The sequence below is a fragment of the Poromitra crassiceps genome, assembly GCF_964638095.1.
Source record: "Poromitra crassiceps genome assembly, chromosome: 19".
Taxonomy (NCBI): Eukaryota; Metazoa; Chordata; class Actinopteri; order Beryciformes; family Melamphaidae; genus Poromitra; species Poromitra crassiceps.
In genome coordinates, this window is record NC_139646.1 from 28,680,487 (window position 1) to 28,750,748 (window position 70,262).

Genomic DNA, 70,262 nt, shown 5'->3' on the forward strand with positions numbered 1-70,262 from the left:
TCTCGCAGCCTCCAGTCAGGATGTGACTGTGATGACAGAACTCCTCTCTCTCTCTGTCCTTCTCCACTGCTCCATCTCCATGTTGAGGTCTGCATCTCTCAATGCATTCTCCACACAAACTCTACTGGGCCAGGCTGGGGGGACAGAGTGACACCTCTCTCACAGCGTTGACACACTTTCTTTTCTTATGAGTGACATGTGTGTCCGTCATGGCAGAGATGTGAGCCTGGGGATTTGAGCAGTGCGTTGACATGTTTAGCCTCGACCCTCCCTCCCTCCCTCCCTCCCCCGGCTCTTCAAGGAAGCCAGAGCGAAGAAGCGGCATGAAGTCGGTGAAACGTGCGCACACACACACACACACACATACATACACACACAGTGCCAGAGAGAGGAGAGTGGGGGAGGAGGGAATAACCTGCGCAAACCTGCACTGCTTCCTTCAACACCTGGGTGTGATGTATAATGTGAACAGGACGATCTGGTTCAAGGTGGGACAGTACTGTACAGCTGAGCCATAGAAACCCTTCTTTCTGATTTTCACAGGCAGGTTCAAAGTGGCCACTCCTCTATGGGTGTGTAGAGGGTGTGAGTGTGTCCTCTTAAATTGACTTTGTTTGTAGCCTGGTTAAGCCCATCCTGATCATGTGATGTGATGTCACATCCTGTTTGTAGCCTGGTTAAGCCCATCCTGATCATGTGATGTGATGTCACATCCTGTTTCACTCTAGTGAAGACAACGTGACAGCAGATACTGCAAACCTATCAAGATGCCTGAACATGCTAATCTCACTTGTCTAACAAGGGAAGTGAGGTTTGTCGGGAGTCAGAACATAATCCAAACCATCAACAGGAATCAACCCCAAAACACAAGGGCTTCTGGGTAAATCATATGGCCAAAGAAAACAAAGTCTGTGATCGCACCGACGCACCCTAACAAATAGTAATATTGCACCCGAAGAGTTGTGGCCCGCCCTGACTATCCAATAATAGTGAAAACAAGACTTTAGAAACGATGACTACATACAGAAGTATAGCCGGGACAAATGAGCGGCTCATAGCGTTTTCTCTGGTGTTCAGCCACAGAGCGTCTATAAAGAAGCACATGGAGGCCATGACACCATGACACCATGACACCATGACACCATGACACCATGACACTGTGCACTGAGCTTCTTCTTATCATATGATGAGAGCTACTCATGACTTTTCACATCTAGAAAACTTGCTCAGGACATCAAGGACATTTTAAACCTTCAATTATTAAAATAAAAAATAAAAAACATGCCAAATCTTGGTATTATGATGTTTTCTAAAGACACCAGTAGTGCAGGAGACTGACAGTGCCTTTGCTCATGAATAACAACATGAATCTGACAGATACTGGACAGTGCTGTAGAGTAAAAATCATATTTTATATATATATATATATATATATATATATAGTCATTTTTTAGCTGACTGACTACTTGTCATAAGGGGGAGTGCACTTGTGTGTTAGGACTTTCTGATTGCCAAATAGCATCACACACGCACACACACACTAGAGATGGCAGGGAGGGTGTGATGGAGAGAGGGAGATACAGGGAGGAGTGTTTTAACACCTGAGACTAGTGTGGGGAGTTAAGACAGCAGGAAGAAGAGAGACTAGTGTGGGGAGTTAAGACAGCAGGAAGGAGAGAGACTAGTGTGGGGAGTTAAGACAGCAGGAAGAAGAGAGACTAGTGTGGGGAGTTAAGACAGCAGCAAGAAGAGAGACTAGTGTGGGGAGTTAAGACAGCAGGAAGAAGAGAGACTAGTGTGGGGAGTTAAGACAGCAGCAAGAAGAGAGACTAGTGTGGGGAGTTAAGACAGCAGGAAGAAGAGAGACTAGTGTGGGGAGTTAAGACAGCAGGAAGAAGAGAGACTAGTGTGGGGAGTTAAGTCAGCAGCAAGAAGAGAGACTAGTGTGGGGAGTTAAGACAGCAGGAAGAAGAGAGACTAGTGTGGGGAGTTAAGACAGCAGGAAGAAGAGAGACTAGTGTGGGGAGTTAAGACAGCAGGAAGAAGAGAGACTAGTGTGGGGAGTTAAGACAGCAGGAAGAAGAGAGACTAGTGTGGGGAGTTAAGACAGCAGGAAGAAGAGAGACTAGTGTGGGGAGTTAAGACAGCAGGAAGGAGAGAGACTAGTGTGGGGAGTTAAGACAGCAGGAAGAAGAGAGACTAGTGTGGGGAGTTAAGACAGCAGGAAGAAGAGAGACTAGTGTGGGGAGTTAAGACAGCAGGAAGGAGAGAGACTAGTGTGGGGAGTTAAGACAGCAGGAAGAAGAGAGACTAGTGTGGGGAGTTAAGACAGCAGGAAGAAGAGAGACTAGTGTGGGGAGTTAAGACAGCAGGAAGGAGAGAGACTAGTGTGGGGAGTTAAGACAGCAGGAAGAAGAGAGACTAGTGTGGGGAGTTAAGACAGCAGGAAGGAGAGAGACTAGTGTGGGGAGTTAAGACAGCAGGAAGAAGAGAGACTAGTGTGGGGAGTTAAGACAGCAGGAAGAAGAGAGACTAGTGTGGGGAGTTAAGACAGCAGCAAGAAGAGAGACTAGTGTGGGGAGTTAAGACAGCAGGAAGGAGAGAGACTAGTGTGGGGAGTTAAGACAGCAGGAAGAAGAGAGACTAGTGTGGGGAGTTAAGACAGCAGCAAGAAGAGAGACTAGTGTGGGGAGTTAAGACAGCAGGAAGGAGAGAGACTAGTGTGGGGAGTTAAGACAGCAGGAAGAAGAGAGACTAGTGTGGGGAGTTAAGACAGCAGGAAGAAGAGAGACTAGTGTGGGGAGTTAAGACAGCAGGAAGGAGAGAGACTAGTGTGGGGAGTTAAGACAGCAGGAAGAAGAGAGACTAGTGTGGGGAGTTAAGACAGCAGGAAGGAGAGAGACTAGTGTGGGGAGTTAAGACAGCAGGAAGAAGAGAGACTAGTGTGGGGAGTTAAGACAGCAGGAAGAAGAGAGACTAGTGTGGGGAGTTAAGACAGCAGCAAGAAGAGAGACTAGTGTGGGGAGTTAAGACAGCAGGAAGGAGAGAGACTAGTGTGGGGAGTTAAGACAGCAGGAAGAAGAGAGACTAGTGTGGGGAGTTAAGACAGCAGCAAGAAGAGAGACTAGTGTGGGGAGTTAAGACAGCAGGAAGAAGAGAGACTAGTGTGGGGAGTTAAGACAGCAGGAAGGAGAGAGACTAGTGTGGGGAGTTAAGTCAGCAGGAAGGAGAGAGACTAGTGTGGGGAGTTAAGTCAGCAGGAAGGAGAGAGACTAGTGTGGGGAGTTAAGACAGCAGCAAGAAGAGAGACTAGTGTGGGGAGTTAAGACAGCAGGAAGAAGAGAGACTAGTGTGGGGAGTTAAGACAGCAGGAAGAAGAGAGACTAGTGTGGGGAGTTAAGACAGCAGGAAGAAGAGAGACTAGTGTGGGGAGTTAAGACAGCAGGAAGAAGAGAGACTAGTGTGGGGAGTTAAGACAGCAGCAAGAAGAGAGACTAGTGTGGGGAGTTAAGACAGCAGGAAGAAGAGAGACTAGTGTGGGGAGTTAAGACAGCAGGAAGAAGAGAGACTAGTGTGGGGAGTTAAGACAGCAGGAAGAAGAGAGACTAGTGTGGGGAGTTAAGTCAGCAGGAAGAAGAGAGACTAGTGTGGGGAGTTAAGACAGCAGGAAGAAGAGAGACTAGTGTGGGGAGTTAAGACAGCAGCAAGAAGAGAGACTAGTGTGGGGAGTTAAGACAGCAGGAAGAAGAGAGACTAGTGTGGGGAGTTAAGACAGCAGGAAGAAGAGAGACTAGTGTGGGGAGTTAAGACAGCAGCAAGAAGAGAGACTAGTGTGGGGAGTTAAGACAGCAGGAAGAAGAGAGACTAGTGTGGGGAGTTAAGACAGCAGCAAGAAGAGAGACTAGTGTGGGGAGTTAAGACAGCAGCAAGAAGAGAGACTAGTGTGGGGAGTTAAGACAGCAGCAAGAAGAGAGACTAGTGTGGGGAGTTAAGACAGCAGGAAGAAGAGAGACTAGTGTGGGGAGTTAAGACAGCGGCGTTCACACACAACGTGCTTATTTGAGCTGCCAGCGTCTTTCTGCAATTCATTCTCTATGTAAGGACGCGCTAAACGTGCTCCTCTTTCAAGGAACGCACCTGGCGTTTAAACGCTGGTGGCGTCTAGTGTTTTTGGAGGAGCGCTCTGGGCGTTTTTAAGCTGAAAAAAGTTGAACATTTGGAGGAAAAACGCACTGCTCGTCTTTTCCACTCCTCCTACATTTTCTCCTCCCAGAAGGATCCTCAACCTCCGCTGCTGCCAGAATTGGCAATAATCTGGATTTCATGTTGACAGTCACCACATCAAACAGACGAAACCAGCTGGCTACCGTCCTGAACTGTACTGCACGCGACTGCAGGGGGAAACAAAACAAAGCGCAAAGAAACGCTCCGTGTGCCGTTTTGTGGAAGCGCTCTCAACATGATTTCCAGAGCGTTCACATGCGTTGTGTGTGTGTGTGTGTGTGTGTGCACGTTGTGTGTGCACGCCGCCATAGAGCTCAACAGTGACCGCCCACTTTTGGGCGGGTCCAGTGGAAGTGAATTTCCCATTCATTTTCTCCATTGACTTACACAAAAAATCCTTACATATAGTGTTTTATGCCTGGAACCAAGCCAACCGGCTACAAGATCCACAAAACATTTGATTACCAGCTCATAACAACAATGGAAAATGGAGGAAAGGCCAAAAAAAAGGCACACACTGACATGGACTGACATGATAGTGATGGTGATGATGATGAAGATGGAAATGCACATAAAAAAAACATTCCCCCCCCACGTCCTCGTATTTTTCTCTTTCCTCAAATGTTTGATGGTCACAGTTCATCTCGTAGCTGGTTGCTTCCAGGCTTATGGAAACGGCGATGGAGAAATGGACGGCAAATTCACTTCATGGAACCGGAGCCGTGAAAAAGTTGGCGGTCCGTGTTGAGGTGTATGAAGAGAGAGAGAGAGAGAGAGAGAGAGAGAGAGACACTGAGACACACAGAGAGAAGTAGTGCAACAAAGAGATAAGTAAAGTAAGAGAGCCTCTTGAATAAGACAGTAAGGAAGAGGAGGAAGGTCAAAAGAGGAAGGGCTTTGATGGAACGAGGGAGGAGAGAGAGGGGGCGAGAAAGACAAGACAGAGAGAAGAGAGGGATTTAGAGGAGCAGTAGATGCTTTCAGGAGTATGGCTGTGGAACTCCATATCCCGGTCTGTAGATGGGCCTCCCCGTGGGCGACTGGGTGTTGGGGTAGGAGGGCCCGCTCGGGTAGCTGTAGCCGCCGTAGGAGTAGGTGGCGGGGTAGGGGGCAGGGCCGCTCTGGGTGGGGCCGCTCTGGGTGTGGCTGGGGGTGTACTGCCCGAACGCCGAGCCGGGGTGCGGGGTGGGGAAGGTGGGCTGGGACGGGTACGGGCAGGCGCTGCTGGCTGCCGGAGGCCCGAACGCGGGCCTGGGGCCGGAGTAACCCGCGGCCGGGCTGAACGGGGAGCCTGCGCTGGGGTAAGGGGGGAATTGGGACGGGGGGTTGCCTGCTGCTGCTGCTGCCGCGGTGGGGCGGGCGGGGTTGGGAGGAGACACGGGGTAGGGGGCATAGGGCAGCCCGGACGAGCCCACCGCGGAGGAGGAGGCGGCCTGGGAGGTGTTTTGGTAGGGGGCGGGCTGGCTGGAGCTGGACTGCTGCTGCTGCTGCTGATTGGTCGTGGATGATTGGGTGGGGTCCTGGCCGGCGCACGCTGATGATGTCATGGTGGAGGCGTCGCCGCCCGCGCTCCTCTGTCGCAGCACCTCCTGAAGCTTCTCTATTCGCACTCGTCTTTTGTGAGCGAGCGAGCGCAGCGAGAGGAAGCGCTCCAGGAAGGAGTCCAGAGCCAAGGAGCCTTCCAGGAACTCATCAGCTAGTGCCTAAAGACAGAGACACACAGACCCACACACTGAGACAGAAGTAACATGGGTATCTTCTGCCCACAACATATCGCGATACTATGCTGTATCTATCCCCCCCCCACCCCTATAAAATAATATAATAAAACCAGTATAAAATCCGTTCTATCTTTCTTCTTTGCTGTTATTCAATTTATTTTTCTAGCACTCCTACATGATCGCTCTACTATATATATATATATATATATATATATATATATATATATATACATATATTATATTATATCTGACTGGGTGCTGTTGCTCTGACCTCCTTAGTTTTGGTTGCTTGTAGTGTTGATGGTATAGGTCAGGAATTGAAACACAGTGCGGAGAACGCCAGTTACAAGTCTACACTGTCAAATGTAAATACATGTACACTAATAAACATTTGTGCTCAAAACCAAATGGGCCCCATTTTCATTCATACATTATGACAACAGTTACAGTACTAATGCTGGCCACACAAAGCATACATACCAATGTGTGTGTGTGTGTGTGTGTGTGTGTGTGTGTGTGTGTGTGTGTGTTTGGCAGTTAAGTACTGACCTCAGACTCTGCCTCTGTTGTGGTGCCCTCTGCCTGTAGCCTGGTGAACAACGCCTCTGGAGACACCTCACCCTCCATCTCATCTGCAGAGGAGGAGAGGAGAGAAGTGAGGAGGAGAGGAGAGGAGAGGAGAGGAGAGGAGGAGAGGAGAGGAGAGGAGAGGAGAGGAGAGGAGAGGAGAGGAGAGGAGAGGAGAGGAGAGGAGAGGAGAGAGGAGGAGAGGAGTGAGGAGGAGAGGAGAGGAGAGGAGAGAAGTGAGGAGGAGAGGAGAGGAGAGGAGAGGAGAGGAGAGGAGAGGAGAGGAGAGGAGAGGAGGGGAGAGGAGAGGAGAGGAGAGGAGAGGAGAGGAGAGGAGAGGAGAGAAGTGAGGAGGAGAGGAGAGGAGGAGAGGAGAGGAGAGGAGAGGAGAGGAGAGGAGAGGAGAGGAGAGGAGAGGAGAGGAGAGGAGAGGAGAGGAGAGGAGAGCATCGTGTGTGAGCACAAATGAACACCTCCCACTCTTGAGAGTCACACGGAGCTGTCAGGCTCCTCTTAAAGGTACATTCTAGGGATGCACCGATCCACATTTTCTCACTTCCGATCAGATTCCTGAATTTGGATATCTGCCGCGATACCGATATTATGTCGATACCAATATTTTTCTCGAATATACGGTATAGGCAAAGATTTGACCAATTAAAAATATATATATACCTTGCAAAAAGCAGACAAAATTAAGAAAATATACAAGGCAAAGAAGGATACTATTAATACATGGGCAAATTACGGCCAGCGCCCCCTGTGCAGCCCGCGCTGGAATTACAAAAAAGAAAAGGAAAAAAAAGAATTGATCGGATCGGCCCCATCCCTCCTAGTACATTCAGCGATATTTTTGTGTTCAAATAAGTGTTAAATGGCCCCCGACCCCCCACTGTCCTCTATCTCTCTCCTGTAGTCCTGCAGGACGTATCTCCTGTCCTCTATCTCTCTCCTGTAGTCCTGCAGGACGTATCTCCTGTCCTCTATCTCTCTCCTGTAGTCCTGCAGGATGTATCTCCTGTCCTCTATCTCTCTCCTGTAGTCCTGCAGGACGTATCTCCTGTCCTCTATCTCTCTCCTGTAGTCCTGCAGGACGTATCTCTAACTCGTAGAGAAGGTCTGTCTCCAGAGATTACCTGGAGGGTAATACTTGGAAACTCAACCAAGCCTTCAAAGTAGGGCTGGGCGATATGACGAAATATATCATTTTCATGATAAAAAAATGTCTATCATTTCATATGATGCTCTATCGTTTATATTGTTGTGTTGCAAATCACACTATGGCAATATTGTCCGTCATTTGGACGACGCTGTGCTTTCGTCATTCTGGGTTGTTTTTTTTACTCACGTCCACACACGCACCAGACACACACACGCACCAGACACACACACGCACCAGACACACACACGCACCAGACACACACACGCACCAGACACACACACGCACCAGACTGTCAACAAGCTGAGTGGCACAAATCAGCCGGTGAGTAAAGAGCAGGAAGAAGTGATGTCCGCCTAGTCTGCCCAGGCATTTCACACTGTGTTAAGTCCTGCCCAGGCATTTCACACTGTGTTAAGTCCTGCCCAGGCATTTCACACTGTGTTAAGTCCGTGTTTGATATTTGCGTGTGTCCTCGTAACGTTAAACCTGGCAAAACGTCTTTTTCGTCGTCGTTTCTTTTGCGACCATGTGCTGAGCGACACTTTCTAATACGTATCAATTAAGCTTCAGGGCACAGTGTTGTCTGTAGGTGTCTCTGACCTACCTCTCAGGGCACAGTGTTGTCTGTAGGTGTCTCTGACCTACCCCTCAGGGCACAGTGTTGTCTGTAGGTGTCTCTGACCTACCTCTCAGGGCACAGTGTTGTCTGTAGGTGTCTCTGACCTACCCCTCAGTGCACAGTGTTGTCTGTAGGTGTCTCTGACCTACCCCTCAGGGCACAGTGTTGTCTGTAGGTGTCTCTGACCTACCTCTCAGGGCACAGTGTTGTCTGTAGGTGTCTCTGACCTACCCCTCAGTGCACAGTGTTGTCTGTAGGTGTCTCTGACCTACCTCTCAGGGCACAGTGTTGTCTGTAGGTGTCTCTGACCTACCTCTCAGGGCACAGTGTTGTCTGTAGGTGTCTCTGACCTACCTCTCAGGGCACAGTGTTGTCTGTAGGTGTCTCTGACCTACCTCTCAGGGCACAGTGTTGTCTGTAGGTGTCTCTGACCTACCTCTCAGGGCACAGTGTTGTCTGTAGGTGTCTCTGACCTACCTCTCAGGGCACAGTGTTGTCTGTAGGTGTCTCTGACCTACCTCTCAGGGCACAGTGTTGTCTGTAGGTGTCTCTGACCTACCTCTCAGGGCACAGTGTTGTCTGTAGGTGTCTCTGACCTACCTCTCAGGGCACAGTGTTGTCTGTAGGTGTCTCTGACCTACCTCTCAGGGCACAGTGTTGTCTGTAGGTGTCTCTGACCTACCTCTCAGGGCACAGTGTTGTCTGTAGGTGTCTCTGACGCTCTCTAGTTGGGAGTATCTCTCCACCAGGTTCTCCTTCTGTGTCTCCAGGCCAGGTTTCATGTCCAGGTTTTGCTCCGCCAAGCTGCGATTCGACGCCAATGCCATCTCTCTCTCCAGCTGGATGTTCTGGATCTTAGGAGAGAGAGAGAGAGAGAGAGAGAGAGAGAGAGGGAGAGGCACCACGATGATGATTAAGGGATGCACACATTTGCATTTAAACTTCGGACATTTTGTTGATGCTGTCAATACAATAACTTCAGCTCGAGCAGCAGCAGCCTGGCCGTTCACACCAGAAGCACTCGCTTTTGTTCTGCGCCGCTCACAACTTGCACTGACTCCATGCCAACAATTGCACAGTTGCCGTCAATTGTAATGTAAAGTTACAGACAGTAGATTTGGTATGATAGATGACCAGTGGTAGGTAGCTGAGATAACCTTATGTGAACCTGTGTTCTTAAAATGTACCTGTACTTAAAGAGAAATGGGGAAATTGGGAGGTGTTGTTATTATTTATAGACTAGTATGCATTGTGTTGTTATTTATTTATTTATAGGCTAGTATGCATTGTGTTGTTATTTATTTATTTATAGGTTGTTATGCATTGATTTTCTTTGTCTGGCCCACTTGAGACCAAATTGGGTTCCGTGTGGCCCGTGAACTCAAATGAGTTTGACACGGCTGAGATTCTAGACGGGTTTTTAAAAATAATAATCTATTCATTTATTTCTTATTTATTCATTTATTTTGGGGGGTGGCATTTTCATATCAATCATGAGCCCAAAATTGTAAATTCATAAAAAAAACGTCAAACCTGCTTTAAAAGACACTAACCCTAACCCAAGGAGAGCATCATCCAAGCCTGGTAGGATGAATCTTATGGTTTTGTTTGAAAGAAAATGTTACCAAAAAAAAAGAATACATGTTTAAGTTAAAGTAGATTTCTTATTTTGCTCAGTGAATGTGTACATTTGTAAAACGCATTGCTTCATGTCTGCATCTGCCAGTGGGCGATCACGATAAGAATAAGCATAATAATGTGTTCATTCCAATACAGGAGAGACTTGATGTGCTCTGGAATTAGGGGGAGAACATTGCGCTCATATATTGGTATCGCCAATCGGCCGCATGAGTTGGAAAATATCAGCATATCAGATATCGGCAGAAGAATCCAATACGGTGCATCCCTAACAGAGAGTGATTTAGAGTCTGGCTTCCAAGAGGAAATGACTGCTGCCTGTTTCCAATCTAATGTGTCTGCCTGTGTGCACATCATTAGCCTCCACTGCTAATCGGCTGTTTCTCAAGCTTAGCACTGTGGAGCGCTGCTGCTTGCTGGAATGCTGTCAGATGGCTGTGCTGTGCTACACAAATCAGCTATTCTCTACTGTTATTTCTATTAGACATACTGACTACTACTGACTACTACTACTACTACTGACTACTACATATGACATATGACTACTACATATGACATACTGACTATGAACACTCTTCACTTCATCCCCTTGATTTTCCGCTCCAAATGCATTTATCTAGTGTGGCCGCAGAAAGGGAAGTTTGGGGTCCCCTGCTGGAACTGCTACCTCCGTGACCTGACCCCAGATCAGCTGCTGGAACTGCTACCTCTGTGACCTGACCCCAGATCAGCAGCAGTTGAAGATGGATGGATGGATGGATGAATCTGAGATTTGTCATACTGTTTTTCTAATGAAAGCGGTAACACCTAGTTTACGGGCATCTGGGTAGTGCAGGGGTAGACTACCTGCCTACCAACACAAGAGTCGCTTGTTCGAGGCCCTGTGTTACCTGCAGCTTGTTAGAGGCCCTGTGTTACCTGCAGCTTGTTAGAGGCCCTGTGTTACCTGCAGCTTGTTAGAGGCCCTGTGTTACCTGCAGCTTGTTAGAGGCCCTGTGTTACCTGCAGCTTGTTAGAGGCCCTGTGTTACCTGCAGCTTGTTAGAGGCCCTGTGTTACCTGCAGCTTGGTCGGGGGCGTCAATACAGGCACAATTGGCCGTGTCTGTGGGTGTGAAAGAGAGAGCTGAGACATGAATCAAACCTTAAAAAGTATTTTCTGAAACCAAGCGGATCTAACGTTGTTATTAAAAGCAGACTACAGCTGATTGACACGCGGTGGACCAACTCTCTTTTAGAACGGACAATAGGCTAAAGAAACTTCACAAGCTCAGGTGGGAATATTCGCTTAACTTTAAACTGATGGAAGAAAAGGTACGAATAGGCTATTGTGTAGCCTTCATCTGAGAACTGAAAGTGTTGAGCACCATCTACATCCACGGTTTATTTTTTAGGTGGTGACTAAGTTTTTCTCACTCGTCTGAAGTACCGGACTTGCAGCACCCACTAAAATAATAACTGCATATGCCGTGTGAAACCCAATGGAGCGCTGGAACGAAAGGCTGTCTTATTTCACGTCTTTAAAAAAAAATTATGAACCGATTATTAACCGGTTAAGTGCGTCAGTTCATTGAATGTCAAATTACCCGAAAATCAACATCCCTACATATGAGTCAGACTCGGTTTATGAGTCACAGGAAGTGTAAACACAATCAGAACTTTAAAGACAATCAGAACTTCAGATTGTGTTTACACTTCCTGTTAGTCTCTCAAGCCAGACTGCCTCTTCTACATGAGGTGAATAGGAGAAAAAATACTCTAATATACGCCTTGCATTTATTTAAACCAACCACAAGCGTCTTGGGCGGGGCTAAGCATAGCGACAGTGCTGTGTGAAATAGCGTCGGGGGGGAACTTGTTTTAGTGGAACCAAAAGTCTAAATCCCCATTCCCCGCAAAAGAAAACACCAGATAAAACAATAAAAAATGTATGCTGAGCATGTAAAACCTGCCATTTTCAGCGTGTAGGTTGCTAACTCGTAGGTGCTTGTTGTTGTTAGCCCGTCTGAAACGGTCGGCACCAATGGCAGAACATTAACTTTCTCACGTTGTCTGCTCAACCAGTCTCAACCTTTGACCTTGTTTTAAGCTGCAGGCCTGCCATAAATAACTGTCCAGTTGACATTGAAGGAACCTGGGAAGGCAGCATGCTCACAATGGCCTCGCAGTCCACCCACAATGCTAAAGCTGATAAAGCTGACTCCTGGGTGTGGTGACTTCTTTTTAGCAGGAGCCATTCTTCTCTTACAGTAAAGCGCCATGTTTAGTTAGAGCCTTACTCATTCACTCCCACCATTGACTGTATATTATTACAACTGACGATGTGTCCCGGTGGTAAAGCCTTATAGCAGCCATCTTTCAAGAACTCCCCATGAAATAGAAGTGGTGCTACACTAGGGAGTAGGGATTGCAACAACTAGTCCTAACAAAGAACATTATCTGGACAGACTGAGCGTGACGTCACCCACTGGTTTTTGATACATCAAAATGAAGCCTCCAAACTCTTATTTCTGGGTAATGTTCTGGGAAATCCGTGTACGGCACGGGGGGGTGTCACGTGAGTCCTAGTCTCACGTGGTCAGACCCACCGTCGACGTCAGCAAGCATCTAGCGACGGTTGGCACTGCACGACTACGTGAGTCGGGTCTCAGTGCAGTCCATGGTGCAGTCCAGCCGACCGTCCGCCTGGCTTGTGTTCTTTTAATACATCCATGGTGTGAGCCTCCAGTCTGCTAGGTGCTGCTAAGCCTCCACAAGGTAAACTGCTATTCTACAGTCTATGGGTAAACTGTGGTGGATTTGATCCATTCAACTGAGGTCATTAACACCAATGCCTCCCTAAAAGCCCGGGAAGGAGGAGAAAACCTCCCTTTTGGAAGTGGAAAGCTTTGGCCTGCTCAGGCGGCCTGACATGGAAACTCATGCATAGACTTTTACCTCATCAGATTCCAGAGCCATTGACTCCACCCTCTCCGTGTTGTCCAGGAGCTCCTGCAGCTCTGATTGGCTGAGGTCCTGGAGCTTCTCCATTTGATTTGCCAGGATGGCTGCCCATCACCGAGGGAACCAGGAAATGAAAGTTAAAAAATGTTTGGAGACGGGAAAGTGGATTGACTTGCTTGGGGAGGCTTATTAAACCTACCCACTTGTATTAAAATCTCACCTGACTTTGAGTAGATAATTGACAACACAGTAACGTTACAGCAACCAAGCCATGACAACTACGTTGTTTTTTAAAAGGAAATAATCAGTCATTCCATTAAAAAATAACCATGTATGGAACATACTACAAAAATGTGGGTCTATTTGATTACCAAGTAGCTATAGGCATGAGAATAGTAAATACTTAACTGAATAGCTAATAGCTAACGTTAGCTAGCATTCTGAAAGCATATTGCATAAGGTTCGTCAGTGATGATTGTAAGTAGGCCACAAAACAGAACGAGTTGTCAGGCCACATTGTCACGTTAATAACAGTGAAGCAGGAAAACAGGTAGAAGTTAGCTGGTACTTACACGGTGCTAGCAAACCAAACTGAGTCTGATCGCTAGTGGTGGCATCCAACACGGTGACAGCTGTGACACGTCCACAGAGCCCCGACTCGCCCAGATGGAACGTTAATCCGGGCGAATGTAAATGATCTGTCAAACCCTTCTCGACGTACTTCGACCGGCAAGCTAGCTAGCTAGCTAGTGGTCTGGTGTCTATCACACCTGGCGGTTCCGTGTTGTGTCAATGTGATGACAACAACAGTCGCTATGATCGCAATGTCAGGCACTCAGCTGCCGTCAACTTCGAGGGAAGCCCGATCTGGCGACCAAAAACGGGGGACAAAACCACGCCGCTGGGTCCCGACGGCCGCTGTCAGACGTAGCAGTACTCCGAAAATACTGAATTTGATATGCAGGCGATTGTAGTCTACAGAATATATTCACAAAATGTGATTTTCCTCGCGAAAAATAGCAAAGTTTCACTTCACACTGGCAGGGACCGTCGCCATTTTGGAACGGCCCACAATCCGTGGATTGCGAGGGGTGTTCGGGCAAAACCAAAATATTTCACATCGCATCGTAAACTGTAATGAACCTGTAATTTATCGTTCTAAGCGTTTTGGAATGCTCACTCTACCTAGAATTCGCCGATATATTTAATATGAATTCACATTGTGGGCGGGCTGTTCCCGCAGTGTCCCCTGTTTAGAGGGGGTGGTGGGGTCCTGTGCTCAGCTGATATAAGGGAAACCCCTCCGTGACGGTAATGTTCCATCTGCTGTTGCCAGTCTGCTTCGAACGCCTTGTGATGTTGTTTGAATCATCCTTCTTAGTGTCACAGCCCATATCAGTGTGCATAATATATGATTGGCTACTGTAGCAGTAGCAAGAGAAGACACCTGTGACGTGACTTCTCAACATAGCAGTTAGCTAATGTCGATCTCTGTTGTCAGCATACAATATGTTGTGTTAACAAGCACAGATTGAGTATTTCAGTCCCACAGCAGACAATGACAATGTTGGTGATGACATAGCCTACAAAAATGAACCCCAGCTCACTTCCTGTTGCAGTGTTTGCTATGGACAGAAAAGGTGGAGGACTGACCATTCAGTGAAAACCCTCTATATCTCAGCTTCAGCTTGCATGCTAACTGCCACCGGCTGAAGGGTTCATTTGTAGGCCTTAGAGTTACATTTACTTGTTTAACGGTAATTTAAGAAAATGTGGATATATAGCCATATCATTTGGCTTCCATAGCACAATATAATCATGTTTGCAGGTATTCTTCTGTACAGATTTTCACAAGAGTCACTCAGGGGCTTTTAGGGAACTTAATTTTGCAGCCTTCATTCATATTCAACCTCAATGCCTCATTTAAAAAAGGCACCTGCCTACTTTTCCTCCTGCCCATTTTCCTATGACAGGTACATTTGAAAAATTTGGAAAATTTCTGCTTTGAAAAAACACCATGGTTGATAGCAACATGCTACTGCCTTGTAAATCCAGGTCTTGAAACCCGATCACAACACACTTTCACATTTCACATTTCACATCACTTTTTCGTGTCCCGCTCAATATTTTTAAGCAATTATATCTCACATTTTCTATGATTTTGTGATTGATATTATAGTGTGTTACCCTTAAGGGTATATCCCTGTCTGTTTGACCGACTGTCAGTGAAATGCTTACAGGCAGCTATTTAACATACAGGTGTGTTGTTGCATCGGTAACATTAGATCAGTCCTGCCACCTACATCAACCAACTAATCAGGTTTCCCGGATAGTATCTGTCCTGAATAACCACAGTGGATGGCTTGGGTCCAGACCACACATGGGCAAAATACAGCCCGCCCTCTGTGTGGCCCGCGATGGAATTGCAAATTCTTTTTTTCTTTTTCTTTTTTTTACAGTGCACCTGAACGCAACATGCAAGATACCCGCTGAATAAGTGTCCAAATGTTCATGTAATTCTGGCCAATACTCCACTTCTGTTATAGCATTTCAGTCTGGAATATGGAATATCTTTCAATAATCTTTATGACTAAAAGGCTAACCATAGGAGTGAGTGAGAAAAGGATCAAATATTGGTGGTTAAGCCTGAATAATGACATCACAACTGTTAATTTAAAATGAGTTATTCCTCTAAACCTGGCTTCAAATGCCCCAAATCTTTCACGCTGGCGCCGTTCGGCCCTCAGCAAAATCTGGCAGTGAGGATTTTTTTTTGTGGCCCTCTCTATCATCAAAGTTGCCCATCCATGGGTTACTGCATGACAGTATTTGTTCGGCCCCCGGCAACAATCTTGGTTTCTCATGTGGCCCCCCATGAAAAATAGTTGCACACCCCTGGTCCAGACCCATGTGAAAAGTGCTGTGACAACTGTGATCAAACCTCTCAGCGCTCCCTTCGCTCCTCCACCAGTGCAGGTCGCCTCGCCCCTCCTTCGCTACGGGGGCTCAAAAGTCGCTCATCCCGATCTCGACTCTCGTCCCTGGCACCTCAATGGTGGAACGAGCTTCCACCTTCGGTCAGGACGGCTGAATCACTGCCAATCTTTCGGAAAAGACTAAAGACGCACCTTTTCAGGCTCCATCTGGGCCCTTCTTGATCTAACTTCGTTCTCTCTCTTTCACCCAAAAAAAAAAAAAAAAAAAAAAACCTTAACTTGTACCACTAACCTAAACTTGTACCACTGTTCCTTCAGAAGTTGTAGTTATCACAGACTGTGCTCCATAGTAGATTGCTCTATTGCTGACAAAAATGTGTTATTGTAAGTCGCTTTGGATAAAAGCGTCTGCCAAATGACGTAATGTAATGTAATGTAATGTAATAATGGGGCTGGATACCAGGCTAACTCAACGTCACATCATCTGAATAAGACACACTTTTGTTGCAGCTATAGGTCATCATGTTTATCACTGAACAGATTTTATTAGCTTTAAAGATCAAACATACAAAATATTACAAAAACATACATGCAAGTACAAAATAAAGAGTTGGGTTTGTGCACAAGTGTGTTTTCCAAAATCTGCTTTTTCTTTTGGTAAATACAAATTGTGATGGTCAAGCCATCTCATATGTGATTATTACACAAAATAAAACTGAGCTAATATTGCAATTCATTTCCCACCCACGATACACAACATCGCATTTCTGTATCGCAACGATATATTGAATTTCAACATATTCCACTGTAAATCAGCGCCATTTTGTTCTAGAACAAATCAAAATACACTCAAAAGTTGTGTTCAGCTTTAAGGCATTATCGATCCGTATGAAAAGCTCAGCAAATCATTTTGAGAGTGATGATATCCATCGTGCAATATGATTTAGAGATTGTCTCGGAACCGTTCCAAATCTGCATGGTTTAACCCATTGATACCTGATGCATCCCTTTAAGACCGCGAACCGCGTGACGCGGTTCGCGGTCTTAAAGGGATACACACACAAATGAGGGATATACACGCAAATGCTGCATCAGGTATCAATGGTTTAAACAAAGAAAAAGAAAACCACAGCTTTCCTACAGGTCCTTGAAATTGTTCAAACTTTGTGAATTTGAGGGCGGGGCAAATCAAGGCATTTGTTTGTGAAAAATAGACATAAAATAGACATGGGTCATTGAAAGTGCTTGAATTTATATATTTTGTGCAAAAATAGAAATTGAAGTCCTTTTCATATTTTTGTAGTAAATAGGTTTAAAACAGCCTACGGTAGTTGAGAAGTATTCACACATTCAACATCTTACTGTGAAACAATGACCCAACAAGAGTGACGGTGGCAAGGGGAAAAAAGAGAGAGGGAGAGAGAGAGAGAGGGAGAGAGAGGGGGAGAGAGAGAGAGAGGGAGAGAGAGAGAGAGAGGGAAAGAGGGAGAGAGAGAGAGAGGGGGAGAGAGAGAGGCACAGTAATGGCAGTAATAATGATACCATACTAATTAGTAGGAGTATAAGTAGTAATAGGTAATGCACAGTTATGAGCAGCTGTAATAAGAACAGGACTAAAATAGTAATAGAAGTGATAGAAGTGAAAGCTGCTAGTTGTCAATAGAAACATTCTCAGTGTTGTAACAGTAATGAACCTTGATCTCTGTGTCTCCAGCTATACCGTGTTCGCTGACGGTCCTTGAATTTGAGGGAATTGAGCGTGGAAAGTCCTTGAATTTGATGTTTAAGAAGCTGTGTGAACCATGTTGTGTGTGTGTGTGTGTGTGTGTGTGTGTGTGTGTGTGTGTGTGTGTGTGTGTGTGTGTGTGTGTGTGTGTGTGTGTGAGAGAGAGAGCGAAAGTGTGTGTGTGTGTGTGTGTGTGTGTGTGTGTGTGTGTGTCAGTTGGTCTTGAGTGCTTTGAAAGCGGAGAGTGAGATCAGGCAGTGCAGCAGCACGGCCCCCGTGTCATAGAGCAGCAGCAGTACCGTGACACACCAGCAGAGGTCCTGCAAGAGACAGAGAGGAGAGCACATCTATCATCTTGACTCTACTGACAGGTCGTGCATCACTGGGGCCCAATCCAAATGTCCCGCCTCCAGACTTGTGGACTGAGTTGTACTTTTCACTCTGTATCACCACTGCCACGCCCCTTTAGGAGACTGGTCAGCCAAAGAAGTTTCAAACCATTGACCGACAGCCAATCACAAGCTGATGACCACTTTAGAATGTTTATGTTGTCAAGCTGAAATGATCTCCAGAGTAGAGTACAATACAATAGAACACAGTAGACTGGAAACAATGGAACATGTTATAAGAGACCCCCCCCCCCAACACACACACACACACACACACACACACACAGACAGACACACACACACACACACACACACACACACACAGACCTTGAGGTATTCCCCAGGGCACTTGTAACGCAGGCGGGGGTGGAGGTAGCGGTCCGGGTCTTCAAACCTGTCTTGTGTCTCTGGACAGTCTATCTTCACTCGCTGGCTGAGGGAAACGCTGTAGAGGCAGAGGGCCAGCAGCGCCCCCAGCAGGCCAGCCACATTACTGTAGGCACAGTTTCGAAGCTGGAGGTGGGACACAGGGAAAGAAGCCTGTCACTAGTAGGCGCAGGAGGTCATTTTCAGCGACTCGTTATCAGCCATAGGTTTACATTTCATGTGTAAATCATATTTTAATGCTTGTTGTTATTTAATCCTAACCCCGACCCCGACCCTGACCCTGACCCTAAGTTGTTTTATTTGCTTAAATATCAAGTTGTTTGATAACCTACTCGCCGACCTAGCAGGTTTATCAGCGATAGGAATGGGGCTGATAACAAGCCTACTGAGTGAATGGGCGACAACAGTCAGATGGGGTACACCATAGCCGTTTTCACACATGCGTACAGGAACATTGTCTGTAAATCAATATCGGCCATTTCCCGGAATTTCCCTTCACACCTCAGGCCTCACATGTGTGAATATAGCAGTCAAATTACCTGTATTTTTGGGGGGTCGGGGGAAGGGGGGCACTGCAGAGCGGGTGGGGAGTGACGTGTGCACTTAAATGGGGAATCTCCGATGGTGAAATAAGTTCGCTTGTCACACAATAAATCACACTCGTTTGACTTAAGTATGTATGTATGTATGTATGTATGTATGTATGTATGTATGTTGTATCCTTCACATTCGCTAACCAGTCTTTGAACTGAAATCTTTGAAGAAGTTGGGATCCGTGTCTGAGAGAAATAGCCTGGCTGGTTCGATGTTTATCCGTTCACCTGCGTCGCGTTGAAGCACTTTTTACAGACTGGCTTCGTTTGATGTGTCCGGGCTTGCCTTCGCTGTCAGCAACGTAAGTACACACATTTCGCACATTTCGCTTTGTGCATTTGCTTTCTCAACAAGCGTTGGGCGGCTTCAGACTAGAAGCTGCTGTGTCCTGTGTGTCGGGCTGCTGCTGCTGACTGAAGGACTGGCCAGAGAGAGCAGAGAGGGGAGGGGGGGAAATCTGCACGCCCACACATGAAGCAGACATACCGCTCTTCTGACAACCTCCAAAGTGGTGAAAAGTCCGCGATGACGGGGGCGCGCTTATACCAGAAAACAGTTTTTACACGTGAAAGGTATAGAACACTTTCTGGTCATTTCCCGGTATAAAGCGCATGTGTGAAAACGGCTCATGTAACATGCGAGGTTGCCCTCTGTGGAGGTAGAGGGGGTAAACAGCAGGAGGTTGGGGTTTGCTCTAGATTTGGTGATGGTTAGGTGTAGCAGAGTTCTTCTGCACTCTACTGCATGCACTTTTCGTCTTGTTACATACAGTAGGTTACTACACTAGAATAAGGCCATTGTAAAGTCAAATGTTATGGGAGGAAAACATTTGGACAATCGATCCTAAATGAATTGTTAGTAAAGTTAGAGAGAGTTTGATGAGTTACAGCCTTACCAGCTGTCTGCTGGGGAAGCGCTCACTGGCCATGGTGAATGATCCTGCTGCCACAATCTGCAAGACACACAGAGCACTGGAGTCTTACTGAGAGACTGACACAATCAACACAGACAGGGGCGGACTGCATAATCGGGCACGTCGGGCAAATGCCCGGTGGCCTGGCCTGGTCTGGCCTGCAAAAAAAAAAAAAAAAATGCAGGCCAGGCCAGGCCACTCACTGAACAGCAGGCCAGACGCCGCCTACTGGTTTACTAGTGGTTTTATTACTTTATTCAGGTTTAAAGTGGGTGCATCTCATTGTAAAATTGGACTTGGCCCAAATTGGGCTTCAAACGGCCCAAATCTGGCTTCAAACGGCCCAAATCTGGCTTTAAACGACCCAAATTGGGCTTCAAACGGCCCAAATCTGGCTTCAAACTTCAAACGACCCAAATTGAGCTTCAAACGGCCCAAATTTTTCGCCGCCGCCCTTCGGACGCCGGCACGCGCGTCGGCCCATATCGGCCTGGCCTGCTTGGTATCTAATGCCCGGCCTGAATTATGATCCCAGTCCGCCCCTGAACACAGAGCACTGGTGTCTTACTGAGAAACTGACACAATCAACACAGAGTACTGGTGTCTTACTGAGAGATTGACACAAGACACACAGAGTACTGGTGTCTACTGGTGTCTTACTGAAAAACAAAGTAGCCTATCATAACTACGCAGATGACACTCAGAGACAAAAAACACACCTTTTCAGGCTCCACCTGGGTCCATCTTGAACTAAAAAACCATTCCTTCTCAATCTACTTTCTAGAGGTGCTACTCTATTCCTTCAAAAGTTGTAGCTGTCATAAGCTGTGTTTTTTTTTTTTGTTGTTTCAGTTTTTCGCAAAATAATTGCGATATTTCTACAACTTCGACAATGTACAATTGCGACTTGTAGGCGTTTCCATTGAAGTTGAGTTTGACAAAGTTGAGTTTGAGTGACGGTGCACACACCTGAACGCAATTCCCCGTTGCAGCAGCTGCCATGCGCACGGGGATCTGCCCCAAATCCCGTCCCCTGCATGCTCAAATCCAACCAATGGTCAATGCAAATCACCACATGAAGTTACAACGCATATAAACGAGCCTGATTATCAATTCAAAAGAAATGAGTGTCGTACCCTGCCCCAACATGTTGCTGGCTGCGGTGAATGCAGTGAGCGCGAGAGGCAGAGGAAAAAAGGTAGCCTATAACTGCGCGCACACAGGCAGCCTGTCACCATGGACCGATTTCTGTCATTAAACATGATCTATTTTCCCCAGCTCCGCTTTTGCACAACACTCGTCTTTCTGCTAGATTGCTGCGGAGGTTTTGCCACGGCTTATCGAACCCTTTCTCCCTCATTTTCCTTTCATTTTCCGCTCCTTTTCCAAAGGAGAAGATGGGTCACATGACATGCAAATGCGAAAAATGCGTTTCCATTACACTTTTGCGATAAACTGCTATATCGACACGTCTGAAAAACCTCCTCATGAGAGCGCAAAAACTTTTTGCGATATTTGGGAGGTTTTTCGAAAATTACGTGTTTCCATTACCCACTTTCTATTGCGATATTTACATTTTGCGCATTTCTGAGAGTAATGGAAACACGACTATAGACTGTGTTGCAAAGTTGATTTCTCTACTGTTGACAAAATGTGTTATTGTAAGTCGCTTTGGATAAAAGCGTCTGCCAAATGACGTAATGTGATGTCATGTAGTGGTTATGGTGATGATGTCACAATGCCCTAAAATGACCTGTGTAGGCCTAAAAACGTGAAATGGGCTGTTATATCACCGGCATTTGGTAGATTGGTGTAATTTTTTTGTTTCTGAGTAGTGGGTGACATTTCCAAGCGTGCAAAGTTTGGCTACTGTGGGCCTTCTGTTTTCTGTCTTCTGACATGCATACACTTTTATGGAAGACTAAGAAAGAAAGAATGAACAGAGCAAATACAATAGGGTTTCCAGCCCCTTCGGGGAACCCCTAATAATAATAACAACAACAACAGCAATGATAATAATAATAATAATAATAATAATAATAATAATAATAATAATAATAATAATAATAATAATAATAATAATAATAATAATAATAATGTGCATACTAGTGCTCCTATGATGAGTGGCAGCAGGAATAATTTTGGAAAGCTGGCATCTGTGTAATAGAGGGGGACAGCCAGCAGCACCTGGACCAGCCCCAACAGGATGGACACCACCTAGATAGATAGATGGATAGATAGATGGATGGAGGATGGATAGATAGATGGGTGGATGGATGGATAGATAGATAGATAGATAGATAGAGATAGTGCAGTTGTATGGTTATGCAGTGTATATCATAGGCCCTGACCATGTGATTGTGAACATACTGATCAGATCAATATCTGATAGATGTATATCTATCAGATATTTTATATATATATGTATATATATATATATATACATATATATATATATGAGAGAGAGAGAGAGAGAGAGAGAGAGAGAGAGAGAGAGAGAGAGAGAGAGAGAGATACTAATTGGGCACCCCTGGACTATCAATGTGTTTAATGACTGAGTTATGTTGTATGTGTATGTGTATGTGTATGTGTGTGTGTGTGTGTGTGTGTGTGTGTGTGTGTGTGTGTGTGTGTGTGTGTGTGTGAGTGCGTGCGTGCGTGCGTGTGTGTGTGTGTGTGTGTGAGAGAGAGTGAGTGAGTGAGTGAGGGAGTGAGTGAGTGAGTGAGTGAGTGAGTGAGTGCGTGCGTGCGTGTGTTTGAGTGAGTGAGTGGGTGAGTGAGTGTGCGTGTGTGTGTGTGTGTGTGTGTGTGTGTGTGTGTGTGTGTGTGTGTGTGAGTGAGTGAGTGAGTGTGTTGTTGATCTCACCGCAGCAGCCTCTGTGTTAAAGCGAGTGAAGAGACGATGTAACCTGGGTGAGTGAGCCTCCTCTGAAGACATGCTGCTGCTGCTGCTGCTGCAATACAATACAACACATGTAGCCTATTATACAATACAAGATAACACCATACAATACGACTGGAATACATCTCAACTCAACTGGATTGAATTAAATTATATTTGATGAATGAACTGAGTTGTCTGCAGTGTGAGTTTAAAAGAATATAGAGGTGGTGGTCGTGTTGCCTTGTCCATTCTCTGACTCTAGAGAAGAAATACTCTATGTAACATAGTCTGCTTTATCATCTATTTTACTATAAGGACCATCATTTACAAAATGAACATGAAGAACATGAAGAAGTCTTGAAACTAGTGATTGAGACCAGTGCTGTAGTGCTAAAAAAAACTATACATGTTTAAGGCAGCTTTCTCACGCGGCATGCGGTTATAATGGCGCTTAAACTATAAGCTTCAGTCACCCCTATACAAAACAAGATATGAGGCTAACAACTTAATTTGAATCATATAGCCCTATAAGTATATCAAGGGGTTCCCCACATTTCTGAGTAGCGAGCCAGATAGGAAAGTATAGCTGGCTAAGGGATGGGCCTTGGACCCTCAAGGGGGGTCCGGGGGCACCTCCCCCCAGAAGAAAATGTACATTTTAAAGTAAAATGCATCAATCAAGTGCACTTTGAGAGCAAAATTAAGAGGCTAGATCTATGAAGAACTACACACATCTCTTTACTGTGCTGTGGCTTTGCAATAATGAAAAAATAAGTGTCTCCCTAAAGTACATATTCTACATACAGGTCACTGTGGTAGAATACTGCTTGTTTAAATACAATGGCCATCTATTCCAACTATACCCATCTTCTTTTAAGCACTTCCCCACATAACAGACACATTCTCCAGGTAAATTATATGACTTTAAACACTTTAAGGACCTTGTATGAACCCTGTTTTTAATGACATGTTTAAGAATCAAGCTGAAGCTGACAATCACAGGAACAGTCAGGGCCGTTTCTGCCTATGTGCATTATGTGCAAATGCACTGGGCCCCCAAACCAAAAGGATTTGTTTAACTAATATCTGTGAACTTTTATTTGTATTTTTTGAACATAGTTATTGTTCATATAATTAATTAATTAAAAGCTTTATTGATAATGAAGTAGCCTATGCCTCATCATTCATGTTCATTCAGGGATACTATGATGATGTGAGACTAGGTCACTTTTGGAGCCAGCCTCAAGTGGCCATTTGAGGAACTACAGTTTTTGGTATATACTAAAGTTAAACTATATAACCTCGGCCTTCTCAAGAACCTGGCTGGATACAATTTGGTGTTTTTAGTAAATGAACAGCCCAAATAAACAGTGGTTACGCTGATTAAACATAATAGCTCACAGGATGGCAAGAAAAGCTTTGAAACTATTTTCCCAATAAGAGGAAAAGTTTGCAAACCAGTAAATGCCGTTCAGATAGCATCAGTTGATCAAGTTTGAGAAGCACAAGTCATGATAGGAGAGACAGAGAGAAGAGAGACAGTCTGGGAGACAGAAGACATGAACAGACAGACAGAACAACACAGATGCAGACCACATGATGTGGGAGCACAAGACTTCAGAGGGCAGAGAACAGTGGGACGCCACATTAAACTAAGTGCTGTGTGCATGCGTGTGGAGTATTTTCTCAAGTGTGTATCATGTGTGTGTGTGTGTGTGTGTGTGTGTGTGTCTGTGTGTGAAAGAGAGTGAGTGAGTGAATGAATGAGTGGGAGTACTATTGAGAAATAGAGAGCAGAATGAGAAAGCCAGAGAGAGAGAGAGAAATAAACCAAACAGAGAGAGAGAGAGGGAGTGTGTGTGTGCGTGTGCGTGTGTGTGTGTGTGTGTGTGTGTGTGTGTGTGTGTGTGCGTGTGCGCGTGTGTGTGTGTGCGTGTGTGTGTCTGAGTTCATGAAAACCACATGTCAGAATCCCCCCAGGAAAGACAGGAATGCTGCTGGATGAGAAGCAGATGTGTGGGAGGGGGAGAGGAGAGAAGGAGGGGAGGTGTGGGGGTCAGGAGAGGAGAGAGGGAGGGGAGGTGTGGGGGGAGGAGAGGAGAGAGGGAGGGGAGGTGTGGGGGGAGGAGAGGAGAGAGGGAGGGGAGGTGTGGGGGGAGGAGAGGAGAGAGGGAGGGGAGGTGTGGGGGGAGGAGAGGAGAGAGGGAGGGGAAGTGTGGGGGGAGGAGAGGAGAGAGGGAGGGGAGGTGTGGGGGGAGGAGAGGAGAGAGGGAGGGGAGGTGTGGGGGGAGGAGAGGAGAGAGGGAGGGGAGGTGTGGGGGGAGGAGAGGAGAGGAGAGAGGGAGGGGAGGTGTGGGGGGAGGAGAGAGGGAGGGAGGGGAGGTGTGGGGGTCAGGTTGATGATGAAATGAACTGACAGGGCTGGAGGAAGTGAAGGGAAGATTTAGTCCTGGTATTCCGAGGAACAATCAGTGTCAGCGATTTCTCACCAGCGTGTGTGACCGCAGTGCACTGTTGTTTTCTAGTTGACCCAGGTTTGGGTCATGTGACCGCAGTGCACTGTTGTTTTCTAGTTGACCCAGGTTTGGGTCATGTGACCGCAGTGCACTGTTTTCTAGTTGACCCGGGTTTGGGTCATGTGACCACACTGCACTGTTGTTTTCTAGTTGACCCGGGTTTGGGTCATGTGACCACACTGCACTGTTGTTTTCTAGTTGACCCGGGTTTGGGTCATGTGACCACACTGCACTGTTGTTTTCTAGTTGACCCGGGTTTGGGTCATGTGACCGCAGTGCACTGTTGTTTTCTAGTTGACCCGGGTTTGGGTCATGTGACCACAGTGCACTGTTGTTTTCTAGTTGACCCGGGTTTGGGTCATGTGACCGCAGTGCACTGTTGTTTTCTAGTTGACGCGGGTTTGGGTCATGTGACCGCAGTGCACTGTTGTTTTCTAGTTGACCCGGGTTTGGGTCATGTGACCACACTGCACTGTTGTTTTCTAGTTGACCCAGTGTTGGAGAAAAATATAAGTTCCATTGGCATTTCCTAATCAATAAGCTATAAGCTATAATTGCATACACATAATTAATGCTATGAGTCATTGCATATTTGCACTGTGCAGAGACACATAACTAGCTTATCAAGCAGGAGATTTCTCCCCTTTGCTCTGGCCCAGGACTTCTCCTTTTGCTGAGACCTTGGTCAGTGCGTCATGTTCCAATAACAACTGATACAGACAGGCAGCCCTGTAGGCTTCAAGTCAAGTCATCACCCCTCCTCTCTGCTCCTCTTCCTTTACAGTATAAAGCTTATGTCAAATTGTGACATCGCCGCTGAATATTTGACTCTGTATAACATATCAGAATGTGTACATTGAGGTTCAGCCCTCTGACAATATACATATTGCAGAGAATGTTATGGTAAATAAATATACTTTTATGAGACACCTTCCTAGACTCCTGGCTTCAATTTATTTGGTTTAGATAGGCTGTTATAATTATCACATTAGCGGAGAAGAGAAATTCTATTCTCTATCACCCAGGTTTGGGTCATGTGACCACACTGCACTGTTGTTTTCTAGTTGACCCGGGTTTGGGTCCTCTCGTCTTGGGTCCTGCAGTGACAGTTTCCGCCTCTGGACGATTTTTGACGCAAGCCGCGAGCGGCCGTGTGCAGCCAGGCAGGAAGTCAGCACAAGTTGTACAAAACATAGCAAGAGCACTTCTGGTGTGAATGGCCAGAGTGCTACTCTAGGCGTCTGTGACGCGCTGCGACGGAGACGTTTCTAGTGTGTCCCCGGCGTAACGGAGATGTCAGCCACCCTCCTGAGAAAACCCATTTTGGCCACTTGTATCCACGATCTTGTTCTTTCAGTCATGACACACCCTTCATGAACATAGGTGAGGGTAGGAACGAAGATCGACACGTAGGTCGAGAGCTTTGCCTTCTGGCTCAGCTCTCTTTTCGTCACAGTGTAAAGCGAACGCAATACCACTCCCGCTGCTCCAATTCTCCAGCCCATCTCCCAGTCCATTGTCCCCTCACTCGAGAACAAGACCCTGAGAAACATGAGGTCAGGACTCACTCGAGAACAAGACCCTGAGAAACATGAGGTCAGAACTCACTCCAGAACAAGACCCTGAGAAACATGAGGTCAGGACTCACTCCAGAACAAGAGCCTGAGAAACATGAGGTCAGGACTCACTGCCTACTTGTGGTTCCGAAGTGAAACTGCCTCTGCAACGCGACGCTTCCATGACGGAGACGCTTCTGGTGTGTCCCCGTCGTTATGGATAGAAGCCCGGTTACCCGTGAGAGACTCAGTGCTCCTTTGTGTAGAAAGGAGCCAGTTGAGGTGGTTCGGGCATCTGGTAAGGATGCCACCTGGTCCCCTCCCCAGGGAGGTTCACCAGGCACGTCCAGCTGGGAGGAGACCACGGGGCAGACCGAGGGCTAGGGGGAGAGATTATAACTCCACACTGGCCTGTGAACGCCTCGGGATCCCCCAGTCAGAGACGGTTAAGGTGGCAGGTCAGATTGGAACCCGGGTCTTCAAACAATGATGTGTTATGATGCCCGCTATAATGTTAGTGAAGGTGCTGTGATTCTGGAGCACCTGAGGGTGGATATTTCACTCAGCAGCTCGGGCATGGCACCTAAATGAGGGACATAAATCTGTGCTGCAATGATCCCAGTAGTACTACTGTGTTTCAGTCTCCAACCCTATTCCCACTACAGACGTGTTGTATAACCAACAGTCTGGAACAAAACAGTTTGTGTGGCTGTTGGAGTGTTCTTGGAGTGCAGGAGTGGGAAATTCTTGGGAGCGTTCTTGGAGTGCTCACATAAACAGAGCACTCCTTCATTTTCACTAGACCAGGTCATACTGTAGCAGGGCAAAGACTATCAAATACAGGATGCAATGGCTGAATGAAGAGTTGCATTTCTCCAGCATACACTCAGGAAACAGGACATGTCTGTCCAAAGAGGGAAGAGAGGTTGGCCGGTTGGGTTGCAATAGATCAATTATTAAATAAATAAATCAAGGGGCAAAAAAGGGGATGTGAAGCCCCCACACCCCCATAGCCGCAAGCGGCGATGACGGGGTCCAAGCATCCGGTGGTGACATGGGGGTTATGTGACTAGGGATCTCGGGCGCTACACGTGCTCGATTCCTAGGCTCACCTGCTACGCGGGCTCGCCACGCCCGTCCTGCAGCTTGCCGAGCTGGCCCTGCAGCTCACATTCGCAGCTCGGCCGCTGCACGGCCTTGCCCGCAGCACGGCTGCTGTGTGGCCAATGAGACCAGCATCACTGATGATGTCAGATTTATGACATCACTGATCATGTCACAGTGGGATTAATGACATCACTTGGATTTATGACATCACTGATGATGTCACAGTGGGAGTTATGACATCACAGTGGGACAGACAGAGAAACAAACAGACAGACAGAGCCCTAGCTCCCATTTATATACTGATGATGATGATGTCACTCGAGCAATGATGACATCATCACTGATGACATTACTCCCTGATGACATCACATCATTAGGTAATTAGAGCAATTACCTAATTAAAAAATCTGTCTACATCAGGTCACCCGCACGGGTGCTCTTTACACTTCCTGAAGGTTTCAGCCCGATCGCACGATCGCAAGATATTTGCACAGATTTGAGTGTGCGGACGTAAAATGGATGCCAATTAAGTGTCAGGGCGTGTTTCGTTAAAAGTTTAGAAATGTATAATTTCAAAATGGTTTCACGTATCTAAATGAAATACATAACTTTAGATCAGGGAAGCCCAGAGATGATATAGAAAATGGTTGGGCTTAATTGCCCAAACGGGCTAGGAGTTCGCAAAAATAGGTTTTTGAGAAAATGCAAAATGGCGGAAAATCTAGCAGACGGAATGGGCGTGGCCTATATGGATATATGCATAGGCTACTGTTCCAGGAGAAGTGGAATTTTGATTATAGGACTCACGGTTCAAAATGTATGGACCAGAATGCGAAATGGCCTGTTATAGCGCCACCATCTGGGCAATTGATGTAAACTGTTGTCTCCGATATAGCAAATTAAAAATACAATTTAAACACAATAGGCTATTAGTAGAAGTGTCGTAGGCCTATCTATGGATAGGGTGATGATACTGGTGTGTCACCTTGATTTGGCTACAATACAAACCTCGGCTACAATAGTTTAACTGGGAAATCAAACAGTTTGACGGGGGACCCTCAACTCAAGGACCACTGCTGGTCCGTACAGTAGACCCCAGTTTGAGAGCCACTGTCTGTCTGCTCCCACTTTCGCAGGGAAAATCCCACACTCCTTCTGAAAGCTATTCATTCCAATGCATTCGTCTACATGCCGCTCATTTCTCCGCTTCTTTCTCATGTTAAAACATCTCCAAGTAAAGCAGGTAGGCTACTTACTTACATCGACTGATGTCCTGCAAGTGAGCGCAGAGATGTCTAGATGATGGCAGCTCGGTGACGCGTCTGTCTGTCCGTCCGTCCGTCCGTCCGTCCGATACAAAACAACGTGTTGCTTTGTTTTGTGTCAAAAAAGAAGAAGATCCCAACCAAAAATGATTCTTGGAATTCAGAACAGAGAGGAAGCGAGGGAGGAGCTCTGTCTGCCGGGATCGATCCGGGCCAGAGCGCACAATGTCCACAAAACAAACGCACCCATGCACAGCATTTCTCTCTCTCTCTCTCACACACACACACACACACACACACGCACGCACGCACGCACGCACGCACGCACGCACGCACGCACACACACACACACGCACACGCACACGCACACGCACACGCACACGCACACACACACACACACACACACACACACACACACACACACACACACACACACACACACACACACACACGAGGATCGACACACAGGAACAAGGGGCTGGCCGTTGCGAAATTAAATCTCCTTTCTCTCCTAAATTCTGTGGTCCGAGGACTTTCTGCTCTGCGTCTTCTACTGGTTTGGTTCAATTCAATAGACTTGTCTGAAGAAGGAGAAAAGGTAGGATTCAGAGATTTTTTTGAAATCATTAAACTCGAGAACATCCTAAACATGTCTCTGAGTCTGATCACACACACTAACTGCCAGTGCCAGTGCATCTATATGTGGAAGGGCGGTGGCTACGGCGTTCAGATCGCGCTAAAAGTCTTTTAAATGGAACTTATAGGCCTTAATACTGCTCATTTATGCAAACTTCATGCAGGCTTCCAAAATGGGCCAGAGTCCTATGACAAAACAAAAGAGGGTTAGAAATGGATCAAAGTTTGCAAACTTAAAAATCTCTCTTGTAGGCTACTCTTGTCTTATCAGTAGGCTATTGACACAAATGCAGTGTTGGGGGTAACTCATTACAAAAGTAACATATTAGTAATAGCCTATATTTTAGCAGTAGCCTAACTCAGTAATATAACTGATTACTTATAGGATTTCAGTAATATTATACCAGTTACTTTGTCAAGTAACACAAATTGAATAATTTTTTTTAAATCAAAGCGCATATTTAAAAAAGATCATTTCCGAATCAAACTGTGCGTTTTTATGCAAATAACCACTATAGATGACAATAACAAAGGAAAATAATAATAATAATTTTTGATTGTTTACACGGCTTCAAGGCGGTTGACATAATTTTTCGGGATGGTTCCGGGGCGGCGATGTCATTCTGCTACTGCTGTTGTTTTGGTGAAAGTAATGCAAAAGTAGTGTAATAAGTAACGAGTTACTCTACACAGTAATATTGTAAAGTAACTTATTACTTTCATATGAAAGTAAGTAATATGTAGTATATTACATTTTGAAAGTAACTTGCCCAGCACTGCAGACTACTGTACCTCAAGGATCAAGGATCAAGGAGGATCAAGGAAACTTTATTGTCATATGCAGCAAGCTACAATGAAAGTTAAAAGCCTCGGCCCATGACTTTGCTGTACAGTAAGATAAAATAGAATACAGAAATAAACATGGTAAAAGGTTAAAAAAAAGTTAAAGGGTTAAAAAAAAGTTAGAACCACATGAAAGACCGTTAAAGTGCATTTAAGGGACATTTAAGTTGTAGTGCAAACTGTGCTTGTCCATAAAGTGCAATGTCTTTATATGTAGTGCAAAAGGAGTCTGAATAAAGTTCAGATAAAACTACTTGGAGTTCAGGCTCCGTATGGCTTGTGGGAGGAAGCTCTTCCTCAGCCGCTCAGTCCTTGTTTTGAGGCAGCAGAGACGCTTGCCAGACGGAAGCCACTGGAAGATGGCATGGTGGGGGTGCAAACTGTCCTTGATGATCCTCTTGGCTCTGGTGCTACACCTCCTGGTGTAGATCCTCGAGCGAAGGCAGAGCAGATCCAGTGATGCGCTCCGCACACCTCACCACCCTGTGCAGTGCCTTCTTGTTCTGGGAGGAGCAGTTACCAAACCATGTAGTGATGCATCCTGACAGCACAGACTCAATCGTGGCGGTGTAGAAGGACTTTTGCAGCGCTGAAGAGATTTTGAACTTCCTCAGCCGCCTAAGATGGTACAGGCGCTGCCTCGCTTTCTTCACTACCGCGGTGGTGTTTGTGGACCAGGTCATGTCTGCTGAGATGTGCACACCAAGGTACTTGTAACTGCTCACGAACTCCACCGTGGACCCATTTATCTCCAGCGGCATGTGCTGTGCTCTCTGCCCCTTCCTTCTGAAATCGACCAGCATTTCTTTTGTTTTGGTGACATTCATGTCCAGGTTGTTGTTCTTACACCATGATGTCAGCCTCTCCACCTCACTTCGGTAGGCCGTCTCGTTGTTGTTCTCGATCAGCCCCACCACCACTGTGTCATCAGCAAATTTCACTATGACGTTGGAGCTGTGGGTGGCTGTGCAGTCGTGTGTGTAGAGAGGGAAGAGGAAAGAGCTGAGCACACAGCCCTGAGGGGCACCGATGCTGAGGGTGCGCATGCTGGATGTGCGGTTTCCAATCTTCACCACCTGCGGTCTGTCTGTCAGAAAGTTCAGTATCCAGGAGCGGAGTGAAGGGCTCAGTCCCAGGCTCCTGAGCTTACCATCCTGCTGCTGCAGCATTTCCCACACGCAGCGGACTGAGCACTTTGCTTTGAAGTTTGTTATAACTTCTCTTCATGGAGTTTCTCCATTTGTTGGATTTCAGTTCAGAATAGATTTTAAATGACTATATTTTGCTGCTCAACCTATTTTTGTTGTCAGTCTCTCGGGTGATTTCCACATGCAATATTCAGAGAGTACGCAGCATAGGGAATGTGAGGGGTGGAGCGTGAACTCAGTGTGGCTAATGTAGGTTAGCTGCCTTCAACATCATTCCCTATGAGAAGAGAAAAGCGGAAAGCTTGCAGGGCACACCACAGCCCCCTCTTGTGGATTTAAATGAATGTCAGTAGCCTTTGAATTTGAAGTTTATTTTCTACTCAGTTTTCGACATTATGGACTACACGTTTAGTAGTCCATAATGATAAGAACAACAATAATTTGGTTAGGCTCTGAGAGGAAAATAGCCAGAAACTATTGTATTGACCACATGTTCCATTTTCAAAGAGTTGACAGTTTGGTCATTAGAGTTAACAACACCCGACTGGATGTCTTCAAGATGATTTGAACAGTTTTGATGATGTCATGTGCCGGAAAGAGTCTATAAGAATTCTAGTTCAGGTAGAGTATAGCTGTTATATAGTATAGTAGAGTATAGCTGTAGAGTATAGATGTTATATAGTATAGTATAGAGTATAGCTGTAGAGTATAGCTGTTATATAGTATAGTATAGAGTATAGCTGTAGAGTATAGCTGTTCCATCAACTGATTTCAACCACCTAGCCTGTAACCTAAGCCTTGATTTATACCAATACCTTGTGATCGAACCCTAACCCTAACAATATTTGAAAATCTTGTCCCACTTAACTATATAGATACAATTATTTTTGTCTTCCACTGATGATGTCATACCCACTGATGATGTCAGAGACATTGTGACACCATCAGTGATGTCACACTGTGATGTACATTCTATGATGTACCGTCCGTGGGACACAAACCCTAGGCGGGGGACAGAGAAGGCCGTGGAGCGAGGCTGGCACGAGGGCCAAGAGGTCCAGGAACATGGCGGTCGAAGAGGAGAGCGAGGCGGCCTTCCAGACCCACGAGTCTGGAATTTGTGTCATATTCCCAACCTGCGAGAGGCGCTGCCGCAAGGCATCCAGTCTGCCGGAAAGCCATTAGAAGAAGAAGAACAAACCCTATAGGCCTAGACTAAAATATGAGCTTACTACATACAGCATGTAAAGTGACTGGTGCCACCCTCTGAAGGTGATGGCTTACTACATACAGCATGTAAAGTGACTGGTGCCACCCTCTGAAGGTGATGGTGGTGTCATACAGCATGTAAAGTGACTGGTGCCACCCTCTGAAGGTGATGGTGGTGTCATACAACATGTAAAGTGACTGGTGCCACCCTCTGAAGGTGATGGTGGTGTCATACAACATGTAAAGTGACTGGTGCCACCCTCTGAAGGTGATGGTGGTGTCATACAGCATGTAAAGTGACTGGTGCCACTCTGTGAAGGTGATGGTGGTGTCATACAGCATGTAAAGTGACTGGTGCCGCCCTCTGAAGGTGATGGTGGTGTCATACAGCATGTAAAGTGACTGGTGCCACCCTCTGAAGGTGATGGTGGTGTCATACAACATGTAAAGTGACTGGTGCCACCCTCTGAAGGTGATGGTGGTGTCATACAACATGTAAAGTGACTGGTGCCACCCTCTGAAGGTGATGGTGGTGTCATACAGCATGTAAAGTGACTGGTGCCACTCTGTGAAGGTGATGGTGGTGTCATACAGCATGTAAAGTGACTGGTGCCGCCCTCTGAAGGTGATGGTGGTGTCATACAGCATGTAAAGTGACTGGTGCCACCCTCTGAAGGTGATGGTGGTGTCATACAACATGTAAAGTGACTGGTGCCACCCTCTGAAGGTGATGGTGGTGTCATACAGCATGTAAAGTGACTGGTGCCACTCTGTGAAGGTGATGGTGGTGTCATACAACATGTAAAGTGACTGGTGCCGCCCTCTGAAGGTGATGGTGGTGTCATACGACATGTAAAGTGACTGGTGCCACCCTCTGAAGGTGATGGTGGTGTCATACAACATGTAAAGTGACTGGTGCCGCCCTCTGAAGGTGATGGTGGTGTCATACAGCATGTAAAGTGACTGGTGCCACCCTCTGAAGGTGATGGTGGTGTCATACAACATGTAAAGTGACTGGTGCCACCCTCTGAAGGTGATGGTGGTGTCATACAGCATGTAAAGTGACTGGTGCCACTCTGTGAAGGTGATGGTGGTGTCATACAACATGTAAAGTGACTGGTGCCGCCCTCTGAAGGTGATGGTGGTGTCATACAACATGTAAAGTGACTGGTGCCACCCTCTGAAGGTGATGGTGGTGTCATACAACATGTAAAGTGACTGGTGCCACCCTCTGAAGGTGATGGTGGTGTCATACAACATGTAAAGTGACTGGTGCCACCCTCTGAAGGTGATGGTGGTGTCATACAGCATGTAAAGTGACTGGTGCCACTCTGTGAAGGTGATGGTGGTGTCATACAGCATGTAAAGTGACTGGTGCCGCCCTCTGAAGGTGATGGTGGTGTCATACAGCATGTAAAGTGACTGGTGCCACCCTCTGAAGGTGATGGTGGTGTCATACAACATGTAAAGTGACTGGTGCCACCCTCTGAAGGTGATGGTGGTGTCATACAGCATGTAAAGTGACTGGTGCCACTCTGTGAAGGTGATGGTGGTGTCATACAACATGTAAAGTGACTGGTGCCGCCCTCTGAAGGTGATGGTGGTGTCATACAGCATGTAAAGTGACTGGTGCCACCCTCTGAAGGTGATGGTGGTGTCATACAACATGTAAAGTGACTGGTGCCACCCTCTGAAGGTGATGGTGGTGTCATACAGCATGTAAAGTGACTGGTGCCACCCTCTGAAGGTGATGGTGGTGTCATACGACATGTAAAGTGACTGGTGCCACCCTCTGAAGGTGATGGTGGTGTCATACAACATGTAAAGTGACTGGTGCCGCCCTCTGAAGGTGATGGTGGTGTCATACAACATGTAAAGTGACTGGTGCCGCCCTCTGAAGGTGATGGTGGTGTCATACAGCATGTAAAGTGACTGGTGCCGCCCTCTGAAGGTGATGGTGGTGTCATACAACATGTAAAGTGACTGGTGCCGCCCTCTGAAGGTGATGGTGGTGTCATACAGCATGTAAAGTGACTGGTGCCACCCTCTGAAGGTGATGGCTTACTACATACAACATGTAAAGTGACTGGTGCCACCCTCTGAAGGTGATGGCGGTGTCATACAGCATGTAAAGTGACTGGTGCCACCCTCTGAAGGTGATGGCGGTGTCGGTGTCCAGGGATCTGTCGGTGAACGTGCTGGAGGACGTGAACATCGGCAAGCTGACCGACAGGCAGCAGACTCTGAAGGCCAGTGTCCAGAAAGGACAGCCCAAAAGTCTGGGGGTGAGTGTGTGTGTGTGTGTGTGTGTGTATGTGTGTGTGTGTGTGTGTGTGTGCGTGCGTGCGTGCGTGTGTGTGTGTGTGTGTGCGTGCGTGCGTGTGTGTGTGTGTGTGTGTGTGTGTGTGTGTGTGCGCGTGCATGTGTAGCTTACTGTGTGTGCATATGAGACCAGTCTGACTTATGTTGACTCAATTCAAGTGTGGGTGTTAGGGTTAGTCTAACGCTGATGTAACAGGTGTGATCTTTTCGCTGCGTTGTGTAGTGTTGTGTTGTGTTGTGTTGTGTTGTGTTGTGTTGTGTTGTGTAGTGTAGTGTTGTGTAGTGTTGCGTTGTGTTGCGTTGCGTTGCGTTGCGTTGCGTTGTGTTGTGTTGTGTTGTGTTGTGTTGCATTGTGTTGTGTTGTGTTGTGTTGTGTTGTGCTGTGTTGTGTTGTGTTGTGTTGTGTTGTGCTGTGTTGTGTAGTGTTGTGTTGTGCTGTGTTGTGTTGTGCTGTGTTGTGTTGTGTAGTGTTGTGTAGTGCTGTGTTGTGTTGTGTAGTGTAGTGTTGTGTAGTGTTGCGTTGCGTTGCGTTGCGTTGCGTTGCGTTGTGTTGTGTTGTGTTGTGTTGTGTTGTGTTGCATTGTGTTGTGTTGTGTTGTGTTGTGTTGTGTTGTGTTGCATTGTGTTGTGTTGTGTTGTGTTGTGTTGTGCTGTGTTGTGTTGTGTTGTGTTGTGCTGTGTTGTGTTGTGTAGTGCTGTGTTGTGTTGTGTTGTGTTGTGCTGTGTTGTGTTGTGTTGTGTTGTGCTGTGTTGTGTTGTGTAGTGCTGTGTTGTGTAGTGTTGTGTTGTGTAGTGCTGTGTTGTGTAGTGTTGTGTTGTGTTGTGTTGTGCTGTGTTGTGTTGTGTTGTGTTGTGTTGTGCTGTGTTGTGTTGTGTTGTGTTGTGCTGTGTTGTGTAGTGTTGTGTTGTGCTGTGTTGTGTTGTGCTGTGTTGTGTTGTGTAGTGTTGTGTAGTGCTGTGTTGTGTTGTGTAGTGTAGTGTTGTGTAGTGTTGCGTTGCGTTGCGTTGCGTTGCGTTGCGTTGCGTTGTGTTGTGTTGTGTTGTGTTGTGTTGCATTGTGTTGTGTTGTGTTGTGTTGTGTTGTGTTGTGTTGCATTGTGTTGTGTTGTGTTGTGTTGTGTTGTGCTGTGTTGTGTTGTGTTGTGTTGTGTTGTGCTGTGTTGTGTAGTGTTGTGTTGTGCTGTGTTGTGTTGTGTAGTGCTGTGTTGTGTTGTGTTGTGTTGTGTTGTGTTGTGTTGCATTGTGTTGTGTTGTGTTGTGTTGTGTAGTGTTGCGTTGTGTTGTGTTGTGTTGTGTTGTGTTGTGTTGCATTGTGTTGTGTTGTGTTGTGTTGTGTTGTGTTGTGTTGTGCTGTGTTGTGTTGTGTTGTGTTGTGTTGTGCTGTGTTGTGTTGTGTAGTGCTGTGTTGTGTAGTGTTGTGTTGTGCTGTGTTGTGTTGTGTTGCATTGTGTTGTGTTGTGTTGTGTTGTGTTGTGCTGTGTTGTGTTGTGTTGTGTTGTGTTGTGTTGTGTTGTGTTGTGTAGTGCTGTGTTGTGTAGTGTTGTGTTGTGCTGTGTTGTGTTGTGTTGTGTTGTGTTGTGCTGTGTTGTGTTGTGCTGTGTTGTGTTGCATTGTGTTGTGTTGTGTTGTGTTGTGTTGTGCTGTGTTGTGTAGTGTTGTGTTGTGCTGTGTTGTGTTGTGTTGTGTTGTGTTGTGCTGTGTTGTGTAGTGTTGTGTTGTGTTGTGTTGTGTTGTGTAGTGTTGTGTAGTGTTGTGTTGTGTTGTGTTGTGTTGTGCTGTGTTGTGTTTAAAGCACCAGGATTCCCAGTTGTCTTCGTTTAATCTGATAATGAACAAAAAGTCCAATCACTGATCTGTTCTGGAACATCTTCAGCTCAGCAATGTTGATACTAGAAATATAGAAATGTGTCAGGTTACCACACACACACACACACACATCATAGCCCTCAGAACAGATGTGACATGTAAACTCCAGGTACATACAATATACATCAATATCATGATACAATAATGAATACAATGAACACTTTCTTAAAATAACCGACACATTGTTATAACCATGACCTACTGCTTTCACAGTCAGGTTGAACTGGCTGTTAGAGCCATAAAGTACATCAGCTTTATTTTGTATATTTGTGCCTCATTTGAATCATTGATATTTAGCTTTAATCTGATGTTAATATGATGACATTATGTCATTAGGAATGAAAAAAAAAACATTTGTGAGCGTAGGAGGAACCGATCGGGTTTTACTGAGTGTGTGTGTGTGTGTGTGTGTGTGTATGTGTGTGTGTGTGTGTGTGTGTGTGTGTGTGTGTGCGTGCCCCAGGTGTCTCAGGTGATGTTAGGGCTGATGGTGATGTCATACTCCATTCCTCTGCACTTCACTGAGCTCACTGAGGTGGTCACCCTGGGAGTGCCCTGGTGGAGCGGCCTGTCGGTGAGTGTGTGTGTGTGTGTGTGTGTGCGTGTCTGTGGGTGTGTGTGTGCACGCGCGCGCGCGCGTGTGTGTGTGTGTGCGCGCGCGCGCGCGTGTGTGTGTGTGTGTGTGTGTGCGTGCGTGTGTGTGTGCACGTGTGTGTGTGTGCGCGTGTGTGGGTGTGTGTGTGCGCGTGTGTGTTTGTGTGTGTGTTTGAGAGAGACAGAGAGAGGTAGACAGATTTGGATTTTTATCAAAATTGCTCTTAAAAATTATTAAGGTGAAATGTTAACTAAAGAAATATTAATATTAAGAAATGTCATTTAAAATGGGAGCACTGTGTTGACACGATGTTGTTTTGCTGTCTCTTCTGCCTGCATGTCCTCCTCAGTTCTGCACAGCAGGAGTGGTCGCTATGCTCCTAGAGAAACACTGCAGCATGAAGACTGTAAGTTTATTGTGAAGTTTGATTTGAAAAAGATCTCTATGTGCTCAGTTACGATGGGAACCCTTCCCTTAGTGACTTGTATTTGAATGTTCCATTGTTGTGAGGTTTTATTGTTGTATGTGTCTTGTAAACCCATGGGGGGTTGGGCACCTAGAGCGCATGACACTTCAATCAATCAATCAATCAATCAATCAATCAATCAATCAATCAATCAATCAATCAATCAATCAATCAATCAATCAATCATATACCGGTATATACATAGTACTACTACTACTACTACTGCTCCAATACTATTAGTACTGCTGCTACAACACTGACATGCTGTGCTCTTCTCTAGTTGGGGGTATGCATTGCAGTGAGCGTGGTGTCTAACACTGACATGCTGTCTCTTCTTTAGTTGGGGGTATGCATAGCAGTGAGCGTGGTGTCTATCGCCCTGTCAGTCGTAGCCTCTGTCGTCTACTCTGTGGACTTGGAGAAGAATCCAGAGTCACCTTGTGTCCCCATGATCCACAACCCCAACGTCTGTGACGAGAAGTTCTACGCCGTGGTACGTTCCATCTGAAGGACACTTTCAACAAGCTTCTTTGGCAAGAAAGTTACCTCAATAATCTTTGTTTTTATACAATGGGAATCCAAGCACAGAAAAAAAAGAAATACTGTATTTAATCAAATATGTATGAAATGAAAATATAGCAATTATGCCGAAAGAAACAAGCCAATTATAACAAGATCAAGATAGAGAGGAATATGGGAATATGAAGATTTGAAATATTTGAATTCACAGCTTATGTAATTTATAGGATGTGCTGTATTCACATGAACTACAACACAATAGACTTGTAATAAAATTGCCTAGGCGGGCGTTGTCTGTTAGTCACGATTTGCGTCACGTTTTGTGATGTCATAGACAGACGGGGAATCATCAGTGATTTCATAATGGTAATAATATAAATCGTTTCCTTGCAGTTTTATAAGCAAAATGTTTTAGTCCCAACCTGTCTCTGTCTGTCTCTCTCTCTCTCTGTGTCTCTGTCTGTCTCTCTCTCTGTCTCTGTCTCTCTCTCTGTCTGTCTCTGTCTCTGTCTCTGTCTCTCTCTCTGTCTGTCTGTCTGTCTGTCTCTCTCTCTCTCTCTGTCTGTCTGTCTGTCTCTCTCTCTCTCTGTCTGTCTCTCTCTCTCTGTCTCTGTCTCTCTCTCTCTCCACTGACAGAGGCTGAGCCGAGGAGTGAAGGCGTCCCTCCTCCTCTTCACCCTGGCCCAGATGGGCATCTCCTCCGCTCTCTGTTTCATGCTCTACAGGGAGAGGCGTAACTTCGGACAGTACACTGTGAGACTCACACACTGCACCTCACAGTACACTGTGAGACTCAGGGCCGGCCCTATCCATCTGGGGGCCCTAAGCAGGATATAGATTAGGGGCCCCCTCCCAGGGGGGGAGGTTTGGGGGCATCCGCGCTGGAAGTACTTTTAAGTAGGGGGTGCTGTAGAAAATCTGACGTTTTTTGGACTTTTAGCCATATTTAGAGGGATATTTAAAACAAACAAACGTGATGATGATGACGCTCGTTTGTAGCCCTATCAGTGTCAAGCAAGCGTGTAGAACCCAGCAGCCATAGGGGTTGCCAGGTCAGTTAAACCAGGGGTTTTAGTTACATATATATTTACTCACCAGGTGGCGACAAAGGGTAAATAACAGCCTTTTGTGTTGTACTGTATGTAGCCTACAGTATTTATGTTTTTGTTTAAACTACAAACATAAATAAACGTCAACCTATGTTTTAACTACCACACACAGCCTATAATATTATAGCCTATGTTTATTAAAAAAAATTAAAAAGAAATTGAGGGGGCCCCTGGCAACTCCCGGGGCTCTAGGCAGCCGCTTAGTTTGCGTATAGGGTGGGCCGGCTCTGCTGACACACTGCACCTCCTTGTAACAGAGTGGCGCCAGCGGAGGTCCAAAATGCGTGACTCAGTAGGCAATGAACAGCCAGGAAGGAGGCTCGCGCTACGTTTGAATACTAAAATATAATATACAATTTGTCTTAAGCTTCAATTTGAGCCCAAGATGAACTTCCTACCTCAAAGATGACACTTGCTGTGGCCGAAAAACTGCACTGTTCCTCAAATCAGAGAAAACAGCATTTTCACTCACTGGTCGTCCAGCTGATGTGAAAATGCTTTTTCATAAAAGCCTAAAAGTTGGTGTGCTTGTACAGTTTTGGGCTCTGAACATGTTCAGAAAGGAGCCATGTAGCCAACGCCTTGTGGTGGCCATGGCAGCCATTTTACTTTCCCCCATAACTGAATGATGCATTTTGCATCATATCTCCTGAACCACAAATCATAACACAGAAAAGGTGACGTCTACCCCTATGTTTTGATGGTCAAGGATCACAATGAAAGTATATATAACATCATCAACTATTCAGGTAAATAGTTAATGGTGAATTCAATGACATTGTGGGAAGGAAATCACAGTATCTGAGAATAGTGTATTTGCCAGCCTATTGTGAACGGGGAAATGTTGAGTAGCTCCAATGTTGATGTCCTCACAACGTCATCATGAGGTGATTTTACTCGCTGGGGAGTGTTGACAGGTGTGTAGCACAGGTGTGTAGCACAGGTGTGTAGCACAGGTGTGTAGCACAGGTGTGCTAGGATGTACTACTGTATCTCATTTGACAGTTATGCTCATGTTGTATGCTAGAGACAGTTTCAACTTGACAACATGAATATTCTAAATGGACCCTAGTTTATTTCCTGTCACAATAGCTGTCAGGAAATAAACTAGCGACAGAATTCCAGTGAAGGCATCTATATGGGATTTTAAGCCCTAAAATTAGGAGTATCTGATTGTGCATTATGCGTTTTGCATTGTCCAACTCTGTTGTGAAAACAGAGTCAAAGTGTGCCGAGTCTGGTAAGGCAGTCTAAAACACTGGCAGGTTTTCTGGAGTGAGAGCCGGTGTCGTGTCGTGCCTCAATATCTTCACAAGTCTGCAATCCTGAGCCCTTAGTCATGTCCACATTGTGTTAATAGGCAGAACCATCATTTCCTTTGTAATGACTTTCTCCCTGCACTGATGTTAGCCTGCTGCTGTTAACTTAGCACGACCCTTCTGCGAGTGTTTTCAGAGTAAACAAGGATTTTCTGTGGTATCATCCTTTTCACGTTTTTAGGTCTCTTGCACCACGCCAATATTCATTTCTGTGACAATATTTTTTAAATATTGCGTCAAAGCCATGAACCCTCTAGAACAGTGATCCTCACTATTTTCTCCATGAGAGCCACACGTAGCTGGTCAAAGTCAAGAGGAGAGCCACGTTTACCGCAAAACACCAAAACCACACAGTGAGGATTTGTTTAGTTTTTAGTTTATTAGATGATGAAATCAATTATATATTTTTAGAAACAATTATAAAAATCATAAAAACATTCAGACCAACTTGATAAAATAATTATTAAAAAATATATGAAAATGATAAAAACATTCAGATGTTTTCATAGATGTCCAGTCTGTCTCTCTCTGGGATGCAGCTGTAGGGGTGGGAATCTCTAGACACCTCACGATTCGATTCAATTCTGATTCAGAGGGCTACGATTCTAGACTCTAGAATGTTTATAGAAGGTTTATTTGTGCTCACATGAAACAGCTGCCATATTAAAAGAGCATCAGCCAGAGGCCCTGAGCAGGAGCAACCTTCCCTCCCACACAACATCTAAACAGGAAAGCGGGGGAACCTCAGGGGAAGGAAAACAGTGTTGCTTTGTGTAAAGGAAAGTTACAAATCAGTTGTACAAAACTCCACCAGATGGAGAAGGGGAAACTATTTCATCTACTTCCATGATTGGAAGTTGGAAACCCTCATCAGTGTTTTGCTTACACCTGTGTTTACCCTGCCTTTTCGACACAAAATGGCCCCCATGAAAAGGGTCTATTGATCCATTTAATTCCCAGAATGAATCAGAATCAGTCAGTCAATCAATTTTGTTATCAATCGTTTGTTATTTATATTCCTATACGTGATGTAACAAGTTCTGCTTGATCCGTGATGTCATTTATGCATGAATGACATCACTGGTCCACAACTTAACTCAAATCAACTCTCAATAACTATCAAACTAAATGAATGACTTGCAAAACTGTTTACAGTTTCTGGATATGTGTGAAATTATGTGCAAAATAACAGCATTGAAAATCGGCAGTGTCCCTTTAAGTTCAAATTAATGGGTGACCATTTTTCATCCCGTATCCAGTTATTTTATACATGGGACACACTGGAGGGACTACATCTCCCAGCTGCCCTGGGGGTGCTTGATCTTTTATACATGGGACACACTGGAAGGACTCTCCCAGCTGCCCTGGGGGTGCTTGGGGATACAGATGAGCTGGGAAAATCTGCTACGCTATGTGGCTACAAAATGGTGTAGTGATGTTTTCTCTGTTGAAACAGGATGTTGATGCTGCGGGACTTAACACAGTGAGAGATCATTCAAAAGTGTAAACCAATCAATATCAGTCAGTCAGGGAGGGAGAGAAATGTAGTTTTTACTTGATGGGAGTGGCAGGAGGGAAATGTAGTTTTTATTTGATGGGAGTGGCAGGAGAGAAATGTAGTTTTTACTTGATGGGAGTGGCAGGAGAGAAATGTAGTTTTTACTTGATGGGAGTGGCAGGAGGGAAATGTAGTTTTTATTTGATGGGAGTGGCAGGAGGGAAATGTAGTTTTTATTTGATGGGAGTGGCAGGAGGGGTGGGATTATGTTGGTTGAAATGGTGCAGCATGTCATACTCTGCTTTCCAGGAAGTAAAAGGACTCAACTCAGATGCAAAACAGTTCTCAGTTACATTTTAAGGGTGATGACATCCTCTGTTCTTGTTAAATGTTTGAATATTGAAATCTTATGATGTGAAGTTTATCACTTCAGTAACTGTCTCTTTCTCTCTCTCTCTCTCTCTCTCATTTGCAGTCTCTCACTCCACTCCACTCTGCTCCTGCATCCCCCACCTCAGTCACGCCCCCTGACTTGAACTGATCAGTTATTGGACCAGGCAGTCAATGAGTTGATTGGTCACCTATCTGCAATGTGTTGGATCACCTGTCACTCACCTGTCCCGTTTGTTCCAGAACTCTAAAACAAAGGAAGAAAGGAAGGAAGGAAGGCGAACCAAATTTAGCAAGGAAGGAATGAAAAGAGACAGGAGCAAATAGGAAAAGGGGAAAGGAAGGAACGATTGAATGAAGAAACACAATTAAAAATGGAGAAACTGACGTCACAATCCAAGTAGCCTGAAAGAAAATAGGAATATTGAAACATGATCAAATAAAGAGACAAGTTATGGCCCTTTGATTATCCAGATTTCACACCTAAGACACTCTCATATCATGGCCATGAAATAAAAACACACTGGCAGCAAACCTGCATGCAATGAAAAAGTTGAGAACCGACGCAGGGAAAAGTTGAGGCAGCCATCTTTGGACTATTCTTCTATCTTTTGATTTGAACATCATATTTGATAGGCTATTTGTTGGTGCATTTATCACTTTTATTTGACAGTTGAAAGTAGAGACCGATAGGACGTATTGAGAGAAAATGGCTTTTCCTTTTGCAATTCTGGGAGAGAAGAGATGTGTTTATGACACCCAACTTTATTATGTGCAGTTTTATATTTCAGTATGTTTACACAGTGTTACCCACAAAAGATATGCACATCAATGTTGTACTAAACCTTTGATATAGATTTGTATATTTTTTACTAAATAAATTCATATATGTATGTATGTATATATGTATACGCAAATCATGTTTGTAAAACCATCTTTTACATAGCTACATGTAGTTGGCTGCAATATTATCTGCAACATTTTTAGTTGCAACCAGCAGCTCTAGAAGTCACTCTGTTTTGCTGTGGCCAGCAGGGGGCAGCAGCTCTATGAGTCACTCTGTTGGTTGTGGTTGTCTTTACCGAAGGAGAAGAAGAAAGTCGTTAGCTCGCGAGCTAACAAGCTTGTGAGCTACTTGACCAGCAAAGCTTGCTATTAGGAGACAGCACCATAGTTGACAAAACCACACATGTACGTAATTAGAATTTCAACGATTTATTTAGGATTTAGCAGTGAAAGCATGCAACATCACTACTACCTGAGCCCTGAGCCTGAGGACATCTCAATCTGCTCGTGAGCTCAGTTGTTTATGTGATAGTGGGCGCGGATTGCTTGCGTCACATGAATACCCGGCGCATCTGGTGACGCAATGATATGCAGGGGAAAAAATCTGTGGTGTCCGAAACTCATTTTGATCATTCCCCATATATAGTTCAGTATTATGATCAACACTATGGTAATAGTGTGAATGAGTAAACGAATCAGAATTGTGGCTTCGCCTCTGGTGCGCAAACCTCTGGAAACTTGTTGCATTATTCTACTCAGCAACTAGGTGGCGCTGCAGACGTTTCTTCTCGTTGACGCTACAAGTTTTCCCAACAGGATGTGGAAAAAGACAGTCAATGGGAAAAACTTTGTTGAAATGCAACAGGAGGATCGCCAACTCAAAAGAAGAAAGAAAACAGTTGATTCTGGCGAGTTCGCCTCCATGTAACGTTAGACTGAGCAGTTAAGCCACCCCATAGCAGAGTGTATGTTTGCGGTAGTTATTTATTTAGCTGGCCGCTGTTAGCATGTTTGTCTCCAGCCGGCTGTGGTCGCTGTGCCTGCTGCTGGCCGCCTGGCTGCTGTGTGTTTCGGCGGAGGAGACGCGCTCCTCCTCCTCCGGGATGATCCAGGAGCTGCGGGCTGCCCTGGCTGCCCTGGCCGGGGAAGGAAGGGCCTACCTGGACAAGCTGGCCGGGGAGCAGACGGTGCTGTCGGTGCAAAAGGTGAGAGGTTGGAATATGAGTTGTAACGTGATTCATCTGTTTTTTTTAAAGGAAATGTCACAGTACAGTTACTGCAGCTACAAAGGTGACATGACATCATATAAGGTGGTTTCATGACATAATTGGGGCTTTAGATGTGAGAGAACATTGTGCTTTTTATTGATTTATCTAAGCATTCAACACTGTGGACCGTAATGTAATGAAGCAAAGGTTAATTAATATTGGTTTGTCTGACCCTGCTGTAGTGTGTAGTGTGTTTACTGGTCCATTACCACCTAGTGGACATTAGGGGTAGTGTCACTGTCTATTTTTGCTTTCATTTTCGTTCATTTCAGCTGAACCATGTGCTTGGGTAACAGTGCTCTCCATTCGACTTGAGCCTAGTAGGAGTTCATATGTCTGTGAGTCAAGTTGTAAAATATTATTATAATGAGTGTTTTTATGTCAAAGTTCATCTGTAGAAGGAAACTGTTGGTTAAGTTGTCAAATATTTCATGTTATACTTACCTGAGAATATATGCCTGCTGGATATGTTGGTTGAATGTAGCCTACTCACCTGTGTTGCTTACTGACCTAGATATTTATGTTGGATTAAAATAGCCTGCCCTGGACCTATACTTACCATGTTACCTGTGGAGAGTTAAAATTAATAGGCATTTAATAAGCGATTTATTTCATGTTTACACTTTAAGTTAATGAGTATTTCATTAAGCTACATGAAACTATTTATATTGTCACTGTTGTTTTATACTGTATATGCATATGGCACTGTGTGTGTGCACTGTGCAGTGTAGTGATACATGCTTTTTGTTGTGTTTTTCAGTTGTACAGAAACAGCCTTCAGTAAAGCCACATGTTTTCCTTGAAGAACACGGTTTATTGGGAGTTTTTCTGTTATATGTAATTTCGGAGTTCGCTATCTGTCAAGCCTTGCCCAGACACACAATCGCGAGGACAGAATACTGCTGTTGGCTGCTTCCGTCATTATTTCACTGACAGGACTCAATGTGTTCAGGCTGATGGTTTTCATTCTGACGTTTTATCTGTCCACAAGGCGGTGCCACAAAGCTCTGTTCTAGGTCCATTGCTGTTCACAATTTATACCAATAACCTTGGCAAAAGTGTTTTACATGCAAACTTGGATTTTTATGCTGATGACACTGTCATTTACTGTTGTGCTACTTCTCTGTCAAAGGCTCTGGATAATATGCAAAATGCTTTTAAAGAAGTAGAATCCCAACTTCAGCAATTAAAGCTGGTTTTAAACCCGGATTAAACAAAAATGATGGTTTTTACCAAATCCAAAGCACAAATGCATAGTTTTAATTCTATACACACTTCGTGAGGTGTCCAAATCTAATCAGTTTCAACTTTTAAATACCTAGTATTTAAACGACCACTACATAGTGGTCGTTTAAATACCTAGTCCACTACATAGTGGTCGTTTAAATACCTAGTCCACTACATAGTGGTCGTTTAAATACCAAGTCCACTACATAGTGGTCGTTTAAATACCTAGTCCACTACATAGTGGTCGTTTAAATACCTAGTCCACTACATAGTGGTCGTTTAAATACCTAGTCCACTACATAGTGGTCGTTTAAATACCTAGTCCACTACATAGTGGTAGTTCCTGCTACAGTAGGTGTCTCCAGGACCTTTCATCTGTCATGTGGTTAACCCAAGAAATCCCCCCCTCTCGCTCTCTCTCTCTCCCCCCTTCTCCCTCTCTCTCCCCCTTCTCTCTCTCTCTCTCTCTCTCTCAGGCGTTCTCTCAGGTGCTGGCTGTTTTCTCAGGAGGTGTGGCCAGCGGTCTTAACGTCCTCTCTGACTATCTGACACATTTCCTGCAGGCTGCTGGGCTCGACGGTAAGATCACAAACCAAACCCTGTAGAAAATCCAAAGAGACACAACTTCAGCATCACTGTCGTGGAGTCTGGAAGCCCCTGAGGCCCCTGAGGCTTTTTCACTCACTGGCCAAGTGGCGGGTAGATGTAAAAAAAAAAATCCACTTGGCAAGCATATTTTTTACCGGCCAAAATAATAATAATGTGTATTAACACGTTAACTGCCAACGACGTACTGATACGTCAAGCAGAATCCAACCGTTGCCTGCCAGCGACGTATGGATACGTCAAAAAAATCGTTTTTTTTTTTTTGACGGTGGATCGTTGATCTGGCCCTTTTGCATCTTCTATTATACTGTTAGAGCCGCCGGGCATGTGCAATCCATTCCGCCGACCCACTGAGTGGCGACGGTGCTCAGACTATTGAGTGTTGTTTGGCCAGAAACGCACGCATTCCAGCTGAGCTCAACCGAGGACCCAGAAGCGAACGAGCCTCATTCTCATACTGTAGGCGAAAACCTTTCACACGGGCGCACGGCGGTGGGGGGTTCCAAAGGTGGACTGGGTGGAAAGCACACTTTGAAGCGCGCAGCATAAGCCTAGAGTCACACAAGGCTTCGTCAAAGCTCTCAACCGAAAATCCAAGAACGGATTAAGCCACATCCACGCTCGCCGACGAGGGGCCGCCAGAGAGAGAGGCTGCTGCTCACTGCTCAGACAGGCAGGAGAGACTGGCTTGTGACTGACAAACGCTGCTGAAATCCACCAGACACGCCCACGGAGGGAGGAGTTGTAAGGAGAGGGGGTGCGGGTGCTGCTATGGAGGAAATTACTGTTCAGAACTATATTGTTTATGTCTGATGTCTCACTGATGCCAAAAATAAATGGTTAAAGTGACTGTTTGATATTGAATTTCACAAAACTGCGATTATCTCAGCTTTTTGTCTCAGACGCTGAAACCATGCTGTACTCAACGGCTAATATCTACATAACTACTAACTCTACAAACTAACTCTTTTAGACAGAGAAAGCACACATTCTATTAGTACTTTTGTGAACTTTGTGTTGACAAACTCCAAGCAGAAAATTATCCTTGGCTCTTGTAAAATGAGCCAGAATCCTCAAAAAAACCCTCTGGCAAAAGCTACCTACAGTAAAAAAAAAAAGGCTGGCAGTGAATGTGTTAAAGGGGAATAGCAGAGATAAATGTTCCTCGTTCCCCTCTCTCTCTCTCTCTCCCTCTCTCTCTCTCTCTCTCTCTCTCTCTCTGTTCTCCAGTGTCACTCCCCATCAGCCATGTGACCCCAGAGGGGGTGATCTTCGTGGCACAGTGGGTCCTGTTGGCTCTGGTTGGCTACTGGCTGATCTCCCTGGCCTTTCAATTGGTCGCCTCCGCTCTTAGGCGGGCCCTGTGGATGTTGAAACTGGGCGTGGCTTTGGCCTGCTTTGGGCTCATCCTGAGCGACCGCAGCGTGGGCCCGGACACCATCGCCGTCCGATTGGCCGCCCTGGTGTGCGTCTGCGTCCTATTGGGCGTCGGGCCTTCTAAGGGCGCGACCGCGGCTGATAAAACGGCCCACCTGGAGCAGCAGGTGAAGATCCTGGAGAAGCGACTGAGAGAGATGGAGAGGTGGAGCAACACGGATGAGTGACAGATGGATGGAGAAGTAGAGACATGTGGGCGGGGCCAGGAGAGGAAAATGAGGGATATTTTTAGGGATGCATGATATTGGATTTTTTCCCCCCAACTCTTTTGGTGGATCGCAATATATGCACGTAGCACGTGGGAGGATCACGCTATTCCCACCGGTTCCCTTCTGCCCCGAACAGGCGCCCCGACCGACCAGAAGAGGCACTAGTGCAGCGACCAGGACACATACCCATACCCCAGCCAATCGTGCCTGCCCGACCAAGCCGGGGGTAACACGGGGGCGCGAACCTGCGACCCTCGTGTTTGTAGGCAGGGAATCTACCGCTACACTACCCGGATGTCCCTTAATTGTTGTTATTGGTTGTATTTCTGCAACACCTGCACTTAAGTCTTGGAGTACATCTGCTCGACACCAGAAAGCCCCGGATATCAGCCGGCTGTCCCAGTCTTATTTAGTCGTCACTGTCAGACTGATGCAATGTCGGTCCACAGAGCAAAAAGTAGTTTCATAATAACGGCTCTAAAATAGTTGAATGCCACAAATAAAACATCTGTTATGTTTAGGCAACTAAAGCAAATGAAGGTTAGGGTTCAAACAGCTGTGACAGGCTGACAGCTGTCCCTCCGTCACTGATCTAATGCGTGACTGGGTTGGTGTCAGCTGTACAGAGGAAGGCTTTTACCCCGTTCAAGACAACTCTGAACACAGGGGAAAAAACGAGCTCCGACCTGTAAAAAATGAGTCAAAACGGTTGTCGAGGTCGGAATTACAGGTTGTAAATTCAGGTATCATTTCAGAGCTCCAGTTTGTCCAAGTTGACGTCATCAGTGATTGTTGACCTAATTGAAGGTGGAATTATGCAATATGTGTTTATATTTAGATTTCACTCAGATTATAGCAATTTGTTGAATTCAACAGCTATTTTACCAATGAAATTAGTTAGCCGTGTATATTTTTGTAACTCGGTTAAAAACAGTGTGAATGTAACCATGCCGGAGGCCAGAAAATCAGAGTTGAAAGTTCCCAGTTCTCTTCAATGCATTCTTTGATTCCAAAAATGTTTTTGATCCATATTGAGAGAGAGAGAGAAAAGCAAGAAGCTTACTTGAATTCCACCACTTCAGAAAGGTACTGCCCATTCAGTCTTCATACTTTTTGAAGGCAAACATCTTGAAATCGCTTGAATGTTTTTATACATACAATATTATGTCAGTAGATATTTTATTACAGGAGGTGTGTTTTTAGGGCAATTATTGTCAGCTGCAGTTTCTTATCAAGTTGCTCGGATGGTACTAAATTCAGTGTTTAATTGAATTTGTGCCATGGTCGGCAGCTCTTTGTCTTTGCTGGGATGCGTGATCAGTCTAGTCCTCTGTCCTCTGCTGATCAGTCTAGTCCTCTGTCCTCTGCTGATCAGTCTAGTCCTCTGTCCTCTGCTGATCAGTCTAGTCCTCTGTTCTCTGCTGATCAGTCTAGTCCTCTGTCCTCTGCTGATCAGTCTAGTCCTCTGTCCTCTGCTGATCAGTCTAGTCCTCTGTCCTCTGCTGATCGGTCTAGTCCTCTGTCCTCTGCTGATCAGTCTAGTCCTCTGCTGATCGGTCTAGTCCTCTGTCCTCTGCTGATCAGTCTAGTCCTCTGCTGATCAGTCTAGTCCTCTGTCCTCTGCTGATCAGTCTAGTCCTCTGCTGATCAGTCTAGTCCTCTGCTGATCGGTCTAGTCCTCTGTCCTCTGCTGATCAGTCTAGTCCTCTGCTGATCGGTCTAGTCCTCTGTCCTCTGCTGATCAGTCTAGTCCTCTGCTGATCAGTCTAGTCCTCTGTCCTCTGCTGATCAGTCTAGTCCTCTGCTGATCAGTCTAGTCCTCTGTCCTCTGCTGATCAGTCTAGTCCTCTGCTGATCGGTCTAGTCCTCTGTCCTCTGCTGATCAGTCTAGTCCTCTGCTGATCAGTCTAGTCCTCTGTCCTCTGCTGATCAGTCTAGTCCTCTGTCCTCTGCTGATCAGTCTAGTCCTCTGTCCTCTGCTGATCAGTCTAGTCCTCTGTTCTCTGCTGTGCCTTGGATGAATCAAATGTGCCACAGCAACATGAAGGTTGAGCAATATTGATTTCCAGATGTAGGTGAATAAATAATACAGATGAAGATGTTTTGTTTGACAATCAAAATTTTTATAAATGTTTTATAAGCATGCAAACAAGGCCAAAAATGTATCGATTATATTAATTTTTTCTTCTTTTTTGAGTTGGACACGTGCACCTATAAATGTGTTTGGATATAATAAAACCATGTGAACTTGTACTTGAGTACTTTCCTTCTCTGCTCAAAACATTGTTTTAGGGGGCATTTAACAGTTTTGGGGGGTATTTAACAGAAACCCTTTGGGACTGTTGGTTATTTAGAAGGGGGGGGGGGTCACTGGAGGGATTTGGGGCGCTCTGAATTAAAAAGCTGTGACCCTTCTCTGACCAAAATATATTTTTCCTTGAACCTCCACAAGTGATTGGAAGAACATGATTGGCTCCCTGACAAAATGTTATATGACGGAAGCGGAAGTCTTGACGCCTGCTCTACTCAGAAAACACTGAAATATATATTTCACATCCCACCCAAATCAGCCACTTTGTGTCTATGATGTGGGAACACAGCACTTTGTGTCTATGATGTGGGAACACAGCAATGACATTTTGAATGCGGCCTACTTGTATTATAGACTCAAATATGTGTTTGTGTAACGGCGTTGTTTTTGATGGTAATTGCAGCAACCCATGTTAAGGGTTTATCCAGGGGTGGATGGATGTTAAGGGCCTCATGTTAAGGGTTTATCCAGGGGTGGATGTTAAGTGCATTTAAACAGCTGTTATGAAATGTGACAGAGGAACAAGGGAAGAAAGCTCCACACCACACTGGCTTTCTGCAGGCTTTTGTTTTCCCCTCTAATTCAGGTGTGTGTGTGTGTGTGTGACACACAAACCCCGCCCATGTAAGGTGGGAAGTGGAGAGCACCTGTCCTGCCCATGGATGTATTAACACGTTCACTGCCAATGACGTGTTTTTACGTCAAACAGGATCCAACCGTTCACTGCCAATGACGTGTTTTTACGTAAAAAAAAATCGATTTTGTTTTTTTGACGGTGGGATGTGCATCTAACCCTTTTACATCTCTTATATAGGTATTGGACGTGTACAACGTGTACAACCCATTCCACCGACCCACTAAGTGGCGACAGTGCTTTCCTGACTAGAGGAAGGCAAGCAAAAAGCAGTGTGACTGAAGCCATTCTCATGAAGGTGGATTGGCGAAGGCGCTTTCGTTTTCGCGCTGATTGCTGGCGGTGCGGGATTGCAGATTTGCATAGTGGATTGCGGGTGGGACACACTTTGAAACACGCAGCATAAATATGACCAGAATCGCAAAAGCTTCATCAAAGCTCTCAGCCAAAACTCCAAGAAGCGAGCGAGTCCATCCAGACTTCCTCAAACAGTGGCCGCGCAGACAGGCACAGCAGCAGCAAAGCAATGAGACTGGTGACGCGAGGTTACAGCAGCAGCAACGAGCTTGTGGCACGGCCGCTGCAGCCAAGAAGACACACACGGAGGGAGGAGTTGGAAGCGGAGGGGGGTTTCCTGCTGTTATGGAGGAGGTTGCTGTTCAGAACTATTGTTTGGATGTCTGACGTCTTACTGATGCCAGGGATGAATGGTTGAAGTGACTGTTCTATCGAATTTCACAAAAAGCCGTTTATCTCTGAATAATTTTTCTGACGCTGAAACATGCTGTATTCAACTGCTAATGCTTACATGACTGCTAACTCTACAAACTAACTCTTTTAGACAGAGAAAGCACACATTCTATTAGTTATTTTGAGATATTGTGTGTTCACAAAATCTTAGCAGAAAAGAATCCTCGGGTCTTGAAAGATGAGCCAGAATCCTCAAGGAAACCCTCTGGCAGAACCTACCTACAGTGAAAAAAAAACGGCTGTCAGTGAATGTGTTAAAAGAACTGGATAGGGGACCTGCCACGCCCACCCATGCATTCGGACGGAGGTTGCTCATTGGCGCATGAAGCCATCATGGGGGCTTTTTCTTCCTGGTTTTACTTCCTGACTATGCAGCCCAAGGCGAAGTGCGCATGTGTGCCATGACGTGTTCCATGACGTCTCCCACCCCTCCCACCCATGGATTGTATTACAAGAAGAAAATACCCCCGTATACGGCTCTTAGTGGCTTCTGAAGAAAAAAATGCCCCATAAAAAATTAGTTGATAATTAAAAGAGTCGTTTTATACTTTGAGTGACACCCGGAAAAAATTCCCCTGGGTTTAACAGCTGCCGGAGTCCCCATGCAAGTGGATGGGAATTTTCCTTTCTGGGCTGCATGGCGTCACGTGACTTGCAATACAGAGCTTCGCCAGCATGTTCAAATGGCTTCAAAGCCCAGCGCTATTCCTGGGGGCTTGGTCCTGCCCAGCTCAGCTGCCAGCTATTTAGACTCCCCCTTAAGGGCGGACCTGTCCACTACACAACACTGTATTTACGTAGGCTACGTTACATATTTGCAGGAATGAGAGGGATCTCACACTTGTACTGATGTCCAGCATGACTGGTGACAGTTTGTTTACTGTGTCGCGCCATGCACCGGGTCTGCCTGGTGCGCGGGGTTCTGGAGGGGGGTCTCGGGCGGGAGTGTGGGACCCGGGCAGGGTGAGGGGCAGGGCGGGTGGTGGCAGCCTGGTGGTGGGAGTGGCTGCCCTGGGTGTCTGCCCAGCAGAGGGGCACTTAGCCTGGGTGGTGGCAGCCTGGAGGTTGGGGTGGCTGGCCTGGGTGTCTGTGCCCGGCGGGGTGGTGCCGCTGGCGGCGCTCTCCTCCTCTCTCCTCCTCTTCTCTCCCCCTCTCCTCTTCTCTGGTTCCCCCGGTCAGCGGTCGCCTTTTATACACGTCCAAAACAGCTCAGGACAACGCGATTGGCTGGCTCAGATTTGAATAGATCTGAGCCAGCCGATTGGCTGTGTTATCCTGTGATGACGTAATGTCCTGTGCCCCATGACCGGATAGACCATATATGGACTTCCTCCCCCCGATTGGCTCGTACTATCATAGCTGCTGACTGTTACTGCACTATCCGTCAGATCCCTTTGCAAAATACCAACCCCGTGCAATCCATGAAGGTACATGGACGTTACTCTGCAGAAACTACAGTAACAAAATCACAAATTGCTCTGTGTTTGTCTAGTTAACGCGTTAATGTTAGCTAACGGCTAACATTCGCTAGTTAGCCAACCAACCAGCAGCTAACATTAGCTAGCTAGCTAGCTTACCGGAAGCGATATTTTTTTCGGATGATGGCGAAGGCATAACCCGCCCCTGGCCCTCTCTGCCTCTGATTAGTGGCAGCGTTATAAACCATAGATATGACTATATTAAAAACATAAACACACTGGCGTCTTTCATGCAGGCTAGCAAGCGTAACTGCTGTCTGTCTGTCTGACCCACTGAGTCTGACGGTCTGACCACAGACTGTAGAAAGAGATGTAATGCAGGATAGCCAAGCGAATGTGTTTGGATGGAAGTTTGACGCTAGGCCAATCAGAGGCAGAGAGGGGCGGGTTATGCCTTCGCATAGCCTTCGCCATCATCCGAAAGAAAATATCGCCTCCGGGACAACAACGCTTCCTACCCAGCTTGTGCACGTCTTTCCGACAGGGGTGGTTGTTATGGCAACTATCAACAACAACAACAACAACTACTAGGCTACTAATAGTCTAGCAGCAAGTCCTCAAAAAAGGCTTTAGTTTTCGAGATACCCCTACCCGAGGTAGAACAAATGCCAACAATGTTTTTTCTTATCTTTAGGGTCTCCCATTAATGAAATTGATTCTTGGCAAATTTTATTTTTGGGGAAAAAATGTTTTTTTGGCTGTTCTTTAGAACTACCCCAATCCCTGAAAAAGAGCCAAATTAGGCCAGTCCGAATAGGGTAAAGGTGACAAAAAAGCTAATACCTTGAGAATGCTCACTCTTTTCCTCATCAGATTTGCTGAGGTATGAACCAGGTGGCTGCCCTACATCACCAAATAGTCAGAAAATGATTTACCTAAAAAGATCATGAATTATAGTCCTGTAAATATAGCTTTAGTTTAGGCGGAAATTGTACTTTGTGGTGATAGGAACATAGGACTCCATCACTTTTCTCTCATTTATCAGAAAAACAGAAATCCCTGGAAAATATACCATTACTGAATTGTCTAGGGTGCTATTGAACACTAACCAGTAGTTGTATGGAGATATCTGGTACAGTTCTATTGCAAATGAGATTTCTTTAGACATAGACCTACTACCTCTTCTCTGAAACTGTCAAATTAGGTCATTCTGAATGGGGGATAAGTGAAGTGGCATAATAGCCTATAAGTTAAGAATGCTCACTCTGATGGTCATCATATTTGGAGAGGGAAATACCAGGTGGCTGAACTACATCACCAAATAGTCAGAATGTGGGTAAACCAATAAAATAAAGTTGATCTAAATTACAAACCACCTGGAGCGGCTGTAGCTCAGGAGGTAGAGCAGGTCGTCCACTAATCGCTTTGGATAAAAGAGTCGGTGGTTCGATTTCCACCTCCTCCAGTCGGCATGTCGAAGTGTCCTTGGGCAAGATACTGAACCCCAATTGCTCCGGATGGTGTGCCAGCACCCTGCGTGGCAGCCTGCCGCCATCGGTGTATGAATGGGTGAATGTACCTACTGATTGTAAAGCACTATATAAATGCAGGCCATTTACCATTTACCATAAAACATAGAAATACAAGGTGTAAATATTGGAAGTTTTATTGAAACTGGAACATTAATCCAAGTATAATAGTAATCATAATACACAATCACAAAAACAGACTAGAAAAACGGATTAGAAAACAAAATAACCAAGGCAAAAATAAAACAGAACAGAGAAATAAAAAGTGACTGCTTTTTTGTCCAGGTATATGGACACTTTTTTCACAGCCAAAGTATCAGGCCTTTGTTGCATATTATGACCCAACCAGATTATTGTGCCAGTGTTTGGGAGTCTGGGGCACATTCACAACCTTATCCTCCATGGACTGCAATTGTAAGGATTGCAAAAGAGTGATGCAAACAAAACTGTCTAAATATTGTTCAGTCTGGAGGCAGCCTGTCTATCTGGAGACAATCATGTTTAATATATCCTTAGTATCATTGTCCATTTGTCAGATTAAGCTATCACAATGTTACATTCTTCCCTCTTCTGTGTATCATATTGTAACCTTTTTCCAAAGTATTTGGATCTTGCATTGTTGCTGCGCGTATATAAGATGTTGGAAGGGCAACAGAGAGGCACTGGCCCTTTCCACTCTCTCCACAGTTTGCATCTTTGCACTACAAGTAAGTAATGTCTCTCACTTCTGTAGGTGCTGGGGGTTTCCTAAATAGAGCTGGTCAAATGGCTCCATCTCTGACAATCCATCCCTTGACGATAGGACTCCATAACAGTTTAGTTTAGTTTAGTTTAGTCATGTTTATTTTGAATATGTCAATAAAAACAATTGTGCAAAAACAACAAATAAAGCCATTCAAAAATGAATAACTAATATAACAAAACAAAAGTAAAAAGCAAAAAGAAACAAGAAAAAGAAAAAAATAAACAGTAAAAAATAAACAGTAATGTAAACATATCCGAAAAGGAGTGAGAAGAAGTAAAAAACTTATGTACTCCCACCCCTCTTATAACTTATACTATATACTATATGCTATATGCTTACTTGCTGACTTCTATCTATGTATTAAACTATTATATACTATTATACTATGTATTATACTATTATATATATATATATATATATATATACATATATACATAGACAATATTAACAATAATACCAATAAATGTAATATAAAATGTTATGCTATAAAAATATCTATACATACATGTACACATATAGATACATGATACATACATACATACATACACAAACCCCATACACAAACCCCAATACAAACACTAAAAACCCTAACCCATACATACACAAACCCCATACACAAACCCCAATACAAACACTAAAACATAATGACTCTTAGTGCAGTTCACTATATCTTGTGAACAACATATTTTTGTACATTTTTTTTAAATGATTGATGCTTGGACATTGCTTTTGCTCTTTGCTCAGATTGTTCCATAACTTAACACCCGCGATCGAGATGCAAAAACTTTTCAATGTGGAATTTCTTTTTAGAATTTTAAAATTGAGTTCTCCCCTCAAATTATGGCCCCCCTCACGTTCATGAAACACGTTTTGAATGTTCATTGGTAATAAATGGTTCCTAGCCCTGTACATTGTTATTGCTGTTTGATATGTGACTATGTCGGTGAATTTTAATAATTTAGACTGTAGAAATAGTGGATTGGTGTGTTCCAGATAGCCAACCTTGTGAATGATCCTTATTGCTCTTTTTTGTAAAATGATTAGTGACTGTAATGAACTTTTATAGTTGTTACCCCAGACTTCAGCACAGTAGTATAAATATGGCAAGACTAAAGAACAGTAGAGAGTGTGGAGTGACTTATGATCCAAAACCTGCTTTGCCTTATTTATGACTGCTATACTTCTTGCTATTTTGTATTTTACATGTGTAATATGTGGTTTCCAGCTGAGCTTATCATCTATTGTTACACCTAGGAATTTGTTTTCGTGCACTTGCTCAATAGCCACCCCATCAATTTCTATCTTTACCTGTGTGTTTAACCTGTACCTGCCAAAAAACATAAACTTGGTCTTGCTCACATTTAAAGATAATTTATTCCAGTCAAACCATAGTTTCAATTTAAATAGTTCTTCATTGATGTTTTTTTGTAGTTTATCTAAATTATCACCAGAGCAAAAGACATTTGTGTCATCTGCAAAAAGTACCAGAGACAGCAGCTTTGATACTTGGCAGATGTCATTTATGTACAGTATAAAAAGTTTTGGCCCCAATACTGACCCCTGGGGGACGCTGCAAGCAATGTCCAAGCAATTTGAGCTGTGGCTACCCAACTTCACAAACTGTTTCCGTCTGTCCAAATAACTTTTAATCCAGTCTATTGCAATGCCTCTTATACCAATTTTCTCTAGTTTATGAATTAATATGTTGTGATTGATGGTGTCAAAAGCTTTTCTGAGGTCAATGAAAATGCCAATTGCATATTGTTGATTATCAATTGCGTCTGTGATTTTTTCTATGGATTCCATTAATGCCTGAGAAGTTGATCTTTTGGTTCTAAACCCATATTGACTCTCTGAGAGTACATTAAATTTTTCCAGAAATGAATCTAATCTGCTATTAAACAGTTTCTCCAATATTTTTGAAAGTTGTGGCAGTAGTGAAACAGGTCTGTAGTTTGTGAAGAGGTGTTTGCTCCCATTTTTATACAGTGGAATGACCTTTGCTATTTTCATTTGGTTTGGAAATGTACCGGTTTGAAATGATAAATTACATATGTGAGTAAGTGGCTTAGAAATCCCCCCAATGACCAGTTTGACCAGTGACATGTCAATATCATTAAAATCTGTAGATTTTTTATTTTTACAGTTTTTAACTATGTCCAATATTTCTTTCTCATCGACTCTCTCAAGGAACATTGAGCATGGATTTCTGTTCACCAGTTCCCCCATATGCTCCCCTTCATCCCCTCGATCCAGAATTCTACTCTCTAGATCAGGGCCTACATTAACAAAAAAGTGATTGAAGCGATCTGCCACCTCCTCCAGATTGTAATTTTCAATATCATTTTCTATGAAATATTTGGGTAAGCTGTTTTGCTTGGCACCATCTCTTATTATACTGTTTAAGATGTTCCATATCCCTTTTATATTATCTTTATTATTATCTAGTATCTTCTTATAGTATTCTTTCCTACTTATCCTTATAACACTGGTTAACTTATTTTTATATTTTTTATATTTTTCTTCTGCTTCTTTGGTTCTCTGTCTAATAAATTTCCTGTATAATGCATTTTTCTTTTTACAAGCATTTTGTAAACCTTTCGTTAACCATGGACAATTATCATAAACTCGTTTTTTGTTATATTCTTTGATTGGACAATGTTTATCATATTTAGACTTAAATAAGGATACAAATATATTATAAACACTGTCCACATCTTTTCCATTATAAATCATGTCCCAGTTCTGTGATAATAGATCATTTTTTAACATATTAATTGATTCTTCTGTTCTTATTCTTCTAAATAATTTTTGCTTATCTATCCTATTCTTATAAACGCAGTCAATTACCGTAAATACTGGCAGGTGGTCGGTAATATCACAGACTAATAATAACCCACTTATTTTGTTATCAATTACATTGGTAAATATGTTGTCTATGAGAGTGGCGCTGTGAGATGTGATTCTGCTAGGTTTAGTGATTGAAGGAAGTAGGCTCATACTATGAATTGTATTTATAAAATCCTCTGTACTTTTATGATTGCTATGTTTTAATAGATCTATATTAGTATCTCCACATATGAATATATTTTTATTACCTATTCCTGAGAACATGTCTCCCATCCAATCTCTAAATGTATCAATACTTGAATCGGGCATCCTATATACACATCCTATATAACAGGGGTTTGGACATGTGACTGTGACACCATATCACTGTCTGATACATTGCTCTTGCTGTCTACCAGCATGTCATGCACTCACTGGCTGTGACACAACAAGTAGTTTGTACAGAATAGGAAAGACAACAGCATTCACCAAACTCAAGACCCATCTCAGTGAGCTCAAAGATCTGGCCCATTTTGGACTCTTCCAGCTTGGAAGAGTCTTTGCCAGTCGCAGGAGAATTTGCGCTTCTGCTTTACGGAAAAAATAAAAAGGAAAATGGACTGATGTGCACAAACTTGTATGAACTGAGGTTCATAATTGCATCAACAACATATGCAGCCTCTGCAAATCTGCCACCAACAGAGGATGAATTTGCACAACATGTGCAAAGAGCAATGTACTGTATCAGACAGCGATATGGTGTCACAGTCACATGCCCAAACCCCTTTTATGGAGTCCTATCGGCAAGGGATGGATTGTCAGAGATGGAGCCATTAAACCAGTCCTATTTAAGAAACCCCCAGCACCTACAGAAGTGAGAGACATTACTTACTTGTATTGCAAAGATCCAAACTGTGGAGAGAGTGGAAAGTGCCAGTGCCTCTCTGTTGGCCTCCCCTGTACAGAGTTCTGTACCTGGTGTGTAGAATGTCAAAATGTGTCCCCAAACGTCTCTGAGGAACCTGACATTTGACATTCTAGTATCTACGTATATACTTGACCTCTCACTGAAACATATCTTATGTACGCGCAGCAACAATGAAAGATCCAAATACTTGGGAAAAAGGTTACAATATGATACACAGAAGAGGAAAACATTTAACATTGTGATAGCTTAATTTGACAAATGGACAATGATACTAAGGATATATTAAACATGATTGTCTCCAGATAGACCGGCTGCCTACAGACTGAACAATATTTACACAGTTTTGTTTGCATCAGTCTTTTGCAAGCCTAACAGTTGCAGTCCATGGAGTATAAGCTTGTGAATGTGCCCCAGACTCCCAAACACTGGCACAATAATCTGGTAGGGTCATAATACGTTCAACAAAGGGCTGATACTGTATTTCATATTTGGATATTTGGACTTTGGCTGTGAAACAAGTGTCCATATACCAGGTCAAACGAGCAGTCACTTTTTATTCCTCTGTTCTGTTTTAATTTTGCCTTGGTTATTTTGTTTTCTAGTCTGTTCTCCTGTTTTTGTTTATGAAATTAAATGAAGCACTGAGATTTGGGGCTACCATAAAACAAATGTATTATTATTACTATTATACTTGTATTATTTCATCATGTCAAGACAGGAGATACTACTGATTTATTATAGTTTGGATTAATGTTCCAATTTCCAGCAAACTTCCAATATTTACACCTTGTATTTCTATGTTTTAGAGGCTTGTAATTTTGATAAACTTTATTTATTGGGTTACCCACATTCTGACTATTTGGTGATGTAGTTCAGCCACCTGGTATTTCCCTCTCCAAATATGATGACCATCAGAGTGGGCATTCTTAACTTATGGGCCACCAGGGATCGCGGAACCGCCCGGGCCACCCGGGCCGCGGCCCGGGTACTTTTCAGTTCCCAAAAAAAAAAAAAAAAAATTTTTTTTTAGATTTTTTTTTTTTTTTTTTACAATTAAACCTCATTTACTTATTACACTCGACTGGTTGTTTTTCAGATGTGATGTGAATCTAAAGTGAACTAAACAAGTCAGATCCACTATAAATGTTTTTCAGTAGATGCTGTGATGTAGCCACAAGAAAGGTGCAATATTAATGTTTTTCAGGAGATGGCGATGTTGCTAGCTATAGGTTCTAAACAAGAAATGTGGTTCAAATGTTTACAGTAGTTTTCCTTTCTTGCTGCACTACAATGTTACAATGCTGTGAGACAGGCCCGGCGTTGGAGGGGGGCCTGACCGGGCCGGGCCCCCCCATTCCCTAAACTGGCCCCCCCATTCAATTTTTTGATTAAAACGGAATCTGGCTGTCATTAGGCATTGATTAACTGAATGCTATTGCTAACTGTTACTTTGAACCTCCATTTGCAATGATTCTGGCTGGATATTAATTAACTATTGTAAATTTGTCACAATGAATGCAATTTGTGCACAATGTGTAAATACATTTAATATTAATTGTTTAGGCCTATTTGTAAAGTCACAACACATTAGAGATGTGTCTAGTTCCTCATAGATTTAGCCTCTTCCTTTTGCTCTCAAATGCACCAGTTTGACGAATTTTACTTTAAAATGTACAAAATCTTCTTCCGGGGGAGAATCCCCCTGGACCCCCCTTGGCCCCCCCCAAGCTAGGGGCAGGCCCCCTCTGTAATTTGGTTCTGGAGCCGGGCCTGCTGTGAGACGGAGCTAAACACAAAAGATGCAATATTAATAGTTTTTCATGAGATACTCAGTATTTAATATTAATACTAATACTAATAATAGAAAAGGAGAAGATACTGAATAATGACATCACAACAGTATAATCCTAATGTTAATTTAAAATTAAATATTCTTCTAAATATGGATAAAAGTCCAAAAAACATAAAATTTTCTTCAGCGCTGCCGAGATTCCATTCCTTACAGCACCCCCTACTTAATAATAGTTCCAGCGCGGCTGCAAAAATATGGTGGCGCATTGTGTCAAGTGTACTGGCTCGGGGAACGGTCCGGCCCCCGGTCCCTTAGGTTTCTGACAATGTGGCCCCCTGAACAATTTAGTTGAATAGCCCTGCTGTAAAACCCAGTCGCCCTCATATTCTGGTTTATTTCAAGAAAAACATTTTGGCTAGTTGAAATTAATTGGCTCGTAACTTTAAAATCTAGCAGCCATATTGGCTGGTGATAAAAAAAAGTTGAATCTCAAACCCTGCAGTGAGAGCAGGTGGTGACATAGGAGTGAGTGAGAAAAGGAGCAAATATATGATTGTTAAGACTGAATACTGACATCACAACCGTCTAATCCTAATGTTAATTTAAAATGAGATATTCCTATATGAATCTGGCTTCAAACGACCAAAATCTTTATATGATGATAATAATAATAATCAATGATGGTGGTTCACAGACGTGTGTGTGTGTGGGGGGGGGGGACACACGCCCCCCCGACAGGGGGACACGCCCCCCCCCCGACACGCCCCCCCGGCCCCCCCAAGTTCAGATGCGTTCCGCTATCCCTGTGGGCCACAGTACCCATCTGACCTGAACCACTACTGTCCCAACTCCAACCTCCCCTTCATCTCCAAAACTCTTGAGAGGGTGGTTGCCGCCCAACTCCAGTCCCACCTCGACTCAAACAACCTCCACAAACCATTTCAATATGGTTTCCGCCCTAATCACAGCACTGAAACAGCCCTGGTAAAAATAACTAACGACCTCCTCCGTGCAGCTGACTCTGGACTCCTCACCATCCTCATCCTCCTTGACCTCTCCACTGCTTTCGATACCATCTCCCACCCACTACTTCTGGAGCACCTGGCGAACATTGGAATCACTGGTGTTGCAATTCCCTGGTTTGCATCCTACCTCACCGACAGACAACAGTTTGTCCAACTAGGGAACCACACGTCCGGGTGTTCTGCCGTTTGACCCAGGGGTCAGTATTGGGTCGACTCCTATTCATCACCTACCTCCTCCCCCTGCGTAAAATCCTCCGACACCATGGTGTCCGGTTTTACTGCTACTCCGATGATACCCAGGTCTATATCTCCACCAAACCCACCACCACTCTTCCTCCCACCTCCCTCACTGCCTGCCTCCAGGACATCACGCCAGTAAAACCGAGGCCTTGCTCATCGGCTCCAAAAACACCCTCTCAAAAGCTCATAACACCACCACCCCAAACAACATCATTGACAGCTTCCCTGTTCCCTTCTCCACCCAAGTCAACAGCCTCAGCGTCATTCTGGACAGCACGCTTTCCTTTGCACCCCACATAAAAAACATCACCCGGTCTGCTTTCTTCCACATCCGCAACATCTCCAGACTCCGCCCATCCAACACAGTCTCACAGAAAATTGTCCCTGTCCCAATACAGCACCAAAGTCCTCATCCACACATTTCTTACATCCCAGATTGATTACTGCAACTCTCTTCTCTCTGGCCTACCCACCAAATTGCTCAACAGACTCCAAATGCCTGGATCATCACCCGCACTAAATCATCTGACCACCCTGTTCTCATTCAACTCCACTGGCTTCCCATTCACTACCGGATTGACTTTAAAAACCTTCTGCTCACTTACAAAGCCCTACACAACCTAGCACCCACCCATCTCTCTGACCTCCAGGAATACACCCCTTCCCGCTCCCTACGCTCTTCCTCAGCTGGCCTCCTGACCGTCCCCACCTCTCGCCTCAGTACCATGGGTGCTAGGGCCTTCAGCTGCTCTGCACCCAGACTCTGGAACTCCTTGCCCCCACACATCCAACAGTCTGACTTCATCACCACATTCAAATCCCACCTCAAAACCCACCTGTACAAATTGGCCTACTCACTTTAATCATATACAGCACTTAATCTGTTATTCGCCTGCCGTGTTTATCTCCTGTCTTTTCTTATATGTACGCTCATCATATTTTAATGATGCTGGTGTTTGCCATGCCTGTTGTTTTTATGTATGATCTTTTAGAATGGTATGTCTCTTATGCACTGTACAATGACCTTGGGTGTTTTGAAAGGTGTCATCAAATAAAATTATTATTATTAGAAGTATACCACTTATCCCCCCATTCGGAATTTTGACTGTTTCAGAAAAAAAGGCAGGGCTATGTCTAAAGAAATCTCATTTGCAATAGAACGGTACCAGGTATCTCCATACAACTACTGGTTAGTGTTCAATAGCACCCTAGACAATTCAGTAATGGTATATTTTTCAAGGATTTCTGTTTTTCTGATAAATGAGAGAAAAGTGATGGGGTCCAGTTCCTATCACCACAAAGTACAATTTCCGCCTAAACTAAAGCTATATTTACAGGACTATAATTCATGATCTTTTTAGGTAAATCATTTTCTGACTATTTGGTGATGTAGGGCAGCCCCCTGGTTCATACCTCAGCAAATCTGATGAGGAAAAGAGTGAGCATTCTCAAGGTATGAGCTTTTTTGTCACCTTTACCCTATTCGGACTGGCCTAATTTGGCTCTTTTTCAGGGATTGGGGTAGTTCTAAAGAACAGCCAAAAAAACATTTTTTCCCCAAAAATAAAATTTGCCAAGAATCAATTTCATTAATGGGAGACCCTAAAGATAAGAAAAAACATTGTTGGCATTTGTTCTACCTCGGGTAGGGGTATCTCAAAATCTGAGGGCCCTTTCTGCTAGACTATAAATACTACAAGACATAAAGACCGAAATAGGCTACCTTGTTAATGTATACAGGAAGTAAACCGGATATTCAGGTGGGTTGTGACGGTTGTTATTGTTGTCAAGTTAAAACTGTCTATAAAAGCAGGCAGCTCAGAATGGCTGGGAGAGCCTTCATCCTCCTCATGTGGAGGTGTGGACTGATGCTGTGGAGCTGGTCCTCATGTGGAGAGGTGTGGACTGATGCTGTGGAGCTGGTCCTCATGTGGAGAGGTGTGGAGTGATGCTGTGGAGCTGGTCCTCATGTGGAGAGGTGTGGACTGATGCTGTGGAGCTGGTCCTCATGCGGACTGATGCTGTGGAGCTGGTCCTCATGTGGAGAGGTGTGGACTGATGCTGTGGAGCTGGTCCTCATGTGGAGAGGTGTGGACTGATGCTGTGGAGCTGGTCCTCATGCGGACTGATGCTGTGGAGCTGGTCCTCATGTGGAGAGGTGTGGACTGATGCTGTGGAGCTGGTCCTCATGTGGAGAGGTGTGGACTGATGCTGTGGAGCTGGTCCTCATGCGGACTGATGCTGTGGAGCTGGTCCTCATGTGGAGAGGTGTGGACTGATGCTGTGGAGCTGGTCCTCATGTGGAGAGGTGTGGACTGATGCTGTGGAGCTGGTCCTCATGTGGAGAGGTGTGGACTGATGCTGTGGAGCTGGTCCTCATGTGGAGAGGTGTGGACTGCTGCAGGCTGCATCCAATCTACATGAACAAAGCTAAGTAAGCAGTTTTCTGTTGCCTGGACGGTTTTAACCAATGACTTTTTAATGAAAATATGGACCCGTTTTTATAAGGAAGATTGTCAGATTGAAGAGTTCTTGTGAAGTGGACTAACGACATTGTATTGTGAAGTGGACTAACGACATTGTATTGTGAAGTGGACTAACGACATTGTATTGTGAAGTGGACTAACGACATTGTATTGTGAAGTGGACTAACGACATTGTATTGTAAAGTGGACTAATTCTTTCATGAGGAACCAGTGGTGGGAGGAGGTGGCTCACCTGTAAAGGAGAGCTATCTTCCAAGCCAAGGCCTGTCTAGGTGAGTGAGAATTGAACAGAGTAGCTTTTGCACTCTAAGCCCTCTTACTAATTTGCCTCTCCGTGTCTAGAACAGTGGTTCTCAAATGGGGGTCCGGGGACCCCCAGGGGTCCTTGAGGGGGTTCCAGGGGGTCCCCAGCCAAAAGGGGGGTAATTTATTTTAGCTATAATTCCATTCATAAGTAACACAATGACTATTTTGGTCATGGGTTTTATACACTTTCTGTAATAAAACATCTAAAAGCATCAATCTTATTATCATCAGGGGACTGTGGGACAAAATCCTATCAGATGGGGTCTGTGGTCTAATCTTTGTCAGTTTAGGGGTCCCTCATGTGAGAAAACGGAACCACTGGTCTAGAGCATCTTAACCCAGTTGGTTGTGGGCTTGGAGCGCAAGCTGGACTCAACCATCTTTTTACATTTTCAAAAATAAAACTGTTAAACCTGCTTTGGAGTTGGTGTGGTGGTTTCTTAACTGGTCACTCTTAGGACCCGTTTTTTTACACTGCTTTGCAGCTTACTTTTAACAGCCAGCCACTATACAAGCCAGATTTTCTCATCTGATCTGATCTTACAAGTACATTCAGAATATCTTGAAGCTCAGCTGGTTAACGACCATGAAACACCACCTCCACCTGGGTCACCTGAGTTTCACTATCAGTATCTGAAACACTGTACAGTGTACACAGGTGTGTTTGATGCTCTGAAACACTGTACAGTGTACACAGGTGTGTTTGATGCTATGCAGCTTGCTAGACGAAGCTAAATCAAGTGCACATCCTCCAGGACTTGAATACCTGAAACACATCAAGCACTCAGCTCAGACCTTCAAGTTACCAGCAGGTTCAAAATCCTTAGAAAAGACAGCAAACTCTCTGGAACACGTTCTATTCATATTTCCAAGTCACATATGAGCACATTGTTTCTCAAGTACAATTAAAACAATACATACACTACTTCCTACAACCTACTTTGCATTTTTACATTGTTTTTAAAAAGCAAGGCATTAACAATGGAGAGAAAAACCTGAAGATTCACTGTTTTACAAATGGAGAACATGGTTCTGCATCTGCAACCCAATGAGTACTTCAGCAAGTGACTGTAACAGCTTTGAAGTGCAGGGAAATGAAACATATATATATATATATACATATATATACATATGTGTCACTAAGAGAGAATCAGTGAGACAGAGTGGTCTTCAGACCTGGGTCAAACGGTTGCTTTTCCAAGTTCTGATTCTTCTTGGCTGGTCGTGTTCAAATGCAATCGGATTGACTCAAATGTGCAAATCCCACCCGTCTTCTACTCAAGGCAGGCAAATAAGTAAGTAAGCCTGGAGAACTCGATAATATCAAACCAGAAAGCTGCTTTCTTTATGCACCCGGTTTGTTACGCTGTTTTTTTTGCTTGTCTTTAGTACCAAGAATGTATTTCAACAATATAATTGACCCAGGACTGTGCAAGTAAACGGTAGACAACAAATAATACACATCAAAAAAATTACACAACAGGTTCGTACGATGATGTCGATCAGGATTGAGCTCGATTCCATTTTCATTCCAAAGATTCAATTTTCCATCAAATGTTACCAATAAAATAGTGCGGTGCAGTGAGAGTAGCTCCATATTTAAACTCATGTCATTTGTAGTTGTCCATATTGTATGAACACCTACATGTACCTTCAACACCTCTGGTCATTGATTGGAATAAAATCCAGAGGTGGACTTTGAATAGAAGAGATTTCTTTTTTCTAATCAAGTGACCAAAAATGTTGTGAGCTTGAAAACAATGTTAATGAACAAATGTCATCTGGCCATCTTTGCAATGTTTCCACTTCCTCTGCAACTCCACCCCTATTCCATCAGCAGTCATTCAATCACTGAATGTCATTGGCTATATTTATTTACACAGAAACAATTCATTTTTTCCACTGCTGGCAAAACATGGAAGATAGATAACATCAGCTCATCAGCTCTAGAGGCTAAAAAACATATTTTGTTCATGTAACAAAGATGGATGAGGACAGAGGACATTGGCACGGTCTTCAGAACGTGTGAATAGCTTCAGTTATCTGTTGCTACGAGCGACAGCTGCTAACATGTGAGGGCATTTGGCTGGACTCACCAAACTCAAACTTCACTTGAGTGTTTTTCATGTGAACAGACAACAGAGCAGCACAAGCTGGTTTTTCCACTAACAGTTACCTCTTGTACCATGCCGACGCCGTGTAGGGATGTAGCCAGGGTGAAGGGCAAAAATGCCCCAAGAAATCTCAGAATGCCCCTAAAAACCAGGTTCCAGGGGCAAAAATTGCACCGAAGATTCATTTAATTTCTAGTTCCATCTCGAACACACGCAGCACCTGCAAGCTGGTTGTCAGAAGACGACAATGAAGAACACACTCACACACACGGTGCTGCTGTTCACACTAACGTTATGCACTAATTACTTTTTTTTAAGTGCCCCCAAAATTGTATAAATGCCCGCAGTTTTTAGACAGTGGAGAAAAAAAAAAAAGTCCCAAAAAAGTTGCCCCCAAAACATTTTTTTTTATTTCCTACAGTGGTACGAGGGCATCAATATAATCCCAGACAATAAAACATCTAAGACCTCAAACACTGAGGTCTGACAAAAGGCTGCGGAAGATTTCCCCAATTTGGCAAATTATGCTAATTCTTATTACCTCCGCCAACAGAGTTGCCGGGAGATAGTTTTCCACCTGTCTGTTTGCCCACAGGGTATCTCCCATCTGTCTGTTTGCCCACAGGGTATCTCCTGTCTGTCTGTTTGCCCACAGGGTATCTCCCATCTGTCTGTTTGCCCACAGGGTATCTCCTGTCTGTCTGTTTGCCCACAGGGTATCTCCCATCTGTCTGTTTGCCCACAGGGTATCTCCTGTCTGTCTGTTTGCCCACAGGGTATCTCCCATCTGTCTGTTTGCCCACAGGGTATCTCCTGTCTGTCTGTTTGCCCACAGGGTATCTCCCATCTGTCTGTTTGCCCACAGGGTATCTCCCATCTGTCTGTTTGCCCACAGGGTATCTCCCATCTGTCTGTTTGCCCACAAGGTATCTCATAAAGTTATGAATGGAATTGCACGAAAGTTTGTATAAAAGCAGGTTATGGCCCAACTTAGAACTGATTAAGTTTCCACACCCAGTGGCCGAAAGGGGGCGTGACATGGGCGTGGTTAATCACAAAAAGGCACCTAACTGCTAACAGATTGAGTTTGGCGGAGGTACAGTATGCCCTCTACGGAGTACCTCTAGTTTGTATTGTTTTCTAAGTAACGATAACGAATGCTATGATGCTGATGTCTGCCTACTCCAGTCACAATCCTTATTTTATTGTACTTCAGCGCCACCTAAATAACGATTTCAAGCTGCCAAAACAGTTATTGCCCTCAGAAGAGAGTCTGCATACCCTGTGGAGATGACCGTACTGTATATGGAGGCTTGTTACGTGTACTCGCCTCAACATGCAAAAGAAAAAACGAAATAGATAAAAGACAAGACTTTGGTAGAGAAAGGCATTTGTGATGCTATTTACAAGCAGGTTATTGGTTTAAGGGCGGGGTTCATTCCAGATAACTGGGAGGGTTTCTGACCTGCGCTCTCCACGTCAATAAGAGGAGATGACAGCGTCTAGTTCAACCTCTTATATGACAATCTTCTCCTCAGATCAGACACATCAGATCAGACGCATCAGATCAGACGCATCAGATCAGACACATCAGATCAGACACATCAGATCAGACGCATCAGATCAGACACATCAGATCAGACACATCAGATCAGACACATCCAACCAGTTGTCCTGAATGCACTATTACATACGGAGCCCAGGAGTGCTACAAAGTATGTGCTGAGGTGGTGACTTGCTACAGTGAGGGTACCAGAAGCTATTGCATGTGTGTGAGAACAATGTTGTTCCCTCGTTCTGCTGAAGTTGTAACATTTGCATTGTATTTTGCACACAATTGCATAATTAATGTGGGCAAATTACCTAACGTGCTACCAAATAGTGTACGGTTTAAAAGTGTGCTCGACTGAGCTTATCGGCAGGTTTCAAACTGATTTTGTCCATTTGTCATAAATAGCTGAATGACTTGATTGAGTTATTTAGCCTGATATTTAGTTCAGTTGAGGTTGATATTTAGTTCAGTTGAGGTTGATATTTAGCTCAGTTGAGGTTGTTTGAGTTGACTTTAACAAACAATTCAGCATCAATTGGTCCTCCATATGGCTCCATAATGATGGACAAACATGTTCTATGACTGGCTGGACATGGCTTGTCCTATACACTGCACTGCAGGGTGGATAGTGGTCCTTCCTGGTACATTGTGATTGGCTGATAAATGGGCGGGACAAAGGTTAGGCTATGTCTGGAAGATGAGTGATAGTTTTTTTTTGCTTGAATGGTCAGGAGGCAGGAGGCCACCCTGAAAGGCAGTCAAAGTGTTTCGTTTGAGCATTCTGACGGTTTGGTGGTTAGAAAGACACTGTGAAAACACCACACGGCTACACTTTTCTTTGCAAAGGCTTTTGTCAACCCTCAATCCCTCAACCCTCAACCCCATCCCATGGAGTGATTTTCGTTTTGAGTTTCTCTGTGGCCATTTTGTTTGTTTCCTTCTGTTGCCCCCGGAGTTTGAGTAAACTCAAGAATTTAACCTCAACTCAGATTCAATTAGCGTGGT

The 70,262-nt window shown here is 44.6% G+C and overlaps 5 protein-coding genes across 8 annotated transcripts in view; 2 read left to right on the top strand and 3 right to left on the bottom strand.

The window, feature by feature from the left end:
• Window positions 1-4,715: 4,715 nt before the first annotated feature.
• vps37c (VPS37C subunit of ESCRT-I) lies at window positions 4,716-13,897 on the bottom strand. Its single transcript, XM_083655569.1, has 5 exons — window positions 13,445-13,897; window positions 12,867-12,976; window positions 8,976-9,147; window positions 6,495-6,577; window positions 4,716-5,927 (listed from the first exon to the last, which is right to left on the bottom strand). The coding sequence occupies exons 2-5, from the start codon at window positions 12,957-12,959 to the stop codon at window positions 5,205-5,207; spliced, it is 1,071 nt and encodes a 356-aa protein (XP_083511695.1). The 5' UTR covers window positions 12,960-12,976; window positions 13,445-13,897; the 3' UTR covers window positions 4,716-5,204.
• A 2,441-nt stretch (window positions 13,898-16,338) lies between these two features.
• Window positions 16,339-29,327, bottom strand: LOC310793723 (uncharacterized protein). Of its 2 annotated transcripts, none has more exons than XM_083655585.1 (6): window positions 29,141-29,327; window positions 22,684-22,771; window positions 21,924-22,034; window positions 19,800-19,856; window positions 18,251-18,436; window positions 16,339-17,854 (listed from the first exon to the last, which is right to left on the bottom strand). In XM_083655585.1, exons 2-6 carry the CDS (start codon window positions 22,753-22,755, stop codon window positions 17,747-17,749), a joined length of 534 nt encoding a protein of 177 aa, XP_083511711.1. In that variant the 5' UTR covers window positions 22,756-22,771; window positions 29,141-29,327; the 3' UTR covers window positions 16,339-17,746. The 2 variants fall into 2 exon arrangements, with proteins under 2 accessions (XP_083511711.1, XP_083511712.1); XM_083655586.1 differs by having other exon boundaries at window positions 22,684-22,765; window positions 29,137-29,327.
• Window positions 29,328-29,634: 307 nt separating this feature from the next.
• Window positions 29,635-43,960, top strand: tmem176 (transmembrane protein 176). The gene is made up of 7 exons (XM_083655525.1): window positions 29,635-29,743; window positions 35,138-35,266; window positions 37,633-37,743; window positions 38,114-38,170; window positions 38,571-38,723; window positions 39,386-39,502; window positions 43,151-43,960. Exons 2-7 carry the CDS (start codon window positions 35,141-35,143, stop codon window positions 43,214-43,216), a joined length of 630 nt encoding a protein of 209 aa, XP_083511651.1. The 5' UTR covers window positions 29,635-29,743; window positions 35,138-35,140; the 3' UTR covers window positions 43,217-43,960.
• Window positions 43,961-44,703: 743 nt separating this feature from the next.
• Window positions 44,704-50,840, top strand: tmem109 (transmembrane protein 109). Its single transcript, XM_083655680.1, has 3 exons — window positions 44,704-45,056; window positions 46,823-46,925; window positions 48,183-50,840. The coding sequence occupies exons 1-3, from the start codon at window positions 44,859-44,861 to the stop codon at window positions 48,554-48,556; spliced, it is 675 nt and encodes a 224-aa protein (XP_083511806.1). The 5' UTR covers window positions 44,704-44,858; the 3' UTR covers window positions 48,557-50,840.
• Window positions 50,841-67,447: 16,607 nt separating this feature from the next.
• Window positions 67,448-70,262, bottom strand: part of LOC310794046 (uncharacterized protein) — a 44,778-nt gene continuing 41,963 nt past the window's right edge. For all 3 annotated transcript variants that reach the window (XR_014553545.1, XM_083655911.1, XM_083655910.1), the window contains one exon: window positions 67,448-70,262. This exon is cut by the window's right edge. The gene's annotated coding sequence lies outside the window, so the exon portion shown is untranslated.

What these genes read in the sequence shown, in the direction of transcription:
- tmem109 (XM_083655680.1), top strand. Translation starts at nt 44,859, where the DNA reads ATGTTTGTCTCCAGCCGGCTGTGGTCGCTGTGCCTGCTGCTGGCCGCC. An exon ending in CGGTGCTGTCGGTGCAAAAG is followed by an intron (nt 45,057 to 46,822) that starts GTGAGAGGTTGG and finishes TCTCTCTCTCAG; the next exon opens with GCGTTCTCTCAGGTGCTGGC. An exon ending in GCAGGCTGCTGGGCTCGACG is followed by an intron (nt 46,926 to 48,182) that starts GTAAGATCACAA and finishes TCTGTTCTCCAG; the next exon opens with TGTCACTCCCCATCAGCCAT.
- LOC310793723 (XM_083655585.1), bottom strand. Translation starts at nt 22,755, where the DNA reads ATGTCTTCAGAGGAGGCTCACTCACCCAGGTTACATCGTCTCTTCACT. An exon ending in GCTTCCCCAGCAGACAGCTG is followed by an intron (nt 18,437 to 19,799) that starts GTAAGGCTGTAA and finishes TCCCACCTCCAG; the next exon opens with CTTCGAAACTGTGCCTACAG. An exon ending in GCCCTGGGGAATACCTCAAG is followed by an intron (nt 17,855 to 18,250) that starts GTCTGTGTGTGT and finishes TGTCTCTTGCAG; the next exon opens with GACCTCTGCTGGTGTGTCAC.
- tmem176 (XM_083655525.1), top strand. Translation starts at nt 35,141, where the DNA reads ATGGCGGTGTCGGTGTCCAGGGATCTGTCGGTGAACGTGCTGGAGGAC. An exon ending in GACAGCCCAAAAGTCTGGGG is followed by an intron (nt 35,267 to 37,632) that starts GTGAGTGTGTGT and finishes TGCGTGCCCCAG; the next exon opens with GTGTCTCAGGTGATGTTAGG. An exon ending in ACGAGAAGTTCTACGCCGTG is followed by an intron (nt 38,724 to 39,385) that starts GTACGTTCCATC and finishes CTCCACTGACAG; the next exon opens with AGGCTGAGCCGAGGAGTGAA.
- vps37c (XM_083655569.1), bottom strand. Translation starts at nt 12,959, where the DNA reads ATGGAGAAGCTCCAGGACCTCAGCCAATCAGAGCTGCAGGAGCTCCTG. An exon ending in TGGCTCTGGAATCTGATGAG is followed by an intron (nt 9,148 to 12,866) that starts GTAAAAGTCTAT and finishes CTCTCTCCTAAG; the next exon opens with ATCCAGAACATCCAGCTGGA. An exon ending in ACAACACTGTGCCCTGAGAG is followed by an intron (nt 6,578 to 8,975) that starts GTAGGTCAGAGA and finishes CCTCCTCTGCAG; the next exon opens with ATGAGATGGAGGGTGAGGTG.